The sequence below is a fragment of the Electrona antarctica genome (assembly GCF_951216825.1).
Source record: "Electrona antarctica genome assembly, chromosome: 7".
Taxonomy (NCBI): Eukaryota; Metazoa; Chordata; class Actinopteri; order Myctophiformes; family Myctophidae; genus Electrona; species Electrona antarctica.
The window spans coordinates 21822451-21894539 of NC_136812.1; the positions used below are offsets into that span (position 1 = coordinate 21822451).

General features: G+C 42.2%; 6 protein-coding genes across 6 annotated transcripts in view; 5 read left to right on the forward strand and 1 right to left on the reverse strand.

Annotated features, from left to right (window-relative positions):
- LOC306926641 (disks large homolog 4-like) overlaps window positions 1-10993 on the forward strand; it is a 144580-nt gene extending 133587 nt beyond the window's left edge. Inside the window, exons 16-24 of the mRNA XM_079506012.1 lie at window positions 891-954; window positions 2562-2577; window positions 3933-3974; window positions 5361-5411; window positions 5934-6035; window positions 6439-6611; window positions 7121-7230; window positions 7780-7871; window positions 9817-10993. Of these exons, the coding sequence (XP_079362138.1) occupies window positions 891-954; window positions 2562-2577; window positions 3933-3974; window positions 5361-5411; window positions 5934-6035; window positions 6439-6611; window positions 7121-7230; window positions 7780-7871; window positions 9817-9923 (757 nt within the window). The 3' untranslated portion in view covers window positions 9924-10993. The remainder of the gene's footprint in view (window positions 1-890; window positions 955-2561; window positions 2578-3932; window positions 3975-5360; window positions 5412-5933; window positions 6036-6438; window positions 6612-7120; window positions 7231-7779; window positions 7872-9816) is intronic.
- Window positions 10994-20908: 9915 nt separating this feature from the next.
- On the forward strand, window positions 20909-34291 carry meltf (melanotransferrin). Its single transcript, XM_079506014.1, has 16 exons — window positions 20909-20956; window positions 21301-21455; window positions 22580-22679; window positions 23889-24074; window positions 24745-24889; window positions 25114-25181; window positions 27625-27812; window positions 28556-28721; window positions 28856-29007; window positions 29372-29468; window positions 29598-29792; window positions 29928-30081; window positions 30712-30779; window positions 30985-31169; window positions 31970-32162; window positions 32410-34291. The coding sequence occupies exons 2-16, from the start codon at window positions 21366-21368 to the stop codon at window positions 32472-32474; spliced, it is 2052 nt and encodes a 683-aa protein (XP_079362140.1). The 5' UTR covers window positions 20909-20956; window positions 21301-21365; the 3' UTR covers window positions 32475-34291.
- Window positions 34292-36995: 2704 nt separating this feature from the next.
- On the forward strand, window positions 36996-38981 carry fkbp2 (FKBP prolyl isomerase 2). The gene is made up of 3 exons (XM_079506016.1): window positions 36996-37386; window positions 37852-38100; window positions 38522-38981. Exons 1-2 carry the CDS (start codon window positions 37175-37177, stop codon window positions 38057-38059), a joined length of 420 nt encoding a protein of 139 aa, XP_079362142.1. The 5' UTR covers window positions 36996-37174; the 3' UTR covers window positions 38060-38100; window positions 38522-38981.
- Window positions 38982-41594: 2613 nt separating this feature from the next.
- LOC306926642 (sodium/myo-inositol cotransporter-like) lies at window positions 41595-43735 on the reverse strand (the record flags this gene model as incomplete). The annotated part of the gene is made up of 1 exon (XM_079506013.1): window positions 41595-43735. The coding sequence occupies one exon, from the start codon at window positions 43733-43735 to the stop codon at window positions 41651-41653; it is 2085 nt and encodes a 694-aa protein (XP_079362139.1). The 3' UTR covers window positions 41595-41650.
- A 5804-nt stretch (window positions 43736-49539) lies between these two features.
- On the forward strand, window positions 49540-52701 carry ncbp2 (nuclear cap binding protein subunit 2). Its single transcript, XM_079506015.1, has 5 exons — window positions 49540-49719; window positions 50240-50326; window positions 50513-50607; window positions 50786-50924; window positions 52132-52701. The coding sequence occupies exons 1-5, from the start codon at window positions 49645-49647 to the stop codon at window positions 52228-52230; spliced, it is 495 nt and encodes a 164-aa protein (XP_079362141.1). The 5' UTR covers window positions 49540-49644; the 3' UTR covers window positions 52231-52701.
- A 10864-nt stretch (window positions 52702-63565) lies between these two features.
- LOC306926640 (contactin-associated protein-like 4) overlaps window positions 63566-72089 on the forward strand; it is a 146293-nt gene continuing 137769 nt past the window's right edge. Inside the window, exon 1 of the mRNA XM_079506011.1 lies at window positions 63566-63835. Coding sequence (XP_079362137.1) covers window positions 63754-63835 — 82 coding nt within the window. The 5' untranslated portion in view covers window positions 63566-63753. The remainder of the gene's footprint in view (window positions 63836-72089) is intronic.

The window sequence follows — 72089 nt, forward strand, 5'->3', positions numbered from 1 at the left end:
TCAAGTCTTTAATGGCACAGAAGTTTAAAGTTAATCTTTCAACACCCGTTATCAAACAACAAAATCAACGTTAAACGTAATGATGAGAGCCAGGGCCGGTGTGTGTGGGCCTGAGTCAAGTTAAGTGTTGTGCACGCCTGATTGACAGAATGTAAAAGCGACTTTGTTTGATTATGTGTAAAGAAAAAAGAAGCCAAGCCACGATTAATCACAGCTCTTCTTCATGCCATTATGGATCTCTGTATAAAAGTGGATTTTGATTGACTCATGATTAGGCATGTAACGATTCACTCAACTCACCATACGTCCGATTTGAATCACGATAGGTCCGATTAGGTTCACGATACTATTTTTCACGATTTTTTTAAACACAAACTTATTTCTATTTTTTATTAAAAAAATTATAAAAACATGTATCGCGATACATGTTTTTATTAAATCAATTTAAATTGCCACCAGGTTATATCGATATATTGATGTATGCCTACTCGTGATGCAGACATAACAATCAGACTGTGGCTTACAGTGAAATGATAATGACAAAAGATGGATAGAGGTAGACGATGAATGTTTGTCAGATGGAGAGGCAGACAACGGAGACGATGCACAACAGGTAATCACATGCCACGCTACTCTCGTGGCTACAGGTAGAAATGTCACTACATACAAGGCTATAAGGGCTTGTGTGCCTTGTGGCTGAGAGTTGTGCTCAACTGAGCGCACCTTTCCACTGTAATATTTCATCTCCTAGCTAGCGGTGCAATGTCATCTGACCTTCTCCCTCTCGGCTTCTCTCACTCTTTTTTTTAATTTTCCGTTTATGTTTTTGCCATCTACCCTACCATTTCTCTCATTTTCCCCCTTTTCTTTCTGTCTTTGCGGCCTCTCAGGGCAGAGAAGAAGGAGCGGGCAAGGTTAAAGACAGTGAGAGTGAACAGGTCTGGGGACAAAGAGGTGAGTTGCAACCTGACGCCTGACTCACTGTTAAAAAAACCACAGGGTTTGGTGTTTAACCAAAAATGTCCACGTAAACTCCATTTGAGGTTAAGTTAACTATTATCAATTTAACCGATTATTTAAAAAATATATATCTATTTCAAAAGACACAAAAGAGCATCTACAAACTCAAAACACTTTGTGATGCTGTATGTTCTGAGCTTGTACATTTGCTATGTTTGCACAGCAATATATAAAATAACGCTTAAGTGGTTCATCAGAATAATCTAATTAATCGATAAGAAATCTGAATTTATTAGCGTAGATCTCTTGATGGGTATTTTTTAACCTCAATTATTCATTTAAATCTAAAATGTTATCGATAAAATAATCGCTAAGAAGATCGATGCAGCCCTAAGCTTTTGAAATATAGAAATGTACTTGAGCCAAAAATTGGTCGTCGACCTACTGTAAGATGGGACCAACTGTTTGGGAAACACAAAGTTCCAGTGCACCACCAGAGTTCTCTCTTCTGTTCCTGTAGCATTTCTTTCATTGTGTGACAGACAGACATGTGACATGACTGTCTGTCACTACCCATCTTCAGACGCGCTGTGTGAAATCAGAGCTGACATGCCGTGGCGTTTCACATCAAGGCTCATCAGGTTCAGCCTTCCTGTTGCTGCTCAGCTATTCTACATGGCCTGATGAGCTTTCAATCTGACTTCTAAAACACTCGATGATGGATGATGACTCATACTCTTCTAACGCCAGTCATAGATATTAATTACTCTGCTGTCAACTTGCTCTCTTTTTTTCTGTTGCTTTTTTCTTTCCTTATCTTATCTTTTCTCTCTCTCTCTCTCTCTCTCTCTCTCTCTCTCTCTCTCTCTCTCTCTCTCTCTCTCTCTCTCTCTCAATTCAATTCAATTCAATTCAATTCAATTCAATTCAATTCAATTCAATTCAATTCAATTCAATTCAATTCAATTCAATTCAATTCAAATCAATTCAATTCAATTCAATTCAAATGGAGCTTTATTGGCATTAGAAAACATACGTTTACATTGCCAAAGCAAAAGTGGAACAAAACAATCAAGATAAAACAATGTATGTACAAATAAATATGGAATATAAATAGGAATAAAATAAAGGTGTAAACAGAGCTGTGTTAAATTAACACTTTGAGTAATTATATCTTGTGAAACTATAAAAAGATGCATTGTCTGTCAGAGATAAGTTGTACATTCTCTCTCTCTCTCCCTCTCTCTCTCTCTCTCACGATTGCTCACTCTTTCTTTAATATCACATGGTGTGAATCTGCAACTCAGCACGCCAGATAGCTGTTAATTAAAAATGATCACAATATCACACACACACACACACACACACACACACACACACACACACACAAAAGCGCACGCACGCACGCACGCACACACACACACACACACACACACACACACACACACACACACACACACACACACACACACACACACACACACACACACACACACACAGCAGTGAGATAACCTTAGATTGCCTGTGATGTTTAATACTTTGTAACCCCCCCGCCCCACTCCTCTTCCCCTCTCTCTTGCTCCCTCTGTCTCCGCCATCAGGATCAGGGCGATAAAGGTAGGTTTGCTGCACATTGCTTTGCTGACACCTGCAGTTCAGTGTATGTAACTGCACTGCTCCGTGGCAGAGTTACTAGTTAGTTGACACCTGTTGATGGCAGTACCACTACCAACTTCCTCTGATTAAAGGGATAGTTCACCCAAAGAATTACTTACTTTCTATCGATTACACACCCCATGAATCCTTGAGATTTTTTTGTTTTGTCGCATTCCTGAGCCAATAATTTGATGACTGGCGGAGACTCCACCGGGTAAAAAATCCCTATGAAGTCAAGGCTCCATGGGTTGAGTAATCGAATCAAATATATCGTCGTTGTTGTCAGGCAGAAACCATGTATCTCTATATTTAAACGTTTTATGTTTTCTTGTTTTCTTGTTTTCTTGTTTTATGTTTGCCAATAATGGCCCTACTTTGTCGTGCTACAGTGTCACACAGAAGAGGCAAATACATTGTTAAAGTGAAAGTGCTTAATTAATGTTTCTTTAAAAATGTAATCAATGAAACGTCTGAAAAGGAGCTTGTGACTACATAGCCTGGCCTAGCCAGCCTGCGTTCTGGTCTAGCCCATTTTGACCTGAGATCAGATTCTAAAAATGTCTTCTACATCCTGACAGTTTTCTGAAAAAGCTATGTTTCTATGTCAGTCGTCAGTCATTTTTCAAAAATAGCAGACCTACAAGCTTGTAGATCTGCTATTTTTCAATAGCTAAAGCATAACATAATGCTAACACCAAAAGGGGTTCCCACCCAAAATGAAAAGCCTGGGTACCTCGGCTAGTGACTACGAAATAGCTATACATCGGATCCATTAGAACACATGTTATTCTTTTCCCGTATCCAGACAAGCAATCTGAGAACCCATCGTCAAAAAAAGGAAAAACAGCGCCCTCTGCTCTTTGTTTCCATTGAATTTGCCTCTGGGGGCAGGCCCCAATAGAATGGGGATAATTGGCCTGTTTGCTGCGCTCTCAGCCCTCCACTTCCTGTGGGGCGCTTGTGTTTTCATTCCCACTATCAACAATGTATACACGTTCTGCATGCCCCTGCTGACAGATTCAGTAGCACAGCTCGGAATCTGTTCTTGAGAGATTACCAGACAAGTAAAGTTTTTTTGGACATACAAGGTTGATCTGCCTGACAGCTACAGTATGAAATGGAACTAAATGGCGGGCCAAATACTGGACAGTGTTTATGGCGTATTAATCCCACCAAGTCATCCCTGTGGTGGTCTCTGTTTAAATGGGGTATGTTTGTGTGTCTGTTAAAGAGAGAGAGAAAGTGTGCGCGTGTGTGTGTGCGACTGTGCGTGCGTGCGTGTGTGTTGCTGACCCTACCCTGTTTTGTCCTTCCAGAGCTGGTAACCTCTAACGCCAGCGATAGTGAGAGTAGTTCCCGTAAGTCTAGATCCCCTATCCTATCGCCTTTTTATGTCTCTCTCTCTCTCTCTCTCTCTCTCTCTCTCTCTCTCTCTCTCTCTCTCTCTCTCTCTCCCTCTCTCTCTGTGTCTCTGTCTCTCTCTCTGTCTCTCTCTCTCTCTCTCTCTCTCTCTCGCTCTCTCTCTCATGCTCTCTCATTCCCTTCCTTGTCTCATTTGCTTGTCCTGGTTCATCCTATATATTTCTGTGTGGTGGGGGCGTGTCACATGCATGTGTGTACACGTGTGTGTGTGTGTGTGTGTGTGTGTGTGTGTGTGTGTGTGTGTGTGTGTGCAAACATGCATGCTTTACTTGGAAATCTGAGTATGTGCATGTGAATGTGTGTGTTTTGGTAGTATATTCATTTATAGTATTGTATGCGTCTGTGTGGGTGCGTGTGTGCATGCACGTGTGTGTGTGTGTGTGTGTGTGTGTGTGTGTGGGGGGGTGTGTGTGTGTGTGTGTGTGTGTGTGTGTGTGTGTGTGTGTGTGTGTGTGTGTGTGTGTGTGTGTGTGTGTGTGTGTGTGTGTGTGTGTGTGTGTGTGAGTGCGAGCTATGTCTTCTACCTACCTTCTGTGACTCTCTTTCTCTTAACAGACAACAAAACATGATGAACTTAACAAACCGTCTGAATGCTTGGATGAAAACTGATATTTTGTATTTATTTAGCACTAAAAATGAGAATGTGAATTAACGTTTCATTCAAATCACCTTGTACCTCTGAATGACATTTTGAATCTATTTGTGAGCTAATCAGTGTTACAGTGTGCACTGTGTACCCAGTAAACCCCTTGGTGTTCATGACTGTATCCATTCATAATTCTAGCCTAGAGTCTGCACCGGTTACATTTCTACACAGAATAAATGAACACTTGGGGTCAGTGTTGCATTGTTCATCATTGCATGCAGTACCACCCCCGAGATTTTTCAGGAGCACGCACATGCATCGATTTGACAATCAACTCTTCATTTCGCGCCTCAACAAAGCTTACAAAGGCTGCTGAGTGCCGAGTGTCACACCAGCGTAGCCTGGCTAATAAGCCAGACTAATATCACACAACACTATCCGCCGGCAGGCAATTTTCTTTTGCCAACGGCTGATTCGGTCTGGCTTATTAGCCAGGCTAACACCAGCGTGCATCAACATAGGAATGACCCTAGATGCATATCACTGGCCCATTGTGTGACCTGTAGTGTAGGTGTTAAGCAACGTACGTGTGGCGACTTTAAAATGGCGTCCCGCGACTCCTGCCAAAGCAATGCAAGCAACACTGCTGGGGGTTTTACAGGGTAGTACAGTGTCATTCATTCTGATCTCTGTGACTCTAAATCTGTCCTTGATCTCTCTAATCTCATCCAATCAGCCGGAGGAGAGGAGGTCTTCCTGACCTACCAGCCTGTCACACAACAAGAAGGTCAGTGACATTACTGACCCCTGACTGAACTGAACTCAAGCAGAAAATAGCAGATCTACAAGCTCAACACGTGTCGGTCGGCTATTTTCACAGCAGATATTTGATGTAGAGCTAAAAACTGAAAGGTCGCTAGTATAGAGCCCTGAAAGATTCCGCTATTCCGGTCAATCAAGGGTAATTTCCATGTTTTTCTCATGTTCTTCTCTATTACAGCATTAACAAAAGGCTTTTGTGACAAGTAGTGCTTATTTGATTGTAACTAGACACCAGTTGTTGATTGGTATATGTTTTATGTATTTGTAATTCATCAATTCAAGTGTGTATGACACCAACTGAGTATTCTGAATGTAATTAATGTGTGTGTGTGTGTGTGTGTGTGTGTGTGTGTGTGTGTGTGTGTGTGTGTGTGTGTGTGTGTGTGTGTGTGTGTGTGTGTGTGTGTGTGTGTGTGTGTGTGTGTGTGTGTGTGTGTGTGTGTGTGTGTGTGTGTGTGTGTGCACCTGCTTGCGTGTGTGTATCTAGTGAGCTACACGCGGCCTGTCATCATCCTGGGACCAATGAAAGATCGAATAAACGATGACCTCATCTCTGAGTTTCCTGAAAAGTTTGGCTCCTGTGTCCCACGTGAGTTGGCTACGTTTCAAATAATCCATTTTCCAAATAGCGATCTGTTCCCGCCACTATTTGTGAAGACAAGATGAGAAATCTTTAAATGGGTGACGTGTACTGTTATGCATCCCCAAGTAAATGTAATTCAGTGCTTCCTATGAAGGAGTCAGAAGGACACAAGAAATGCAATTGCAATTTTCAATGCTGTCCTAAACTTTTGATGACCTCACGAGTATAGTAATACAAGTGTGTGTGTGTGTGTGTGTGTGTGTGTGTGTGTGTGTGTGTGTGTGTGTGTGTGTGTGTGTGTGTGTGTGTGTGTGTGTGTGTGTGTGTGTGTGTGTGTGTGTGTGTGTGTGTGTGCGTGCGTGCGTGCGTGCGTGCGTGTGTGCGTGCGTGCGTGTGTGCGCGCGTGTAGATACAACGCGGCCACGGCGGGACTATGAGGTGGATGGTAGAGACTACCACTTCATGTCCTCCAGGGAGCACATGGAGGGAGACATCCAAGAACACAAGTTCATAGAGGCTGGACAGTACAACAGTCACCTGTATGGGACCAGCATACAGTCTGTTAAAGAGGTCGCTGACAAGGTGAGAGAAACACTCATACTAGTTATTTTTGCTTTGAAGTTTTGTTTTCAATTTCAGTTCAGTAATTTAGTCTTCTAACTAAGTGGGTTTGTTAGTTAGTATGTGAAAAGAAAATGTGATTCTTGCAATGTCTCTCTGACTTTTTTATCTCATTAAAACCGGGAACTGTTTTAGATTTAGAAATGTCAGATTTTAGCGTTAATAGCAAATGTACAAGCTCACAGCGTGCCACTTCGTGCCAAGCCACGCGCTTGTATATCTGCTATTTTTCCACATTTTGGAAAGATCTTGAAACTGTGAGAACTACTGATTTACAGTAGAAGGCATTTGTAGAATCAGCCTCAGGTCTTAATGGGTTGATGCAAATTGAAGGCATGGGCGCGTTTCGGTGTCTTCATCACTGAGCCACGCCGAAACGCATCTGTGTATGTCCGTGCCTTCGATTTGCATTAAAAGGTCCTCTTTCTTCCGCATTCAAAGTGTGATGTCTTGTCTGTGTGTCCATGCAGGGAAAACACTGCATACTGGACGTGTCAGGGAATGCTATAAAACGTCTCCAGATGGCAGGCCTCCATCCCATCGCTATCTTCATCAAACCACGCAGCGTTGACAACATCCTGTAAGTAACAGTACATTTAAAACATCCTGTAGGGCTAGTGGTTCTGGATCAGACCCCTGGTCACACAAATGATCACTTAACTCGGCATGGCATTTTCAGAGCGCAGATTTTAATGATCAATCAATCAATTGTGTCCCATCTTGGATCAGTAGGACTAACATAGTTAGTTAAGCTCCTAATTAACACATTTTTTTAAAGAAACGATACCATGAAATATTTTTCATTTTATTTCAACGTTATATTATCATTAAACTCAGTATCCTCGCGGTCCACTAGTGGGCCCCGCCCCCGGCTCACTAGTTGACCCCGCTCTGGCCCACATGTTGAGAATGATTGCTGTGTACTAGGTAATAGACAGTACAGTACCCTGCTGTGTGTAACGTAATAACATCATGAAAGTAACATCTGTCTGTCTGTCTGTCTGTCTGTCTGTCTGTCTGTCTGTCTGTCTGTCTGTCTGTCTGTCTGTCTGTCTGTCTGTCTGTCTGTCTGTCTGTCTGTGTCTGTCTGCCTGTCTGTGTCTCTCTCTCTCTCTCTTGCTCACTCCAGAGAGATGAACAAACGTGTTTCTGAGGAGCAGGGAAGGAAGACCTACGACAGAGCTGTCAAACTGGAGCAACAGTTCACAGATTCCTTCACTGGTTAGTCTCACATGCAAGCACACTCACACACACGCGCACACACACACACACACACACACATGCACGCCCGGTATTGAGACTTTACCGAGCCCTCTGATTTGATAGTTAAATGCACACAAATGTAGAAATGATTGCAAGTGCAGATGGCAGCGTTTTTGGATTATATGCCCTAAAACTGACAAACACGAATGAATGGTTGGGTTAAGTTACAGTGCATATGTATACACAGAGTCCACTGAGTGGCGCCAAAGATAATATCTGAGTCAGAAGACTCAGTTGGAACTGCATTTCATCTCACACAATCTTTGGTCCATTTGTGTCAATGTAGTGAAATAAATAAACAAGATATTTTTAGTAGTAAGGCATATGATGTTGCAGGTCGCTTGACTCTTAAAGGAGCATTCAGTGATGCGGGTGATTTGGAAAAAAACCTGGTCTTCCCCGGTAACAAGTTGTGCACATGCACGCACTACAGTGGGGGGGGACGCAACAGGCCAACAGCACGCACACCAAGGCCCGCCCCTGCTCGATCATGATTGGCGCAAGGCCCCTCTCTATCCTGATTGGATGAAGGCTGGGCCACCTAGCCAAAAACGGAAACCTATGGTTTTTTGACCCCAGGGGTTCACTGGGGATAGGGAGGAACTCCTTATATGGTCAGCACACTCTATAGTAGGGAGGATTATCACAACAAAACAAAAAAAGTGATATATGAATATATCTTTAAATGAGCTTAGAGCTTCAAATGAAAGGGAAATATTCTGAAGAAGAGGTTTTCAGTTCTAAAAGGAGATGTCCACCATTTGAATGCAACATCATTTTGCATAATGTATTGATAGTCAGCGAGAGAAAGTCAGGAAACTTGGAGAGAGAGTGACATACAGAAAATGGTCTGCCTGGCCCTACCCCTAAAGATAAGATAAGACTTTTATTGTCACTGTATGAGACATAACGAAAGTTCGTTTAGTGCAACCATAACACATATAACAGAGAGAGAGAAAAAAAAGGACAAAGAAAGAAAGAAACACTGATGGGGCAACTTCATGGCATTGTGATTGTACATTAATTTCATGTAATCCATACAGTCAGCCATACATCACCCCACATGCCCTCCTGTGTCACTGAGTCACAGCGGTGGCATTCAACGTTGTAGCGCTGTGTGTGTACTCACCCGATAATGAATTCCTGTTACTTGGGGTCAGCTATTGTCCTCTAGTTTCATATCCATTTGAAGGTACTGGAAGGAAACGGGTGATTAATTCCCCATGCACGATTTGCAACGAACCTGTCAATTGTGTGCCTCATACGTATGTGCTCCCCAAAGGACGTCAATAATTCCAGGTCCCTTTGGGTAGGAGAATGTGCTCTGTGTGAAGCTCGTGGAAAAGTGGAGGTATTTTACTAAACACGTTTTTATGGCATAACTTTGAAATGTATATGAAACCAGAGGACAATAGCTGACCCCAAGTTGCAGCAATTAATTATCAGGTCGGTACACACTCAGCGCTAAAACTTAGCTGTATTATGTCACTTGGCTGTGACATAATATCACAGCCATTCTAGGGCTATCCTAGCCCTGGAGTCAAACTAGGGAGTCACTATAGTCATTAGAGTCCACGTAATACACATCCTAACCATTTAGCTGTCGGGTGACCCCTCTGTCTAAATCTTAAAATGATTGATAGTATGACATTGATCAGATTGAATCATTATTAATCAAGTATTATGTTGCACTAACTCTAGGAATAATTACTATTATTATAAATGCCAGGTAGTGATCTTTACCCACATGATAACTTACTGTCTATTTCCTCTCTCTCTTCCTCCCCTGCTGTTTCTCACTCCCCTGTCTATATCCTGTCTGTCTGTCTGTCTGTCTGTCTGTCTGTCTGTCTGTCTGTCTGTCTGTCTGTCTGTCTGTCTGTCTGTCTGTCTTTCCGTGTAGCTATGGTCCAGGGCTCCTCTCTGGAGGAGGTGTATTCACAGGTGAAGCAGATTGTTGAGGAGCAGTCTGGACCCTACATCTGGGTTCCCACAAAGGAGCGTCTTTGAGCGGCTTGCGTGCACATGCATACACACGTACACACACACACACACACACACACACAGGCACACACACACACACACACACACACACACACACAGGCACACACACAGGCACACACACGCACATACACATGTAATACGGTACTCTTTCATCACTGGCTTTTCTGATTCCTTCAAATTTGCCATTCAACTGACGCAACTGACATTCTCTGTCGCACTCACACATGCCCACAAACATTCACACACACATTCCCACGCACAAGTACCTACACAAGCACACACACTCAAACAAGGCTGGGACTATCTCGGACTGCTACTTCCTGGAATGGGAGGCACTAATGTCTGTCAAGCAGCCTATTGGTGGATTCTTTCTACGGCTCAGTTCCTTAATGTTTAAGGTAGTGGTTCAAAATCGAGGAAACATGCACCATTATCTGATTTTGTTTCTTTGTTATGATTATTGTCGTTGTTGTCATTTTAACGAAGGGTAATGCATTCATGTATGGGTTTGTAACAATAATAATGTCACCAAGAGGCAGACTTTTGCACGCTGTAGCTTTAAGAGCATGTTATTGGGACAAAAATCTTGATTTCCCTCCTCTTCTCATTGCATCATCACTCCTTTTAGATCTCCCCCCCCCCCCCCCCCCCTCTCTCTCTCTCTCTGTCATTGTCCACCCCTCCCCCACAGACAGTCAGTAGGCTATAGATATGTGGTAAAGCCAACAGGATGCCCAGATATCAATTACCGAGAGCCAAAGCAAAGCTATAGTACAACTGCAGTTGGGAAATGTAGCACAGATTATTACTAGCATTTTGGGTTTTGTTTCAGGAATGCCCGTTACCGTGTCATGTAACGAGCAGAAATTCTCAATAAAACCTTGATTAATGAATCAGGCTGCATCAAAATACAAACAGCCAGAAGAATATCCTTTGACTCCACCAACCAGAAACAACTTGAACAGAGGATATTTGTTGATCTCCCTGCCTCATTTTGGGCAACCCTACATAGACTGGATACCTCTACAGTTGTTCAGTGCTAGACTTATAGTTTATTACACTAGAGCGGTGTCCGTGGGGCCTCTACACGCCCCACCCAGATATTATGTTTTTGTCCCTTTTATGCCCATATATGGAGTTCTTCGTCAGGCATGCCCAATATGGAGTCTATGCAGACGTCAGAATGATGTCAGAGCAGGCCAGCTCCATATATGGACCCTGGGCAGGGGCCCTGTCCAGAGCAAGGCAGAGGCCTTTTTGGGGCGGTTCTGGACGTGGATCAGACCGACTCGACACCTGGCACTGCACTCCCTGTGGTGGTGTGGAACGCGTGTGTCGAATTTGAGTTCCGTGGATTACACACAGACAGACAGAGACTTGGTACATTTATAGATAGGTAGATGTTTTCTGTCTGGGTCCCCCATGCAAAGCTTAAAGCCTAATTCATGCTACGTTGCGCGACGGCGGCGCACTTCATGGCCGTGGTGGCGAAAATCAGTCGCATCCGCAACGCGTTGTGAGCTTGTATGCCGGCTTGTACAGTACGTCGTTGAACTTGGCTATTCAACACGCGACACCGTCGCCCGACGAAGTACGAATCGGATTTAAGAAAATGGGTTACCCAAATGCTGGGCTGTGACTCTATCCCACAGACTTCTACCTTCCTTCAACATGTTGGCCTGTCCTCCTCCCTAACCCTCCATCCCACTCCTCCATCTCTCTCCAGGTTCATAGTGTGGTATTAGTTTCAGCTCTCCAGCACAACAAGAAGCTCTGTATTATCTTCTTCACTGTCATCATCATCATCATCATCATTATTATAGTGTCCCACTTACAGAACGGGGCCAGCTGTCTAGAAGCATCTTGGTGTGACAGTGTCAAAAACGTGGCTAGCATCTTAGTATTCCTATGGGCATGTGTCACGGTCCGCTACTCTCATTTCTCTGTCAGAAACTCACCCCAATCAACGACAACGTTTTAAGTTATATCAACTGGTAATGTGGTTGTCCATCATGCTGGTGTGCCAGAGTTGAATGAATGAATGAATAAGGCATCTGTGGGGTCATTAGGTGTAGGAGTTGCGGGTGTCAGACTGGAGAGAGACTCACCTTTTGCCTTGCTAGCATGAATGACACATTCAAGGACATTCTTCACATCATTGAGACAATCTTTGTCCACATTAAGCTTATAGTTTGACATGCTCGATTGCTTTTGGTAACCCGGACATTGTATGGGCCCTCGCTACTTCCGCCGTCCACTTCCTGTCTCCACCCTCCCCTGGCAGCTCTTCCAACCTGACTGGAGACCAGCGACATGCAGACGACGGGTTCTTTCAGCTAAATAGTTCTGGACTCGGAAGTAGATTCTAAGCTTTACAGAATATTCTATGTTTGTGAGCAAAGGCTTCCCGGAATGAATAGATAAAGTGGTGTTGTCAGATGATGACAGAACTAGTGACTCTGTATGTCCCTGGCTGTATGTCAGTGAAGGCTTATTTATGCTTTGGCAGAAAAGTGTTGAGCGACGTCACAAAACATTTCGACGAAGCATATGTCGGCCTTAAGCCAGGGGCCCAAGCCACTGTCTGCTACAGTAGCACTGATGCAAAGACTCTATTGTACACACAGATGGATCTATATATTAACATATAATATTTATCCCCGCTCTAACTGCCTATTTTGGTACTAAATAAAAAGTCTTTATTGAGATTTATTGAAAAACCTTACCGATTACCAGAAATAATAATTATGTTTGCATTGTGGAACCTGTATGAATGTGAATATTCTATAACTACTGTAAATATGAATATATTTTCCTTTACTTTCACCTCTACAGCTGTTTCTACTGGTCTCTGTTGCTGTCTGATGTGGTCATTTCCCTTTATAGTAATGCCTGCCACCATGTCGGTCAAATTGCCATTGGGCTGGTTAAATAAATAAGAATGACAAAAAAAACAACCAAATACTTAAAGTTCAAAAGTAGCAAGAATAATGTTTTGAGGCTTTTTTGGGGGATTTTATATATTTTTACCGGCTATATCTTTTAAATATATTTAGCCCCCATGATCCATTCGCAGACTCCAATTGCACACACGTGCATGTTCAGGCGAGCACACACACACACACACACACACACACACACACACACACACACACACACACACACACACACACACACCGTGTTCTAAGCAGACTCTCTCTCTCTCGGATGCCCACTTACATTACCTCCCTTGTCTCTTTAATCCCTGCAGAACCATTTATCATAACTGTGACTGCAACAACAAGCATCACCCGTGCTAACAATATGAGGAAAGAGATATCATGTTAACTTAACACATTACTGACATTGACTCTTATCACATTCTTAAGCCTACAGACCTGTCCAACACACATTTGCACGCTTGCATGCAAGCACGCACGCATGCGTATACACACACACACACACACACACACACACACACACACACACACACACACACACACACACACACACACACACACAATCCTGTCAAACCAGTTGATCATTCTTCTTCCAGTAAACTGTCAGGCAGGATTAATTCCTGTTTTGACAGCGGTCAAATTTGAGCCACATAAAACCTGGCGCCACGGATTTCACACTTCACCCGTCTGCACGACATCACCAGCCCCATTTCATCTATAAAGAGCAGCTAACAGTCAGACAAGCAATGTTAATTTATAATAAAGCCTTGACTGGGAGCTTTACAAAGTTACAGTGTGCAGACTATTTTTTATATAGCCTTATCCACTGTTGGTCCTACACTTACCGTCCAGTGGATGTGCCAGTTCTATTCTTTCTCTAGCATCTTGGTCAGTACCATGTCACCATCATCAGTATCATGTCGGTATCATGGTCAGTATCATAGCAGCATCATTGTCAGCATCATGTCAGAATAATGTCACCAACATGGTCAGTATCATGGTCTGTAGTTAGTATCAAGGTCAGTATATCAGTCCAGTATCATGTCAGTATCATTTCAGTATTGTGTCAGTATCATAGCAGCATCATGGTCAGCATCATGGTCAGTATCATGTCACCATCATGGTCAGTATCATGGTCTGTAGTTAGTATCAAGATCAGTATATCAGTCCAGTATCATGTCAGTATCATTTCAGTGTCCGTATCATTTCAATTTCATGGTCAGTGTCAGTATCATGGTCGGTATCATTTCAGTGTCCGTATCATTTATATTTCATGGTCAGTGTCAGTATCGTGGTCGGTATCATTTCAATGTCAGTATCATTTCAGCATCACGGTCAGTGTCAGTTTCATGTTAGTTTGAGGCACTGTATAAAGTATTAATCTAGTTATGCCCTTCTGCTCCCACACACAGAATTCAGACATTTAGCCCAGGACCTTAAAGCATGTAATGTGACTTTGGCACAAGCGCAACACCTTTCCCACAACAGACAGACCCAGATGGAGAGACCTGGTTGCTATGTTTGGCTCTACGTGCCGTGAAGTGCAAGAGGACTAAAGTCGTCTTCCAGTGAGAATGTGACCTAAGTGAAGTGCATGTATCAAATTCAAATAATCGTCAAGGTGACAAGATATGTCATATAAGTTAACTTGCTGATGTAACTTGCTGATGCCCGGGATCGATCAGATAAATGTGACTAACAACAAAGCTACTGGTCTCCCAAATCTGGCTGTGACAGGCAGTCTGCCCCACACTGAATACTATCGCCATTTTATTTCATTGTGTCAACTAAATCCTCATTAATGCAAACTAGATTCAATACTCAACCCTGCACACATTCTAAATATGCCCCCGAAATACTGTACTGAGCAAATGGACTGTTACCACCTTCAATAATAATGATAATAATAGGCCTAGTCTTTATTGACTCCACATCATATATTTTCTACGGACGGGAGCTGGTGTCACTTGGACCCGGACGTAACGTAGGACTACAAAATGACGTCATCTCTCTCTTTGAATCCCCAAAAGGTTAGAGGTGAGCTAGCTATTGCTATTTTCAAATAGCTGAAGTATAAAATAGGGCAAATAGGGTAACTGAAGGTTTTAAATAATTGTAGAGGAGTAAAACGTCCAATATTTGCCTCTGAGAAAGTACCTCAAAAGAGCATGGAATGTGTATTGTTTGCAGGTTTTCTTTCTGAGCCACTCATTAACCAAAAGCGTGTTGCACCATTGTATATGCATCAATCACAAACCTAGTCTGAAAGCGTTGAATGGGTGAAATGGGGTCATCGTTCTCTTAGAGCCTGCAAAATAGTAGTCATGATTTTTTCTGCCCACTCTTAACATTATGTGCATTTCAGAGAGTTGAGAAATAACCGGAGATGCAAGCTGGTGGGTGAAATCAGCTGTATGTGTTGACAAGTCACATACGGGAAGGCATGAGGACACAGGCGCCTTCCCGTATGTGACTAGGTAGGTTTTCTTCCTCATGCGCATGAGGAAGAAAACCTGAATGTAACAGAACACTGGTGTTGGATGTGAAGAAAACAACTACATTTGCCAACATGTAATGGTATCACCTCTCTCTCTGTCCATCTGTCTCCATCTTGAGCATCAAGGTGATTATCTACTTTTAGCGGCAGGTTGTTGACACGGAACAGCATGGCCCATTTCCAGCACAGATCAGATCAACAAATATTACTGATTTATCCCACCAGTTTGAACTGATCTTATACACAAAAAAGGATGTGGTGCCCCGAGAGACAAAAATAAATAAATATATATATATATATTAACTTTTGCTTTTGACCAACTAACCTCTATTTGATATGATTTTGACTTTTGTCATTAGATGAAATGTTGTAAATCTGAGTGATTAGTTTTACAGTACATTGTTTAGCTTTACTGCTACAGAATGTTGTATTGCCCATGATGAGCAAGCAAGCTGGCTAACCCACTAATCTCGGACCAATGTAGCTGAGCTGCATCACAGCCTGCAAAATGATGTGTATGTTGTATACAGTAGCTGTTAGTGCTCCATAAAATTAAACACAAGTATACCTGGTGTTATATAAACAACAGTAAACTAACACTGTCAAAATGATTAGTTTTACAGGAACAAAATAGTACTAGCAAAGGCATGAGGACGATAAAACCTAAATAGAGCACTGGTGTTGGATGGCAAGGAAAACAATTGTTTTCCTTGCCATCCAACACCAGTGCTCTAATATAAATAGAAATCATCTAAGCATACTGTATATAGCTTGTTGCTTAGCAGAAAATAATATATTTCAGATTTCGGGAGGTGTAGTTCCAGACTATATAGCATTCGGAGGTTGTGTAATAGTTGTCTGGCTACGCGAGACTAGGTGCCGAGTGCTGACCCACACGTTGGTCTTCTAGAATCTAGAGCAGTGGTTTTCAACCAGTGGTCCTTGAGGAGGTTGCAGGTGGTCCCCAGCTAATTGATGGAGAGTTGGTAACCAAATGAGCCCTTATTAGATCTTTAACTCTTGAGAGCGTAAAATGAACCAAATTAACTGCTGTTCAAGGGGTCCATTTTGTTTCATTTTACGCTATTATTAAACATCTAACATTAAACATCTGCATTATTTAATTTACAAGACGTCTACACAATTAGATAATATAGAATAATTGTTATTCTTCTATCCTATGGTACCAACATCAATACAGCATGGAATTGTGGACAAAATATTCTACGTTTTGGGTCTGAGAGGCTAAATCTCATCAGATGGTGGTCCGTGGCTCAAATGCTGAATAAATAATGGGCCTTGATATGAAAAAGGTTGAAAACCGCTGAGAGAGAGAGAGAGAGAAGGAAAGTGAACCAGACACGCTCCACAAAAAGGCCCTCACACACAGTGAAAACCTGGAAAGATGTCCCCTCAGGAAAACATTAACTGGATATAGACTCTGAACACAGTCTTGCGATTGAGAAAGGGCGCCATAAGCAGACCTGGCTCCCAAGAGAAGACAGACTGTGCACCCACTGCACACAAAACGAGGTAGAGACTGAGCTACACTTCCTAACCGTCTGCCCACTGTACCAAGACATCAGAGTCATATACTTTCCACGGATTACAATCAGCCAAAGAGAGTTTGAAAACATGACTAATGACAAAAAAACTCCCATATCTGTTGGGTGAAGTACAACAATGTGCAAACACAGCAGCGAGATTTGTGAGCTGCTGTGACAGGAGAAGGATGTCAAATGGAATACAAGCACCTTAAGGAATACAAACCATTGTGTCTTTTTTATAGTTTCACAAGATAGTATTACCTAAAGTGCTAATGTAACACAGCTCTGTTACCTACACCATTTAATTCCTATTTATATCCAATATTTATTTGTAAATACATTGTTTTATTTTGATTGTCTTGTTCCACTTCTGCTTTGGCAATGTAAACGTATGTTTTCTCATGCCAATAAAGCTCCTTTGAATTGAATTGAAATTGAGAGAGACCCCAGGTGGATTTGTCCCAGTTGGAAGACCCCTCCTCTAGGCTTATAGTTATGAAGGAACGTACAGTGGTATTGTGGTGTAAAAGCATTACAAAGTATATTTAGAACTATCACCTCTCATCATGATTAGAAGTGCTTCAGATATAGGTTCAAAGGTTCAGACTAGATTTCATCTAACTGGGTTCATGCAGTTCATGTTCTCTGTAGTAGCACTCTGCTAATTAGAGATTGGTTCCTGCTGTAATTAGCAGTGGCGCATGAAGATAAGAAAATACAATTATATTTCAAGGGGGAGGTCAGAGGATGTATTTTTTTAAATCATTTTATAGATAACTTATAGATAACATCCTCCTATGAAGGCAATGTTCCACTTTATAGACTGAGCGGCTTCCTGTGCAAACCTTTGTCCTATTACCTTTGTCACAGATGCCTAATGAAAAAGACTTGGAACTGCATGCTGAATATGCTGTTCTCACCTTTTGAGACCTTGCACCACATGTGAATGAGTTCAATGTGAGCTCAGACGTAAAGGGTGTTCAGTAGCAATGATTTTATTTTTTAAAGTTGAAAAATGGGGAAAGCTGGTTTCTGCCCGACAGCGATGATATACAGAAGCTTAAAAGTAAGAAATTATGTGGCTCGTGGGATCCACATAGAAACGACATGGCTTCAATATGGATCTCACACTTGATGTGACCAGCCTGTGACCAAGTTCACAACTGCATGCATGAAACACTAGCATGCGGAGATGTAAATGGAAGAAATGGAAAACGTCTGTCAGTCCCTGCCTATGTCAATGTCTGCCCATGGTGGCATGTTTTCTCAATTTTATAGTAGATGGTAGAGCTCTCCTCCCAAAAGAAAATGGTGACTTGAACGGCAAACTCCCAAAGTTAAACATACTTATTATATTCTTTGCATTGGATGGATTAACAGTAATTAAACAAATCACTGATGGCTTCTGTAAAAAACAATATTCTTTATAGTTTTATTGATCATGCAGTATCTTATCTGTCTCTCTCACATCAATTATGTTCCTCATAACCTGTACAATACATCCAAGACCTTTGGTTGGTGCCAGTCTGTACCTGGAGAGGATGTCTGGGCGTACAGCCAGGATGGGATGTGCAGGTCAATGAGTTAAGACTGCCCTGATGCTGCAGAGGCAGTCACCATGTTTTTGTTTTGTTTTTTGTCCTACTCAAAACTATACTCAACCACGACCAGCTAGGTGTTTTTTCTTTTGTCCGCCCTGGGACTGGGAGGTCGGGGTTCGATCCCCGGCCGGGTCATACCAAAGACTCTTTGGCACACTTAGCACTCAGCATCAAGGGTTGGATTGGGGGAAAGTCCCTGTGACATACTAGCATCATGTCCAGGGGGTGTACATGTACATCAAGCTGCCTCACACTACAGAAACCGTCTTCATGGCTCGGCAAGGCTTACTCAACCACCACCTTGTAATGTTCTTCTGTGTGCTATTAGCCTCTATGTTCATCAACATGACAACATACCTTTCTTCTTCAACATACCTGGCCTCAACTATGTTTTCCTTTACTTATGAATTAAATAGGTTTAAATAACATTTCATGTCTATCAAATGTCAGATAATGTTTGAATTAATTGGCATGGTGTTGGACCTTAAATAATGACTGTTAAGCGCTTGATTTAATGTGTTGCACAATACTACGTGCAACAAATTATATCAAGAATTATTTAAGTGAAATATATGGGTGGTCAAGAGCTCAAACAAGGTTCAGAACTGCTGATCTATTCCTATCCCACAGTTACCCTTATTCCATTCGCTTACAACCTTCCATTAAACGTACTAGACCTGTACGTGCCCGTCACAGTCGTCCACCGGCCTACTTGGGAACCATGCAACTTGGGAACCTAATGATATACATTGCCATAGCAACCGTTTTTACTGTCAGCCGGTGTCCCACATGGAGATCTGTGTATGTGCCTGTGTGTGAAGACTGCAAACTGAAAAGTGTACTTGGCAATCAATTGGGCCCACTGCCAAAGCCTGATTGGTTGAGCCTCAGTAGGCTGAGGCAGAGGCTGGAAAATGCACAGGTGAAAGGAGTTGGCCTCATTAGGCCCACTGGCAGAGCCTGACAGAGCCTAATTTTGTGGTGGTTCTGACCGACTCGATACCTGGCACTGCACTCCCTGTGGGGATGTGGAACGCGTGTGTCGAATGTGAAGTCGGTGGGTCAAACGGTTCTCGAGTTACGTGCGTTGACAACCGTACATGCACACACACACACACACACACACACACACACACACACACACACACACACACACACACACACACACACACACACACACAGAGACATTTAGGTACATTTCCTGAAATTATGACTCAATTAGGCAGTCTAGCAACACTTCCCCTTCTTTAGATTCTAACTCACTTTTCGGTGAAATTTCTTTCTAACTAACTGACAACATTGACATCATAGGTCATCATTTCATAGGTCACCAGGTCATTACACTTTTCTGTGGAAGAACATGAAAAAATCTTCACTTTCACTTTATCTATTAACTTCACTAAAACTATGCCTATAACCTCACAAACACTATGCCTAACCTGATACTAATCATGATCCATGATACTGACAAGACAGCGACACATGTCACTCCACTAGGCCTACCGATTTCTACAGGTAGGTCTGGGCACCTGTTCAGCGGGGAACGGAACTGGGGCGGATAGCATGTTCCACCACATGCGTTGCACCCAACTAAACTCCTCTGTCAGGTGAAAAGAAGGGGCTGGTAAGTGGTAACTTCATGTGTATCGCAGGAGACATGTGGTTACTCCTTCCCTAAGATCAACAGTAGGGGTCAGCAGTGACAGGGACACATAAGGGAATTGGCATAATTAAAAAGTTGCTATAGGCCTATAGTATATGTTTGTTTTTCTGGTAGTAGCAGAAATATTGAGGGTATATGAGTCAGCTTGGTTTATTTACAGACAATTTCCAGTGGTCGGTTGCTGTTTGCAACAACAAGGGTAACATGGAAAACCACTGTGAATGGAGAGAGGAGGAAAAGAAAGGACAGAAGAGAGGAATTTAAAAAAGAGTGAAAGAAATGGGAGGATGGCAGCATTAGGTGTGGAGTAGAAGTGAGCACAGGAGAAGAGGAGAGGAAAAAGAGGAGAGAAGAGGGGAGAGGTGAGCTCCTGTTGCTTGTCAAAGGACGTCTCTGTGCTGGCCTTGGCCCTGAGCCAGGTCCCACTAGCAGGGACGTGTCATTCCAGGTAGAAGCGGGTGGCACAGATGAGGACTGTACTACTTTGAAAGCACAGCTACATTCATACAGAGTCAGAAACATAACTGCAAGCGGGAGTCTCGTGATCCAGAAATTGCATCACTTCTTAGACAGTTGTGCTCTAATATCCTGGAAGTACAGCTATTTTACATGTTCAGGCTGTAGGCGTGGCCTGGATGTGGAATCTTGGACTCTGGTATTTGCACTTTCACATCAGCAGAAGGTAACCTGGTATAAAGGAGAGCAAAGGAGAAACAGGACCATTTCACCATCAGGATACGACCATGGCCACATGGAGAGTGCTCGTGTCTCTACTATTAATATTACACACAGGTAACGAAACTTTCGCTAACTTGCTGCAAAATGACTATATATATATATATATATATATATATTATATTATATATTATTATTTTATTTTTGCTGAATATGTTGTCTATTGTCTCATAACATTTGATGTCTGAGTCTATGTTGTTACCTTTGTAATATGTCTGGGACATTATTCATTATTTATAATTGAACATACAATCATAGGTTAAGTCTAGTAGTAGTTATTATTACAAAGGTATTAGGGTAATGTTCTTAGTGACTACTTTTAGAAATTCAGAAAATGACTCCTTTCTATATCTTTACTACTACTACTCTTTTTTCCCCCCCTCTGTCTCTCCCTCGCCCAGTCTCTGGTCAGAAGACCATCAGATGGTGTACCATCTCAGACAATGAGCAGAGCAAATGCAAGGCCATGGCACAGTCTTTTTCCAAAGTATCCATCCGTCCCACCCTCAGCTGTGTCAATGGAGTGCATGTTCAAGGCTGTGTTGAGAAACTGCAGGTCAGTTGCAAACTATTAGCATCAAATTGCAAATTCTCACCATGTATGTAAACTTCATGGCTGAGCCACATCAGTCTTTCAGGGCCAATAGCACAAGCTTTGATCACTGGGAAAGAAACCAGGAAACAGAGACATGGCTGATTGATGGTAGAGCAACCAGGGTGTCTATTAGCTTTACAATGTGCTAGACCCCCGGGAGGGGAATTGCTGAGGTGGAGCTCTACCTACTGTCAGGTTCAAGTATTTACCTAGATAGTATTACCCATACATCCTAGTTACCCAAGCCATCGTGATTCAAAGACAAGCGATCTACGGACTGAGCTATCTATTAACATTGATTGATTGATTGAAGTATTTATTAACAGTTTGGAGAATTACAGTACATTTCTAGTACAACTCAATACAAGACTTAACTGTGGACGACACCATAAAGCATTACACTTGTTTACAATAGGGTCCACCATGTTCAATTCATCATAATATTACAAATATGACATACAAATATACACTTCTATATAGCCAAAAACAGGAAATCATCATAGAGGAGGTAAAAAGGGAAAAGAAACATATACAGTGAGGGGAAAAAGGGGTGGGTGGTTTTGAAGGAGTCAAGGGATTTGCACGTCTTAATGACTGTTGGTAGGGCATTCCACATTTTGGTGGCAACAAGCATGGCCCCTGTTAATAGATGACCAATAATTAGCACTGAACAGCATAAGGTTCAAAAGGTGCATTCATGATCACAGAGTATCTTACAACACACACTTTTACAACTCTGGCCTGAGAAAACAATATAGTGTTGTCTTGAGAATGTGAACTCGAGGGTTCTGAAACTTGTAGAGGTTGCATCATTAACTGAGGCACCAAATTCTTCATTCTAAATCATCTTAAATACTTATCTCTCTAGGTCGTCCTCAGACGAGCCCTCCATCTTCGCCTCCAGTCGAATCCATATCCATAAATACTTATTAGTTATTATGGATATTATTTATTCAGACACCCTTAAGAATAGACTGCTCCTGATTGCTCAGAATGTGTCCATTTAGGGACATTAACACTAGGAACAGAGGAACAGAACACATAGCTTTAAACATTTACATGTCTGCTCTATGTTGTTCCTTCAGAGAAACGAAGCAGATGCATTATCCATGTCCACATCTGACATCTACGATCAGGGAGAGACTGCTCCCCTTAAAATGGCTGCTGGAGAATCAACCAGTGATGGTAAAGACTACAATTAGTCAATTACTAAAAGAGAAATATAGGCCACATTGTCACCATAATATTCCAAGCTGTCATGATCTGCAGTTAATCAAATGTGAAGGCAGCTCAGCAAAATACATACGAGGCATAGTGTGGAACAAGTGCCACTTAGCTCAGTGTATGGCTGTTTAGTTTTAGTTTTTACTTTTAGTTGATTTTTTTACACACATAACTATACTTTGCACCAGATTTAGCTACAAGTGTATTTCAATCTGTAGTCCCACAGACACATGAGCTGTAGTCACACATGGCTGTGTTAGTACTGTGAATTGTGTATATAGATGCGCGTGACATCATCATAATACCTGGAAGTTATGCGGAAACGCCTACTGCGTGGCAAAAACTACTTTCTGGCCTTGACAGCCCATACTTCCAAACAGAAAAGTCTGATTGCATTAAACAACGTTAAATTCACTTTGCCACTCGATTTGCCACTCACGGTATGCATGCGCATACCCTCTATACTTATGTATATAGCTTTTCTCTAGCAAATAAACTACTCTCCTATAATTTGTTCTTGTGAATGACTTATTCAGGGATCAAAGGAGCCCAAACCTGTCAACCAGTGCATCTACCCCTTTGCAATGAGAGTGTGTGATGTCATCATTAAATATTGGTGTGTAAAGGGTCACTAGTTTGAGTGCATGCCTCGACATGGCAGGAAAGAGTTGAAGATAATAGTCCTGACTCCTGCTGACACTAAAGAAATCAGTAGAACTGGAAGCTAACACTATCAGTCTTATCTGATGGCTCTTTTTTATTGGGAATATAGCCACCTTTAAACAGAGATGGAAAGAGAGACATATGGAGCGACCTTATCATTAGAACTATATTGCTGACTGATTATTAGTATGACCATGCAGTATTTTAAAAATCACACTTGTGTGAAGTGAGGGGCGCTCTTATCATTATACATCATCATACATCACATTCCGTGCTCAGCCAATTAAAACATTTCCATGGTAGACACACACACACACACACACACACACACACACACACACACACACACACACACACTCATAATATTTTAAGTGAATTGATAAATTATGTCTTGTTACGCTCACTGGCACTGTGCCAGTCTGCAGCCAAAAACCATCATGTTGACTTCCACACATACTTATATGTTACAGTTTCTAACCCCCAACACTTGGTCTGTTCCTGATTCAGACACAGGTACGCAGTATTACGCACTTGCTGTGGTGAAAAAGGCGAACGCTGGCATCACCATCAACAACCTGGCAGGGAAGAAGAGCTGCCACACTGGGAAAGGCAGAACCGCTGGTTGGAACATGCCTTTAGGATACTTCATAGACCAGGGCATGATGTCGGTTATGGGCTGCGACATTGAAAAGAGTAAGAAACAGTGTTGATTTTGATAGAGGAAAACACATTCGACTTCCGTTACACCAGTAAATCACAACTGCTCTACACGTATTGTATATACATTTATGTGTACACGAGTGCACACATACACACATACCAAGTTGGCAAATACAGTACAGTACAGTAGATCAGGGGTTCTCAACGTTTTTGGCCCGGGGACCCCCGGAAATGCTTTGGCAATGTCTCGGGACCCCCGCCCCGCCCCCTCCCGACCCCCAATATAAATTGACTGCTACAATAACCTTAAACCATTTTGGGCGGGAACCCCTTTTGGTGTTTTAAGCATTGTTATAATTTAGCTATTGAAAAATAGCAGATCTACAAGCTCATAGCGCGCCACCGAGTGGCGCGCTATGAACTTGTAGGTCTGCTATTTTTGAAAAATCGTGAAAATAAAATTAAAAAAAATATATATATATATATATATATATTTTTTTGGAAAATATTTTGGGGACCCCCCAAAATAATTTGGCGACCCCCCTGAGGGGTCGCGACCCACGGGTTGAGAACCCCTGCAGTAGATTATACATACATGCACTGGCTGATACATACTGTATACATAGCCTACTTTTCCTAAAAATATATCCATTCATGCCTGCATGTTGTGTTTCTTTGTGTGTTTATGTGTGTGTGCGATCAGGCGTCGCAGGTTTCTTCAACGCTAGCTGTATCCCCGGGGCCAATACACCATCTCTGTGTCAACTGTGTATAGGAGATCTGAATGGACAGGGCAAATGTGCATTAAGCGAACAGGAGCAATACTTTTCTTATGCGGGGGCCTTCAGGTAGATATCTTCATACACTCACCGATATGAGGACGGGCTATGAGGTTTCACCCTCCTTGTTTTCCTTTGTTAAACATGTCACAGGAACAGTCTTGGACAGCTCTATGTGAACATAGTGAAGGTTACACTGACTGTTTCTGACCACTCTGTCATAGACCTGCTTGCATGTTTGGGATCAGTGTACTTTGTTAACTTGCTCTGCCCACTGGCTTCTCTCTGTGCAGGTGTCTCGCTGATGGAGTGGGAGACGTGGCTTTCATCAAGGAAACAACTGTCTTTGAGAACACTGACGGTAACTAAGTAACTTGTTTGTTAGCCGCCAATTATGTTTCAGTCTAGTGGTTCTCGAAGATTTTAATTTCAAGGACCCCCGTCTCTGAGAGTATACAACTATATGAATTAAATTGGTATGCTCTCATAGTTACAGACCTCGGGTCCATTGAGAACCGCCTCAAGGAACCCTGAGGGTCCCATAGTTACAGACCTCGGGTCCATTGAGAACCGCCTCAAGGAACCCTGAGGGTCCCTGGACCCCATAGTTACAGACCTCGGGTCCATTGAGAACCGCCTCAAGGAACCCTGAGGGTCCCTGGACCCCCATAGTTACAGACCTCGGGTCCATTGAGAACCGCCTCAAGGAACCCTGAGGGTCTCATAGTTACAGACCTCGGGTCCATTGAGAACCGCCTCAAGGAACCCTGAGGGTCCATTGAGAACCGCCTCAAGGAACCCTGAGGGTCCCTGGACCCCAATTTGAGAACCACTAGTTCAGTGGTTCCCAAACAAAATATCAGGAAAATATCAGATCTACAAGCTTGAGCTTGTAGATCGGCTATTTTAAGTGTTAAAAGGTTAAAGGTGGTATAGACAAGTTTCCAGTGTTTGTACACAGAAGTGCGTGAGTGTATCCAAACAAATGCAAATCTAGCTCCACCCCCCTCCCCCCCTCATTCTATTGGCTGAGCCAGGTCACTTCAGGCTATGGGATTGTTGTTGGTGCTGGGAGGGACGCTATGGATATTGCGCTCGTATGGCTAAATATGACATTAAAAAATTATGAATTTCTATCGATATCTTAGTTACAACAATGACATTGAGTTGACATGTTTTTTTAAGGGTAACTGTAGCATAATCGCAATATCACACGACTGACACGACGAGTCCCTCAAATGAGGAAGTAGCGGAGGAGGAGACTCACTGGCTCTCAACTTTTATTTGTAATCGTGCATATAAAACATATTTCCCCTCAAATGCCCCAGCCACTACAGCATCGTTCATGTGAACTACTCTGTCCACGGTTATTCATTGCAATGAAGAAAAATCGCTATGATGATCCGCGACGGCTAGCCTGTCACCGCTGGCGAACACGTACGGGTTGAATGCACGCTTCAAGCCGGCCGGCAGGCAGGCAGTCGCCGCGGTGGTGGCTGGTGAAATTATACTATTACTCACTTCCACTTCCACCATTTCAACAAATAAGCACATACAACCCACTCCACATGAACGATATTGATGTAGGCCTAACCAGGAGATTTTATTGGGGTCCGAGTCGTTCTGTAACTATAAGGATCCTCCGAGTTCTGAGGGGTGCTTGCTGCTGGTGTTGTTGTTCACTAGTTTCACACCACCCAACCATGCACTATACATAGCGATTCTCATAATTTCAATAGGCTTACATATTAAATCATAAACATACTATTTCACATGAACAATGTTAGTGAAACTAAGATATGGGGATAATATTATACATTGCAATTGAAATCACATCGCGTTTTCATTATAATACTGCTGGGTTGAAGTTGAACACACCGTCACAGCCTCGCGCTGCAATTGGCTAAAAGTTTAAATGCCCTCCGACGTCCCGTATAGTAAACTGTAGTGGATATAAACCGTGCATTCAGCCACAGGGAGGCAAAGGGGGAGTGTGCTGTTGCAGGAGGACACCTCAGCATCATAATATAGGGAAAGATAGAGGGGGAAAAGGCCAACAAAATACATTTATATATATTTTAAATTTTGGCTGAAAACTTGCCTATATCACCTTTAAATCAATATATTCTGATAGTCATCATTGCCAGAGTGTTTCAGAAACAGGGGTCTCCCTGTCTCTCCAGCTCGTTCAGGTAGGTGACAACATTTCAGCCAATCAGAAGAGAGTAATATTTATGACCTTCATTTTTATAATGGTCCAGTTCCAATTTTGTCTGCTCTTTTCTTTGTGTCATCACTTACAATTCCACTTGTTTAATCTGTATCCTGACTGCGTTCTCTATGCTGATTGGATAACATTGTTATCCCAGTTTCAGTTTCTGAAAATGCATTTTCTGTTTAATAAAAAGCTGGAGAGACATGGAGACTCCTGTTACTGAACAAACACAATGAGAACTATCACAATATAGAGCTTTTTAACACTTATTTTAACCAAAGAAAATCACTTACACTACCGTTAAACATTTGTTTTCAAATTTATGGATTTTTTAATTTAATTTCTTCATAAAATTACTGAAAAAAACATTGAATTAAACATGTGTCCGCGACCCACATATGGGTCCCGACCCGGTGTTTGGGAACCAGTGAGTTAGGAGGACGTTAGGTGATGAATGATGGTTTAACTATGTGTTGGTCTATTCACCTGTGGTCATTCACTTACAAATGTAATCACTTTGACAATCTAGCCTAAGTTCGATACACACTATAGTCGTCGTTGGTTAATTCGTCTTTTTTTCACCCACTAGGTCAAGGTCCGCCGTCGTGGGCAGCAGATCTGATCTCTTCAGACTATGAGCTGCTGTGTCGTGACGGGACCAGAGCCGCTGTGACTGAATGGCGCCGATGCCACCTGGTCCGCGTCCCGAGACGTGGCATTGTGGTCCGTGACGGCATCACGCCCTCCGTGGTTTACAACATGCTGAATGACGGCGTGGTATGTCACAGCACCACAAACCTTATTTCACTTAAAAAAACAAAACAACCAACGATCATTTTATCGTCTACTCAGGCGATTCAGTATTTAGATTAATTTTAGTTGCCCGGCCCCCTTCCTATACAGACCCAAACCCATTGTAACTATGAACTCCTTTTTAACCATGATATATTCACCCATCCTTTTTTCTGGTGACTGATACTGCCTTTTTTATTACTTTTTTTCAACGTTTTTTTTTTCTTTTCTTTTTTGTTGAAAATGAAAAGCATCAGGAAAAGAATAAGGCTCCATAACAAAATCAAAATAATTGTAAAAAAATAAATTAAATTAAAAAGTTATTAAAAACACGCGGGCACCTCACATATTAGGAGAGCAGTATTATGAGTCACCAGAAAAAAGGACGGGTGTTTTCGATGAAACTATCATGGTTAAAATGGAGGTTGAAGTTACAATGGGTTTGTTTAGGAAGGGGGCGGGGCAGCTAAAATGAATATCAAATATCTAAATACTGAATTAAGAAACTTAAAAACTCTCTAGGGCACTCACATAAGCCTGAGTAGACGATGAAATGGGCCCTAAAATGTGCTTTTGACAGTTGTGCTAATAAAGCAACTTGAATGTATTGAATTTTTACTCCAAATAAAGTATCAATATATCTTACCATGTACCATATTCTTCTAAGCTCCTGCAGCCAAGGTGTGAGACTGACCGACCGAATGTGTTTTCTTACTTTTTGGTCGCAGCTGAAGTCAGACTTCGCAATCTTCTCATCAACGGCATATGGGGACGGAACTGTGCTCTTCTCTAATACAGCCTCCAGGTTCCTGCAAGCAGAGTCAGAGGATCCCATGGTCTGGATGGGCAAACCATATTATAATGCCCTGAGAGCCATGGACTGTGAGCCCTCAGGTAATATATACAGTAACTATATCAATCGCCGGCTTAGTCTGTCTGTCAGTCTGTTTGCCGGATCCACCTATCTCAGTCATGACTCATGACCTCCATTTTTCCATGTTCGTGTTTGTGTATTTGTGTGTGAGCAGAGATCCCAAACAGCCTGCGATGGTGTGTGTTGTCCAGCAGTGAGCGGGACAAGTGTGTGGATATGGCTGGGGCATTCATGGCGAAAGGTCTGCAACCATCCATCCAGTGTATCCAAGGAGACTCTCACACCGACTGCATGCAGAGAATCCAGGTTATAAGAGCCAATATAATCATGATAATAATCACATAATCACTTTTAGAAAATAGATTTTTGACCATACAAATTAGTTTTAGATATACTTCAAAGTAACGTATATAGATCAACTGAAGTCTACTTTACACGGACTCAGTTTAAGGTGTACTAATGTATAAACTGTGTGTGTGTGTGTGTGTGTGTGTGTGTGTGTGTGTGTGTGTGTGTGTGTGTGTGTGTGTGTGTGTGTGTGTGTGTGTGTGTGTGTGTGTGTGTGTGTGTGTGTGTGTGTGTGTGTGTGTGTTTGTGTGTGCGTGTGTGCACGTGTGCGCGTGCTCGTGTGTGCGCGTGCTCGCGTGTGCGTGTGTGCGTGCGTGAGTAGAAAAAGGAAGCTGATGCCATTACTCTGGATGGAGGTGACATATACACAGCTGGCAAAGATTTCGGCCTGATCCCTGCCACAGGAGAGAGCTATACTGGTGAGAACTTCTAGTCAATCAAGTATAGGCCCAGTATATAGAATCATCCTCTGCAGCCTTGTGTATAGGAAAATGCATTGCAACAACGTGAATGTCTCTGAACAACACAACACCTCGCCGTTTCTACAGCTGATGCTGATGGTTCCAACTACTATGCGATTGCTGTGGTGAAGAAGAGTAACGGTGACATCCAACGCCTGGAGGATCTGCGCGGCAAGTCCTCCTGTCACACCGGCTACGGACGCACAGCCGGATGGAACATTCCCATAGCAAAACTGATGGAGCAAGGTCTTATCAGACCCGAGCAATGTCAGATTCCCCAAGGTGAGTGGTTTGTGTGTCTGTCTCCGTCTTGGTGTACTAATCTAGCTGGAGTAGACTGTTAAATTAATTTGTATTTATTATTATGTATATATTATTATTATTAACTTGTATTTTTCTTTTCCTCATGGGGCATAGCGGCGGGACAGTTCTTCAAGCAGAGCTGTGCGCCGGGTGCCAATCAAGCTGGTTTCCCAGACAACCTCTGTGGCCTGTGTATTGGAGACTCGTCAGGAGATAACAAATGTGTAAAGGGAATGGATCTTTATGACGGATACACCGGAGCTTTCAGGTAAGCTATTGTAATGCTCACAAAAACCTGTTCTGGGGATAAGAACCTGTGACATAGATAGAAATGAGTTGGATGTTTTACATGCTGATTTGCTGGTTAGGTTTCGTACATGCTTAAAAAATAATCCATCCCATGTAAGAACTTTCTTCGTCAGATAAAAGCTGTTATTGACAAGTTTCTCTTCATACTCCCTTTCTTGTTTTGACGGGTATAGGCTAGACCCCCTATGTCTCCCTATGAAGGCTAGTTCCTACTCACACTGTAATCTGACTTCTATGAAAACAGTTCTGGTAGAAGAACTATCAACTATGGGGAACGCTCACCCAACTAATGACCAATCTCTCATGCAGAGCTATCAAGACCGAATACCCCATGTGACATCCGGGTGAAATCATGAATATTCATGAATGTTATAGATATAGATATTGCTCGCCCTGATGAACTACTCTATTTACCTATTTTAGTGGAGCATGACCAGTTCTGTCAAAAATATTCCTGTCTATATCCTCATAATATTTCCATTAAATGAAAAGTAATTTATTACAGGTTTTAAAGCCCACCCCCCCCTCTCTCTCTCTCTCTCTCTCTCTCTCTCTCTTTCTTTCTCTCTCTCTCTCTCCCACTGTCCAGGTGTCTGGTTAAAGGAGGAGGAGATGTGGCTTTCATCAAACACTCCACTGTCTTCGCCAACACTGACGGTATGATAACATCAGTATATATATACTCATACTGTGTGTGTGTGTGTGTGTGTGTGTGTGTGTGTGTGTGTGTGTGTGTGTGTGTGTGTGTGTGTGTGTGTGTGTGTGTGTGTGTGTGTGTGTGTGTGTGTGTGTGTTTGCGCACGTGTGTGTGTGTGTGGCACGGCAAAAAACTTTTTTTTTCTCTCTGTCTCTTTCTGTGTAGGTAACGGCGACGCGTGGGCTATGGGTCTGGTGTCCACTGATTACCAGCTGCTGTGTTCCCAGGGCAGCAGGGCTGAGGTCACCCAGTACAGAGACTGCAACCTGGCCAGGGTCCCCTCCCACGCCGTAATGGTACGGCCTGACACCAACATCCACGTTGTATATGGACTACTGGACGCTGCACAGGTAGGGGGCTCTGCACAATAGAAGCTACTGATTTGTAACTGATTTGTAAAGGATTGGTTGTCTTTTCTTTTCTCTTGATAAAATGTATGTTCCCTTCTTAATCGTTTACCCGCCAGGAACATAGGAATATTAACACGTAGAATCTTGTAGCCTGCCACAAACGGAAAAGCCGTTTTAACAGCGATGTATTCATTAATGCATGTTTTAATACGATCGTATCGAAATCTACCGTCCGTTAGCTTTGTTATGCTTCTGACACAATGGGCGCGGCCATTTTGAAAATGCGCGCGCATCCACTAACATTGCCGGCTCTGTTTTCAGACGGCTTTATCTCACAGAAGCGACATTGCAGAGGACGCTTTGTCCCAGACAAGCGTTTTCAACGGCCTGTAGCAGGCGCTGTGATACTCGCGGTCCACTTTTTCCACCACCGACCGAGAGAACGAGCACCAGCTTCGTCAACACACACGGAATGGTTTCATAGTAAAATGCGATACGGATATTTGGCTCTTCAAAGTAAGTGTCACGCGTGATTAAACCATGGCAATACGCAATCGAGGGATTAATTAATGGCGGCAGGCTAAGAGTTAATGCACTCTCAGCATACAGAAGCACAAGGTCATACACATGAGAGCTTATTATTACAACATTTATCAAAATACACCTTTTCAGTCATTAGTTTTGATGTTTTTAATGACGTGTACTTTCTCTTGGTGTCTCTCTGTATTGCTTTCTCTCTCTTTCTGTCTGCCTCTGTCTCACATTTCTTTACTGCTATCCCACCCCTTACCCTTCTGTAGAAGTATTTCAGCAGTGACAGTGGTTCGGAATTTAAGATGTTTGACTCGTCAGCCTATCAGGGCACCGATCTCATCTTCAAAGATTCAACGGTCAGTCTAGTGGCCGTGGCCGATAGGAAGACCTACGAGGAGTGGCTGGGACAGGCCTATGTAGACTCCCTGGTTAACATGGAGTGTAATTCAACTACTGCAGGTAACAACACACATGCACACATACGGCATATACCGTACAAACACATATAACTGCATTATTTAAAAAATGAAGACCAACACCATAGCAAGCTAAATAAATGTGTTATACTCAGAATTTGGATTATATACTGTATCAGTGTATCATATAAAGTCGAGCATGCTTGCATAAAAGGCAGTGTATAATACTCTACTGACAACTGTAATATTAGTCATTTGTCTCACTCTGTCTCTCATCTCTGTCTGTACAGTGATGTCCTCTGTGTGGCTGCTTTTGATGGCGCTACTCAGCTCCATGTTGACCAATTGGATGTAGAAGCACGTGCGCGCACAGTACACACACACACACACACACACACACACACACACACACACACACACACACAGACACACACACAGAGAGGGGGGGACACGCCATACCTCAGTCTCTCTCCTGTCTCCTTCTATCGTTTTTCTTCTCTTCCTCTCTTTTCCTGTAGTCTAGTCGCCCCCATCCCCTTTCCTCATCCCTCCCTGTCTGATCTGCCAAACCGAAAACACTGTGGTCATCGCACAGACAGACCTTCTATAACTGCTGTCCCTGATTATCCGTATACATCTTTTCGTGTATATGATTTACCTGCTTGTGTGTTCGATTAATATAGAGGACACCATGTTGAAAGCTGCCTATGGGTTTATATATGGGAGATGAAGAGGGTGCCACTGCCATTTTGTTTACTGAGGGTGAGCTAGCCATATCAGTGCATATGCTGCTACCTGTTACATTATTCTGTGGCTGTGAGGGTGAGCTGCCATATCAGTGCATATGCTGCCACCTGTTACATTATTCTATGACTGTGTTGTTCTGTCTCCTCAAGGCCGCATGCACATAGGAAGAGGAAATCTGACGTTGAACCTCTTGATGTCTACAGACAGATTCCGTTTCTATGTAAATCCGGCATATAGTTTGCACTGTGTAAGCTCTGCTACCACTGGCTCTGTGAATACTACTAATATACATGGGTCTTCCTTTGGTGTAGGCCATGTTTCTAGAATAGGCTAATGCCATATCAGTGAATATGCACTAGTGGTGCACACCACACCACACAGAGTTGTGCTGGGAGTTTAGAGAGTGAATGAGCGACTGCCCATGGGCTGTATGTTTCACATGTTCTCCTCAAAGGTTGGATAAAGAGGAATACCTTAAAATCACATCTTTCTCTCCCTTGTGCTTAGATGGTAGCATGTTATTATAGTGTAGTGCTGCCCATCTATAGCTGATAAGCACTTCTAGACAATGTTTTTCTTTTATAATTTGAGGGTAATCTTGTACTTTTGATTACTAGGAGTATCTACCGTGGAAGATCTTTGTCACCGATACCATCTGTTGTCATTTTGCAGCACTGCAAACATTTTGTTTAATCCCACTGGGAACACAAATTGCCACATACAATGGTCCATTGGTCACGAGTTCCATCAGTTTGGGGAGAACATGGAGACAACATTCTGTAGCTTCTTTTGGAGTGTCTTCATTTGTTAATGCTTGAACAGACATTCAAACTGAAGACCTTTAAAAAAACCAATAATAATCTGTGTTGTAGAGCTCAGTTTCATTCAGTTACAATAGCTTCAAAACATAATTTTCTGTTATTATTAACGTTATTATAAATGTGCTAGTCCCATATCCAAAATGAACAAGTAAACTATAACTAGCAAATTAATTTACATTTGGATAGCTTAAACTTGAAATGTTTGACTAAAAAACACACAACGAAGACTGTCTTTTACCAGAATATCGAATTCTGGTCTTCTGGTAAAAAAAACCCAATAGTCTTTGGTTTTTTTATTCACTAAAAAAAAAGTATATAATATAAAGTTAAAGAATATCTATATACAACATAAACCAATAATACCAGTGCCAGACCTATAGTATTTACTTCTTGCTGCTGCAATTTTTAGAACTTTGTTGTTGATTGGGTGTGTATTTCATTTATTGAGAGACTTATTTTTATATGAAGTTCAGATGCCATATCAGTGTATATGTACTGACTCATGTCATGTTGTCAGAAACTAATGCTAATGACGCTAATAGAGGCTATGAAATGAAGAAGATGTATAACTATTAAGTTGCCAGGCTACATGAGATTGCCTACTCTGCACTGTTTTCTATTCTTTTCAAATAAAGTTATTCACGTACATACTGTATTGTTCTCATTGTGTTAATTAAATTAACGGAAGTACAGTATAGCAAGATATTGCTTACTGATGTGATCACTCCCTAATAACCAGATCACACAAACTTTTCTCATACACTGTATATTTTGTTCCAAAACGAAATACCATTACAACTAATACTGGCGGAAAGAAACCAATATTTGACACTGACATAGGCTAATTAAAATACACTACAGTATGTGCTGTGCTCTGGTCACGCAATGATCCATCAGAATCAGTCTTTGAACTTGTGTATGGATTTAGGAAAGTAATCTTGCCACCATCCTGTTGATCTTACAGCCTTACACAATAGAGCGTCGAAGTCCCGCCCCCTCGAGAGACCCGGAAAATAATTCCTTGTTCATTTTCCTCATAGACTTTTAAAAAGTATTTATTTAAAGACGTTTACGCCGCGGACAAAGCCAACTCTTGTCGTGACAAATCATGACAACAAACACAATGTTTTGGGCCAAACAAAGAATTAGAACACTTTTTTGTTGTTTTTCTTCTTTGTAATTATTTGTTTGGTTCAAAATATTGTGTTTGTTGTCATGATTTGTCACGACTCGAGTTGGCTTCGTACGACGCTTAAACGGTCTTTAAATAAATACTTTTTGAAGTGTCTATGGGAAAAATGCATTGGGAATTATTTCCTGGGCCTGGCGTTGTCATGAAAGGGGGCGGGAGACCTGAGGTGAGGTGAGGTGATAAGTGAACTGAGCTGAGGTGAGGTGAACTGATAATGCACTTGTAAAAATATTATTGCTTTGCATGATAATACCACTGTGTATTAAATTCCACCCCTTCCATCTGTATGGATATTGGGTAATTTTCAAGTTACACAAGGATGGTGAACTCTGAGCTCAAGTTCTTCTGATATGCCTGCAGAAAACAGACCAGGTCAGAGTTTGAAGTGCAATGTTTCCGTACTTGGATTGCAGACTGAATGAACAATGAAACAAACATGTCATAATTATGTGATGGCCTGCAGCCTGACAGTGTGTCACAGGTTCAATTCCCAAGCCCGACAGACTTTACTGCGTGTCACTCAGTCTCTGGCTCTTTCCCCGTTTCCTGTCACACTCAACTGAATAACTAACTATCTGAATAAAGGCAGGAAAGCACAAACAATATATAAAACAAAATAAGTTACACGTAGAAGAAAAACTATTGAGCTATATTGTTTTTACTTGTTTGTATTAACAGTTTTATATGATCAATAGTTTATACAGTCAGTGGGCAAACGTGCACACACACACACACACACACACACACACACACACCTGTATGTTAACACAAAATACATTTGACAAATCATCTCATTTGTGGATAATAAATATTTTCGTTGCAAACAGAATCATAAATATCCCCTTGTCAGTCACAATTTGAAGGCATTGGTGTTGGTGGGGAATAATCAGAATATGGGACTTTCCTTACACTTTGTGACAAACTATTGCTTAGTGTGAAATGCCTGTTACAGTAACTTACAGGCAGGTTGGACATTTGGGATTTCCCTCACTACTAGTCTACTTCTGTTTGGACTTCAATATAGCTTAGTAAGCTTACTAACCAAATCAGTCAATGTAAAATGTAAATTGATTGATGGTAATATGATATCCAACTTTGAAACAGCTTACTATCTTGTTTCATGGCTATGAATCAGTCCCGCCTGAAATATTGTAAAATACAGATATCACAAAATGGGGTCTTGGTTCATCTTTTTTAATCCAGTCCAGTATCCAGATAATTAATTTTCAGTCCCATCACCATCAGATGTCCATACATCCACTGTCCACCTAGCCTGGCGCAGCCACACTTCACCCGCCCCTATTGCATATGCATATGCCCCGAGGCGGATCGCAGTGGTATATTAGTATCGCAACGCGAGGCTACTGTCCACCTATGATATGTGGATGAAATTTAGCCTGGCGCAGCCAGCCACACTTCATCCGCCCCTATTGCATATGAGTGTTGTGTGATATTAGTCTGGCTTATTAGCCAATAGCCAGGCTAGATGAAACTACGGCTCGAGTCTAGGGAGATCAACATATCTCCTCATTTCTTGATCTCCCTGGAGCCGTCTTTCCAACCATCCTTGACTTCTTTAACAAATGTCTCTTTGACTCTTTTGAATCGACTCCCAAAGTCGCCCATGTCCCCGTGCTGAGTCGTCCTTTGGGCTTCTTCTCGAGCGTTCCGCATCGTGTCCGATCTCAAGACCCGCTCCGATGCGTCTCTGCCGGCTATTTGAGCCTTGGTAATAGCGTACGCGGTGATCTGGGCCGCCCTGCGGATCGGACGTGACTCGGCAAGCTTCTCGATCATCTGAGGATTGTTGAGGAAACTGAATAACATACGAATGATGGCCATTTTCACCCCCGGGTCAAACTCGTTATTAGCACAAGTTAGCCCGGTGTTGTTTGTCGGCCCGGATCAGGAACGTCTTTTTATCCCCCCTGAAAATGACAAAAAAACATGACATTACCCAATGCACAGATGATTATATTGACTTGATGAAATGAAAAAGACGAAGGACATTTATTTTAATGTGCACTTGACTTACTTCACTTACGTGGTTGGGGGCAGAGTCGTATAAGGTTGGGGGTGACCGCTATGCGGAGCGAGCGACATAACAGTCCAAACACTTGACAGTGTTTCACTACGGGAGTATTTGAGAGCTGGACCAACTGACCTACATCCGTTTTTTCACCAGGCTAAAGCGAGTCACTTCCCTTTCTCGCTCAATAAAGCTCGTGTAGTAGTAATCGTGCCGTGTATCAAGAGATAAAACCCTCAAAAACATCCGTACTAAAGACTGCAGCGATGCGGGTGTGCTTATTGCTCGCCGTGACGTTGGCGTCAGTACTCGGGCCGCTGAGCGTCAGCGGAGCCGACAAGAAGAAGCTGCAGATCGGCATCAAGAAGAGAGTGGACAACTGCCCCGTCAAGTCCCGTAAGGGAGACGTGCTCAACATGCACTACACGGGCAAGCTGGAGGACGGCACGGAGTTCGACAGCAGCATCCCCAGGAACAGGTCAGTGGTTTAAAGTAACTAAACATACATTTACTTAAGTACAAGGTATTTGTACTTTACTTGAGTAATTCGAATTTTCACTGCTTTTATCAGGTTGTACTCTGATTACATCTCAGACAAATGTTGTATATTTACTCCAATACAATTATTATAAAACGTTAGTTACTTTGTACATTTTATTTATTATACTAAACATTAAGCATTAAACATTAACCATATACATTTGAAAATAGCCGATCTACAAAGATCTGAGCTATTTTCAAACGATTTTTATATATTTGAAAAGATCCATAATGAGTACTTTCACTTTTTTACATTTTGATACCAATACTTGTACTTTTACTCAAGTGCATTTTGAATTCCGCACTTAGTTGATAACAGTTATTACTAGTATTTCTATTTGCAGTATTGATACTTTTTACATAAGCAAAACAATTGAGTACCTTTTTTCCACCACCGGGACAGGCCGTTCACATTCACGCTGGGCACGGGCCAGGTGATCAAAGGCTGGGACCAGGGCCTGCTGGGCATGTGCGAGGGAGAGAAGAGGAAGCTGGTCATCCCGTCAGAGCTGGGCTACGGAGACCGAGGCGCTCCTCCCAAGATCCCCGGAGGAGCCACGCTCATCTTCGAGGTGGAGCTGCTCAGCATCGAGAGGAGATCAGACCTCTGATGATGAAGAGCGTTGATGTTGGCAAGGCTGCTTCAAAAAATGTAATTGATGAAACAAAAAAAATAGATATTATCTTCTCTTGTCATGTGGGAAAAGCATGTAGACAGTACCCTAATCTGATTACTTTCAGTGAGTTTTGGATTGTTTAGAATTAGATTACTTTGCTATAAAAAAAAAAGCAATTAAAATGTAATTATTTAGCCAATATTTATGAACATGAATACCTTTCCACTGAAGCTAAAAACCAGACAAATATTCTTAACATACGGTATGTGGTTGTGGACCATTCATGTCACTTTTTATTTCACCACCTTATTTGACCAACTTCTTGGTGTCGGAAAAAAGCAGCGATTGATATGGATCTAACTCCAGAGTTGACATTCATACTGTCCATAGATTGAAAGTATATTGATATTCTTTGTTGTACAGCATACTTTTTCAACTGTACTAATTGTCTTTCAGATTCCAGGGGGTGCTGGGAGTACATGAACCTCTGAAGTCTCCTGGGAATGGAGTTTGGCGTTCCTCGCTGAACTACGATTCTCCCCACTACTTGATTTAGGATTCATTGGATGGATGGACTTTTTGTTTGTTTGTTTTTTTATTCGGTAAACTTGAGATATTGATACAAGAACTGACAGTAAGCCCAAGCTAAACATGAGTACAAGTGATATACTTACATTTCCTAGTGATCATTGTGAACCCCTCCCTTTACATTAAATTTAAGTAGGCATTGTTTTCACTGTGTTTTTTTAATCAGGTACATTACAGTTCTATACATTTTTGCACAAATGCAGTTTATATTGGATTTGTAAAGGCAACAAGTGCACTCAAGCAGGTGACAGGATTGGTGTCAGTTGTTCACTGTTCAGTTAAGAATTATTGAATTCTAATAAAATAAATTGGCCTTATGAGAAAGTAACAGTTGTATGTTTATTTCAGCAACAAAAAAAATGTTTAGTTAAGTTGTTTAGTTTTTCGGTGTTTCACAAATATATGTCACAAGCTGCCTCCTATATGGCTGTAAGTGTTTGCTATGTACTGTATTGGAACGGTCACACCACATTCCTTACATGGTTTCTTCCATTCCATCACCCCAATAAGTGGGAATTACAATGACGTGTTTACACTTTCCAATTGGCTCGCTATTACTAACATTTCACAGCTTGTACACACACCACACCACTCATGTTTTTCTTTTCTTTTCCTTTTTTACAGCGTGGCTCTGAAAGAGGTAGCCATCTGAGTAGGTGTGACTGTCAGTGTCTGGAGCTAATCTTGTTAACCCAATCAACCAAATTAACGTAGAATCCCACTAAATTTAGTTCACATATCATTGCTGTCGGGTAGAAACTCATATTCAAAATTACAAAATTGCTGTGTGAACCGGTCTGGAGCGGATGATATCGTTGCGTCATGTTGCGAATGCAATGAGCCATTACTATGAAAGCCAGGCAGAACATGTCTGTCTGTCCGTCCGTGTGTGTCACGGTGTGACACCACCCGCCCGCCACCAGAAAAAAACAAAAAACACAAAAACACGCACGCACACACACATACACAGTAGAAAACTTCAATAAAATAGAGGGAAAAAAAACAATATATATATATTATATATATATATAATATGAAAAAGAAATTAGGGGCTTCCAATACTTCCTGCGTCTTACTTGTAGTATTGTTTTGTAGTCATCAGGCAGGATTTGTCATCCCGGAACCTCCTTTTCCCTCAAACCGGAAGAATAACAATAAAAACTCTCTTAGCCTGCAGCTTTTATTGAGGGAAAAGGAAGTTCCGGAAGATTGACTACAAAACAATACTACAACATGATGTAGCGATATCATCCACTCCCGACCGGATCATAAACCCGAAATGGAATGCTGCCCAGGCTAATTATTGATGGATGCACATTGGCTGAACTTGTCGGTGTGAGTTTCTACCATTAAAGCACAGTAATACCACAATGTTCATTCTGAAGATAATTTATGGGGGGGAGGACACATAACAATTTTATGATGACTTTGTCGGATTTAAAGTCTCTTTTTATTCATATTGTGTTCCTGTTCTTTTCTTGCCTGGTCATAGTGTAGACTAGAAGAGCAGAGATTCTCACCCTGGGGGTCGCCAAATTATTTTGTACTACTATTACTATGTACACCAGGCTTCAATATAATACTGTCTAAAGTTAGCTCACAATCACAAACTTCTGTGCATACTCCCTTTTCAGGAGCTTCAAGTGGCTTTGCTGTGGGAGCATTTGAGTTCAACACACTTCTACTACTGCAGCTAGGTGTTCAAGTGTGCGTTACTGCCATTAATGACAGTAACGCACACTTTCTCGTGTAATGCTTAATTGATGATGTGAGATGTCATGTGGTCCATATAAATACAATGGGCGCCCCTCACTTCACAAGAGTGATTTATTTTTATCTGGAGACAGTCTCTTTTCAAACAAGGGCTCTTTCAAGTTTCAAGGTCTCTTGCGGGAAAACAGAGAGAAACAATATATTTCTCAAGGAATACATAGTTTTGGTTTGTTTTTTAAATGTGAGAGATGTTTTTAGGAAAGTTGATATTCTTATTCTTATTATTTTGTCCAATCAGCAGCCTGGGTAGGATGAAAGCATGTCTCTTTATTTTTTGTGGCTTCCGCGTTTATTTTATTTTTTTGTAGAGGGATAGAATCACAGTAGGCTGACAGGAAATGGGGAGAGAGATGGGTGGTGACATGCAGTAAAGGCTGTTGGGATCGGGAGTCGAACCCACGGCACACTGCCAGACTGGATTACCAGCCAAGGTGCCTGGACCGCTGAGCCACGGCCTAGGCCCACATAGGCATTTCTATCTGCATCTGTAACATTTGATTACACACAGTTACAGTATATAGGCCAGCTATGCAGTCATACCACGTAGGTCTAAATATTTATTTATTAACTTTTATAACAATGTAGTTATTATTGAATGTTCCTGATTCTGAAGCTATGTTCTGGCCCATCATCTATGGCTTATACCTGTAAAATGATTGGCCTGAGGCCTGGTATCACAGCACATATTTCAGAATGTTTCAATAGATTGTTTGTGCAGGAACAATGTGCACAGTAGGCTACACCAACATTTATCAGTCTCAATGAAGCTTTACAAGATTTTTAAAAAGGATACATTTCAGTCATTAAATCGGTTGAATAAATTCCCAATTAGAGAACTACAATTATAAAATGTAAATATTACAAAAAACATTGAAATGTTACAGCTGCAACTTAATGGAATGTGAAGGGAGGGAGCTTTAAACAGAAAACATATAAGATTCATTATACAAAATGTCCAATAAGGCAAATATTTAAGTCACTTAAAGTACAACACCATAAAAACTAATCCCAGTAGATATTCTTTGTGCAGGATCACCGTAACAATTTGCACACACACACAAATTGGTACGTCAGTCCCAATGAAGCTTTATAGTCACACAAAACCTAATTCAAATACATAATCAAATCTTTGAAAATGCAACTGTTCGACAATAACACGTACCCCTCCTCAACTCCTAATACTGTACCAAACCAATCTGCCCATTAGTCCAGTGTTGGACAAAACTATAATGAGAAGTAAACATACATGAAGATTCCCAATGAGCAGATAAGTAGCAGGCCCAGATTTAGTAGCAGTTTAATTCTGGGAGGCTCATACAGCCTGTCCATAATAACCCTCTCATCCTCCTTGCTTCCCTTTGGTGTGGTGGTCTGTGCTCCCTCCTTGTACCCACAAAACCAACTGATAAGACTCAGACCCATGCCACGCTTTCCTTCCTCATCCTTGATCAGCTCTGCCTGCGAATTACCAATCTGTTCTCCAGGGGTGGTTGCCGCTGTTGTCTCTGTGCTAGCTGGGTCAAGATCAGTGGATGGGAACGGGAGCTTGATATCGACACCATCTAGACACGTCTCATCCAGGGGAAGATCTTCATGGTTTTCATTACGATTGCTCTTCTCGATGTCATCTTGATCCTTGAGGGGAACCCTTTCAATGTTGTGCAGCCCCCACAAAGTAGTGGTGCGAACCTGCTCTTTATCTGGTGGGGGGGTGCAGAGACTGACCACCACAGCGACAATCCCTGACGCCCAAAACAACCCTGCTGCCACATACATGTAATGGACATGTGTGATGAAGGAAGGCCTATCATCTGGTTGATCACAGAGAGGCTCACGGTAGATAAATGCCAGGATCAGACGCAGAGTACCTAGTGTGAATCCTGTCATGCCTCCCCAGAATGCACCTGTTTCGTTACAGCGTTTCCAGAACACACCCAGTAGGAAGAGGGCAGCGATAGGTGGAGTGAGGTAGCCAGTTACTTCCTGTATGTAGAGGTACATCTGCCCGCCCTGCATTTCAATGATGAGAGGGACCCAGGCAATGCTAATGGCCACCATAAACACCACAAACAGTCGGCCCACAACCAGTAGTTCCCTCTGGGACGCACCTTTTCGAGCACTCTGGTAGATGTCCAGGGTGAATATGGTGCTGGCGCTGTTGAAGATGGAGTCTAAATCACTCATCAGGGCAGCAATCATGACTGCCATCATCAGCCCCCTCAGACCCACAGGCATCACAGACATGACCAGACGTGGATAGGCGATGTTAGAGCAACCAGCCTGAGAGCCACACACTGCCAAGCAGTGCTCTGGCCCAATGCAGGCAATCTCATCTGTGAATAGGATCCGGGAAATCATACCTGGAATGACAATTATAAACATGGGCAGGACTTTAAGAAATCCAGCCATGAGTGTGGCGCCCTTGGCATGAGCAATGTTCTTTGCTGCAAGTACTCTCTGGACAATGACCTGGTCAGCACACCAGTACCAGATGGAAGCCGGGGTTTGGCCAAGAAGGAACCCTGGCCAAGGCATGTCTTCGTCCAGAGGTCCACGAAGCATGTGCAGAGCATTAGGCTTGGGCTCGATGCGGCAGGAGTGAGAATATGTGAAGTTTCCACTGGCCACGATAGCAGAAACATTGGGGACAGCCTGCATGTACTTTGTCCGAACACCCTCCAGCCCACCCACCTTAACAAGGCTGATCGCAATCAAGCTGAGGGCTCCACCAATAATCAAAACTGCCTGAAGAGCATCTGTGTACATTACTGCCACAAGTCCACCAGTTACTGTGAGCAGCGCAGTCATACCAATCAGAAAAAGAATGGACAGATAAAGGTTCCAACCCAGTGACTCCTGAATGAACAGAGCTCCAGCATACAAGTTTACAGATATTTTGGTAAACATGTAGAGCAATAAAGACAAGGCAGCAAAGTAAACCTTCAGCCTGTTGCCTCCAAAGCGTTTGGACAGATACTCCGGCATGGTGTAGACCCCTGAGTGAATGTACACAGGGATGAACACCCAGCCTAGTAGCTGCAGTAGTAGAAGTGCGTTGAACTCGAATGCTCCTACAGCAAAGCCACTTGCAGCTCCTGATCCAGCCATGCATATGAAATGTTCACTGCCGATGTTGCTGACAAAAAGTGATGCTCCAATCACCATCCATGTCATAGAGCGCCCAGCCAGGAAGTAGCCACTTACAGTTCTGCGATTGGCCTTCCACATGGCAAAAAACCCGATGCCTAGCACCAGCACAAAATAAAGTGCTATGACAGCAATGTCAGCTGGCTCCATTCCAGGAGCCATTTTTACAGATTACCGTTAAGGAAAAAATAAATGTTCACAACAGCTTAAAGGCATGTAAAAACATACATTTGTGATTTTATAAAAAGCAAAGGAAAATACAGTTGAAGTGCCCTTGAGCAAGGCACTAGAACCCCCGACTGCTCCAGTAGAGATGCTCAGTGGCCAAACAGTACTGTGGTTGCACTGGTGTGTGTAACTGTGTGTGTGTGTGTGTGTGTGTGTGTGTGTGTGTGTGTGTGTGTGTGTGTGTGTGTGTGTGTGTGTGTGTGTGTGTGTGTGTGTGTGTGCGCGTGTGCCCGTGTGTGTGTGTCTTATGTGCAGGGCCTTGCTGAAAATGAGCTACTGCCCTGGGTAACATAAAAAATAAAAGAGCAAAGGAAATGTTCGTCTTTGGTTTTCTGTTTGGATGGAAGCTGTGATATCCACTGGGAAGTTATCCACCAGCAGTCCAGAACTATGGGAATTTTCTACATAAAAGAGGATGCTGCAAACCTCTAGTACACTCTAGATTCAGAACATTCCTGCAAGACAGCAAAGACAAATAAAAGATCTCATTAGTACCATAAGTATGAGCTGAGGCTGAGGCTTTCACAGACAGGATTTCTGAATATTGCAATTGCTTCTCATATTGACATGTAGCCTACTTATGAGAGAACAATAGTATTATGCAATGATGTTTGAAGAGGTCTTCAGGTTTTTGTAATATTTACATTTTATTTTTGACAATTTGACAGCTTCCTGCCTCAGAGTTTGGTAGGTGCAGTTCCAGACTCTATAACATTCAGAGTATTTTCTAATAGTTGTCTGGCTACGTGAGACTAGGTGTCTGGTCCTGTTCTCAAATTGAGGGTGAAACTCTGTCTGGTTCTGGGAATAAAGTCACTCACCAGTTCCTAGTGTAGCCATACAGTCTAGGCCTGACTCTGCAGAAGGCCCTCACTATAGTCACCAGTGCTCACCACTGCTCTGCTCTGTGTGGTGTTGTGTGATCTGTGATGAGATAAGGGGACTCTGCTGCTTATTTCCTGCATGGAGTGCATAGAAAAACAATGCATCAGCATTGGGTCCCCAGCTATGAATAGAGTGAGTGACTTAATGCAGTATATAGTTTATTTATACAATAATATAGTAGGCTAGTTATTATTGTATTTAAGTTGGATGTTGCAGTTAATTCTATTACATTGATTATATTCTGGCCCACCGTCTAATGCAGTTGTAGGCAATAGGTGGCCCATGGGCCAGAACTGGCCCGCCAGCGATACTATCTGGCCCAGTAAATGATGTACACTTTACAATATCTGACTGTATGTCCAAATAGAGAATCTAACCTCACCTGAAGAATGCTTTTATCAATGCTGAGAGCCTGAGAGTGTATGACACTAGGCAGGTGTTTCACATTGTTTCTCTCCATATCAAGACCTTGAACTCCTACAGTATGCTATGAAAGAGCTTGTTTATCTCTCTTCAAAGGGGAGTATGACTGTCTAGGCCCAAATTATTATTATTATAATCTTTTTTACCTTTTACTGAACTAAATGTCCTCAAATACAACATTCAATGATGTGGCCTGCACAAAATGATTACCCAATCTTTCCTATCATTTGATTACACCCAGTCCCATCACTGTACAGTTATACCACACATTTCTTTATGTATTAACTTTGATATCAAGTTATTATATAGTTTATAGTATACAATATATAGTATATAATATAGTTATTATATAATTTATAGGCTATCCCCCTTTTTTATATCCGGGGGCTTATCAGACTTATCAGATCCTATTAACGAACCTTTCAGATATATTCATTTCCCCATAACTATAAAACCATGCAATCTCACTTAAGCAAATCAACTGTTGTTGGAATAAAGTCACCCACCGGTTCCTGTAGCCAGTCTGGGCTGACTGCGCACGGCCCTCAGTAGTCACTACCATATGTTGTGTTGGCCTTGGGTGATGAGATAAGGGGACTCTGGTGATTCTCTGGTGCTGTATTTATTTCCTGCATGGATTGCACAGAAAAACACCATTAAACCCACTCTGGCATTTTAGATTTTAACCATTATTTTATACTTGCTAGCAAGTACAATACTTGAATAAATGTACTAAAGTTTACACCACTGGCAGTGTCATGTGACAGGTTCACAAAGTGTATTAGAAACGGAATCCAAAGGAAAGTATGCACATCTCTAAAAAACGTTCAGGTGCTGAACAAAAAGATACGTACAGGAGAAGGAGAAGTAGTCCGCACACTGTTTCGTAGCTCCCACAGGAAATGTATTTATTTAGTCACCGAGTGTATTACACACAAAGGGTATACATGTAGGCCTAGTGTTGGAACACGTGACGTGACCGGAAGACATAGAAGGAACAGAACGTAATATGATAAGGATATAAGGATGACCTCATACTGTAGGAATTTCACAGATGCATCTCGTATCAATAATGAACATGATTGTATTAGGACAACAACAAGATGTGTCTCCTTTCAAGTACATACCGGTATTAGGCATCATTAGATTACCGTTTCCCAAACATTGGGTTGGGAGTGGGACCCATCTTTGGGTTGTGGACCAATTTTTGTAGATCTGTTATTTTCAGTAGTTTGCGTCCAGGAAAAAACGTCTCATTTTTATTTTAAGTCTTTGTAGAGCTAAAACGTTTGGGACGTTTGGGATTAGATAGCCATGGACTATTCATAACGACTTTTATACTTAAGATTATACACAAAACCAAAGGAGCAACCTGTGTGGAGTCCATAGAAAACAATGCATTTGGTTAAGACCAGTGGTGTAAAGTAAGTAAGTACATTTACTTTAATTACTACTATACAATTTTGATGTACTTCAATTTACTTTTGATTACAATTATTAGAAAACTTTAGTTACTGTACTAGTTACTTTGTAGATTTGGATTATTGTAAAACATACATGAACCACTTCAGCCCTATATAAACTTTGGCTATTTGAAAATAACCAATCTACAAACTCACAACGTGTCACATTGCGTTGTGAGCTTGTAGATCTGCTATTTTCCAAAATATTTCTATACTTTAAGTACTTTAAGTATATTTTTATGTCAATGTTTATGTACTTTTAGTCAAGTACATTTGTAATTCTAGACAGAGTTCTACATTGCAGTATTGATACTTTAATTTAAGTAAATGTAGTACTTTTACCACCACTGGTTAAGACGTCAGCACAGCATGTCTGTGATAAAGAAATAAAAAAATTAAATGAGGAGGGGAAACAAGCAATGAAACTTGTGCTGTAGTCACTGTGTACTCATACTGCTACAAATAAACTACCGAAAGGTTCGCTTAAACACTCAATTTTAGGCGAAATGATTATACAACAAATAGGGCTACACTATAACCTCACCTCACAGTTTAAAGTGCATTTGCAATTTTAAACAACTTTGAAAACGAAATGAGCTCTGCAGACTCACCTTCCCCGCAGTCGGCCATGAACAGAGTGAGGATGGAAGGGAGTGGCAGGCTGAAGACATCAAAGCAACGCATTCAGGTTGACAACGTCATTACAGCAAGAGGTCCTCCTCCACTTTTGGTCCCTCCTAGCTCCCTGCCTTATCACCCTCTGCCCTGACAATTTTAAGGAAGCAAGGTTTTCTCCTCTACCAACCGTCCTACCAACAGTCATTAAGACATGCGAATCCTTTGACTCCTTCAAAACTGCTCTCAAAGGGCACCTACGGACGGCTGCAATTCGAAACTGGCCCCCGGAAAATCTGTATCCCCCACCCACCCCTGTTCCCCCTCACTGTATATGTTTCTTTTCCCTTTTTACCTCCTATGATGATTTCCTTTTGACTATATAGTTGTGTATATTCGTACGTCTCTAAATGTTTTGATGAATTGGAAATGGTGGGCCCTATTGTAAACAAGTGTAATGCTTTATGGTGTCTTCCACTCACTGTTGTTAACAGTTTTTTTTATTGAGTTGTACTTGAAATGTACTGTAATTCTGCAAACTGTTAATAAATCAATCAATCAAAACTCTTGACTCTCTGCATGTCGCAACGATTGAACGGACGAGTCTCCCAGGTTCCCTATGAACTCTGAAGTCGAATGGAGTTTGTGCCATTTGACTCATTTGGCCTACTGAGGGTTTCCTGTTCTTCTTTAGGGCACATTGTGGCAGCGGTGGCCGAACGGATTGCGGAGCGGTCTTGATACCGGAAGGTCGCCAGTTCGAATCAGCGGTCCGACACGTTAAAATTACCACCGCTGAAGTGCCCTTGAACAAGGCATTGAACCACTACGATGAAATGTTCTATGAGCAGGGCCTGGCTGGAAACAAGTCCAAGTTCTCTGGACTTTATGATGATTGACCAAAGCAAGGTTCCACAGAGCTGAGCATAATGGAGCCTTGCAAAGCTCTGATTACCACCATGGTGTAGTTTGATTGATTGATTGAAAATTGTATTAACAGTTTGCAGAATTACAGTACATTTCAAGCACAAACTCAATACAAAGGCTGTTAACTGTGAGTGGACACATAGTCACATGGACACATAGTCGACAAATAAAACACAGAAGCACACGCACACACGCACGCATGCACGCACGCACACACTGACGCACACACTGCCATCACCACCACATGTACACACTAACACACCAAATCATAACTGGCAGCTGACACATGCAAACACTCACCAGAGGGCAGTGCAAACATGGCAAAGGACTCTCCAAAGATGTGACATGGGGACCTTTATGGATGAAGATGGTGATAGTGGGAAGGAATGTCAAACAGTAGCCCAGACCTACAGAAAGGGAAGATGAAGACTTTTCAGTGCTGTTTTGAATGGAATTAATCAGCAGGACAAACTTATTTATACACACGTATTTCATTGTGCTATAGGATATAGAGAATATTTACCGCTTCGCCTTCTCCTCATTAAGTGTGCAATAAAGTGGGCAATGATTTAATGCTATAGTGAAACAGAGATTAGGGGGGTGTTACAATCTGATATCTTACTCGAAAACAAAATTGTTTTACACCTGTGATGTGACTGTTCTGACAATAGTCGATGCTGCATTGTCCTCAGACCACCTACAGTCAACCAGTCATTACACATATTGGAACAGTAGGTGGCGCCATTCGACTTCAAAGAGAGTGGGGCCGAAAGAAGGGAGCAGGTGGAAAAGGGGAATGTGCACGCAAATGACATCTGTATGGATAAAACAAAATTCCTAGCCTTTATAGCGATGGTAATAAACTGTGCGGTGGAAATAAAGAGGAAATCTGAAAGGATCTAAATGGTACTGGAAGCAGCAAAAAGATTTTTAAATGTCGATGATGTCACTGGGGAAGATCTGGATAGTGTGCTGAGGGAGGAATTCACGGTGACTCAGACTGAGTAACTGAATGGACTGGGATGAAATGAAATGAAATGATTACTATATTTACCCAGGGTATCTGGGCTAAGCTAAAGAACTTGTTTCCAGCCAGGCCCTGCTCATAGAACATTTCATCGTAGTGGTTCAATGCCTTGTTCAAGGGCACTTCAGCGGTGGTAATTTTAACGTGTCGGACCGCTGATTCGAACTGGCGACCTTCCGGTATCAAGACCGCTCCGCAATCCATTCGGCCACCGCTGCCACAACTAAATCACTGGGTGGACACACTGGACACCATAGGGTGGACACTGTTTGATTTTAAGCCACAGATAAGTGTATGGTGAAAGAAACCAGTAGGTGGCGGTAATGCACAGTTTTGTTGCCAACCGCCAATAAACCCCATAAGAAGAAGAAGAAGAAGAAGAATAACTTGACCTACCGGAAGTTATTGATGTTACTGTTGTGTTAGCATTGGCAAGCTAACGGCTAAGTTGTGTCGTGTGGTGGCAAGGTGGCAATCAAACTGCTGTCCCCGATTTATTCACCATGTCTGCTAAACTAAACGCACTGTATAGTGACTCGTACGTTGATATAAGTCAATACAGAGACCAGCATTTTAAGGTAAGTTGGGAATATAAACGATTGTTACTTCAACATTAACATTCAACGCCGAGAGATGCTTACGAGATTCGAGATAGCTATCCATCTATGCTTTTCTCAATAACGTTACAATAACATGTATTATTATTATGCTTTTTCTTTTATCTCAATTCATTCAAAACTAAATGATGTACGTGTCGGGTGTACGATGATAAGGACATTCAAATAGAAATATTGTGTACAACAGAGCTGCTATAATAGCCCAGCTTGTGCAAAGTTGTGCACAAATAAAATAGCAGCTGTTTTTCAAACGTGTTTTAAAGGTAATTGCTCCGTTTGTGATAGCTCTGGTCCATAGCCTTACTGCTTCTGATTCTTACTGCAGGGCAGAATCAGAAGCAGTAAGGCTATGGACCAGAGCTATGTTTGTGTACGGGACAGTGTTTGTAAAAATGTTCCCCCAAAACTCTCTCTCTCTCTCTCTCTCTCTCTCTCTCTCTCGTGTGTGTGTGTGTGTGTGTGTGTATATTGTATTACACAGGGTAACCGGTATGATCAGGAGAAGCTGTTGAAGGGGAGTAACACTCTGTATGTGGGGAACCTGTCCTTCTACACCACTGAGGAACAGGTATGCTATGCTTTTTTAGCCCCGTTTGGAACGTCACCCTCCACCATAACTCAACAACATTGCAGCTGTATGGCAATTGGCAAGGTTGAATTATCCTCTTTCAATCTGCAATACAAATCCACTTAGAGATGTTATGACCTGTGTGTGTGTGTGTGTGTGTATAATGTTTTTTCATTTACTGATAAGGTTTATGAGCTGTTCTCCAAAGCTGGAGATGTAAAACGCATCGTCATTGGTCTGGATAAGGTGAAGAAGACTGCCTGTGGGTTCTGCTTCGTTGAGTATCCTTTCATCACGCTTGCAGTAAATTAAAGGTGCTGTAAGTGAGGTTTTACTACTAGGTCTTAAAGGTGCTGTAAGTGAGGTTTTACTACTAGGTCTTAAACAAAACTAGTCTCTCTGGGGAAGGGAATCCTAGAGAAAACTGTAGACATGATCCCTTAACCCCTGCTCTGCCAGATACTACTCACGTGGAGATTCAGAACATGCCATGCGGTTTGTTAACGGGACGAGGCTGGACGACCGCATCATTCGGACAGACTGGGATGCTGGATTTAAAGAGGGAAGGCAGTATGGCCGTGGCAAGTCTGGTGGACAGGTGAGGAATCTTAGGGGCGATTCACACTGGTCCCGGGTTCGCACTCGGGACCACTTGGCAGATGTTGTGGTAGTGTGAATGATGCGTACCGTTCCCGGGAGCGGATCGCCCAAACGTCCCCGGGACCGCATGAGGGGCGGGTCTCTGGACTGCTGATCTATGTGCGCGTATGTCTATCCTCTCTCAGTCTATCTACATCACACTTGTGTGTGTATTGCTGAAGTGCAGGGTGCGAGCTTACTCGGATTGATCGAGGGATTCGAGTTTTGTTTTAATTTATTTCCACAAATAAAACTGCAACGGTGCCACGATTTTTCAATTACCCTTTGCATTTATTTCTTTGGAAAATGACAAAGATCCATAAAATATGTAACTTAAAAAAAAGCATCTTCTGCTCATGCATTCTTCTCACCCTTTTCACCCCTAAAGGGCTCAACATAGTAAATGTTTTGAGGGTCGGGGTGAGAAACGCCCATACTTTTGTTATGCCTACATGCATAGTTTCACACTTTTATTTATGTTCATTGTCAGTGATAACTTAACCTATACCTATACACCATTCATCCACTAGATGGCAGTTGTAAACGGAGCTCCCCAGTCCCCACATCCATGTATGCAACCCACTGGAGTGCTCACATTTTCAGCATCATAACATTTGATAGGGGGTTAGGACTGGTTCAATCTCCTCCCAGCTGTTCTCGGTCAGGGCCTTTACCTTCTTAGAGCTGAGTATTGATATCCAAGGACTCGTTTGCAAAGTTGTTCTTAGCATCTTGCTGTTGTCATGTTGACAGCCATTCAGTGTTGCTATGTGCACGATGTCACTTCCACCTACTCTTTCTTGAAGAAAGAGGGTGCTCGGGACAAGAGGCTTTTTCCCCCTCTACTGCCCAAAACTACTACCGGATGGTACTGTGCAAGTTGACTGTACGTCGGGACCGTCGGATTGACTGCAGCCGGCAAGTGAACGGAGATAAAATTGCACGGATTTTCACGTCCTTGACGTGAAAAAGTTTGAGCACCACTAACATAGAGCAGACGTAGAATACGCACATCAAACAGGCTGGGTGCTGGGCTAAAGGAACTTCAGTAGGTATTGAATGTCAGAATTTTCAATAAAGAACGTCTTTCTTATACCCATGGTGTGCAGGTCTAAATGGGTTAACCAGTTTGCATTCCTGTATCTGAACTTTGTTTCCGTATGCAGGTAAGAGATGAGTACCGTCAGGACTACGACCCGGCCAGAGGAGGCTATGGTAAAATAGCATCGCAGCAGAGAGTCCCAGACGTTCGCAGCAGCTTTTAGACACCTCGGCACTCTTAATTGGACATAAAGCCCAGCACAGTTTGCTGCTGCTTTATTTGGACCAACCGAGCTTGCAAGACATTATATGGTGATGACTTCCACTGGAGAATATCGTTTTTCCTCCTTCAATCCCACCCCTGCCAATCGTTACACCATTGTACAGATGTTATTGCTACACGCTTTTTTTATTTTTTAATGACAGGGTCTTTTTTTAAATACCAGAGACAAAATGGTTCAGTGACTAACATTGTGGCAGTTTGGGATTTACTTCTGTCAGAGATCAAGGATAATGCCACCAGACACAATTGTTTTGTAGCATCTCTCTCTTTATGTTCAATTTTAAAGTTTTTTTTCTTTTTTGGTAAGGGAAGAAGAAAAGAATGCAGTTGTCTGTGATTTTCTTTTACATGTGTATATACGCATATACATTGTTTAAAAAAATAATAAAAACAGATGAGAAAAAAGGTCAAACTGACCTAGTTGCCAAAACCTTTGTTTGCTGCATGTGCCTCCTCTTGCAGAGCAAGATCAACTTCTTTGTGATTTGAGACAACATGCTGATTTATATACTACGGTTGTGGAAAAAGAAAAAAGCACCTCTGCTGAAATGTGACCAGCAGTGAGCCTTCCACTCTTGTCAATAAGTCTGGGGCAGAGCACAAAAGAAAGGTGAACGCCAGAACATCTAGTCCCCCATTGGTTTGAGGTTCAGTTATCACACAGCTGTGCACTAATATTATGGATGTCATGTTCTGTCTCTCAGCAAAACCACACATGTCCCTCTTCTAATTTACACCAGCACGCCTTCCACTTACTTTAAATCTCTTTTTCTCCAACTAAACATTCCCCTTGCATTGCCCTCACTCTACCTTTGGACAGCAGTCAGCATTATATAGATCTAGCAATAGATCATTACCCCATTTGAACCTGAAGGCACTGATGCACAAACACTACCATTGCTGTGGTGTTAAATCAGGTGAATTGCTATTAATTTATCACAAACACTCCTTCAGCAGACCATCTGTAGCAGCCATTTAAATAACCTGATGACTAAACATCGTCCAGGGTTTTGGTGATTGGGAGACTGCGATTTCATTATAACGAGTAATTCAGTTCTCCACAATGCCTTTCTTTTTGGCATCTACACTACACCTTGAGGAATGTTGTTATAGCTTGCTTGTCCATCAAGAGGATGAGTTAGAAAATGATAGCTTCACATTTTGTGGGAAATGAGATGCTTAACCTGGTGCTGTGAATTGGGGATAAGCATTACAGTCAGTCTAGGCCTGATTAGGAAGACTCTTTTCTTTGTCAGAATTCAGTAGGAAGCTTAGCCTGTCTCCAGCCCTGAATCGCTAGCCACGCCCATTAAGAAAATATGTTCTGGCGATTCAGAACAGGTGGTGAAAGGGCCCTTGTTTTTCAGAGTTATGTTGTATATATTATCCTGTTATTACATCAGCCATGATAGTAATATGAAAAGTGACATATAGTATTATATTTCTGAGCTGCAGGCAGGGCTACTCATGCTACATGCATCTCCCTTTGACCTGCTCCATTAGGGAAATACGAGCCCCAATGTAACCACCTTATTTGTTATATTATTTGGCCAATGTTTGACCAGTTTTTAAAGTATATAGTTTGATTACTTTTGATGGTCTTTTTTTAAGGTATTAAAAGGGACTTAAGCGTTATTCATAGTCTGGATTTTCGGTGGTGAGGTGACCACCGAACTACAACATGACGTCACGAGCCGCGGTGAAGAGCAAACCACCGCCCCAGCCCTTCTCAATGTTTTTACTCACCACAGCTCAACGTTATTTCAGCTCCGGTGGTCACCTCACCACCGGAGCGGTGGTCACCTCATCACCGAAAATCCAGACTATGAATGAGCCTTTAAAGTGTCACTTCACTGTCGTCTCGGGACCCCCCCTGGGGGGTTCCTGACCCACAGGTTGAGAACCACTGGTCTACAGGGCCAGCTAGCTTATTGTATCGTGCTGTCTCTGCTGTAGTGTTCTGTCCCCCCTGCAGTCCCCCTCTCTCTGTTTATCTGTCCATCTCTCCTTAATGGATGAGAAAAGTTGTTTGTTCAGATCAGCACATACTCCTATCAACAGGAGGTTTGAGCTACAGCAACAGACGGTAACCGCGTGGTGGGATTTGGCAGAGAGAGGGGGAGAGTGTACAAGCAGGTAATTATATTTCTGATGGAGAAACTTAATTTGAATGTTGGGAATGTTGCCTATGGCAGTTTCAAATCCATTAAAAGTAGCTGAACTTGCTGAAGAGCAGGAAATTATGTCATTACCAATGAATGGGAAATGTGTTATTAGAATCGCCTAATTGTCACAATGCACAGAAGTAATGTCTTTTCACATGTTTGGACATGTGAAAGTGCTCTGTGGTTTTATAAAATGATTGCTACTGCTTCATATAGCTAGATGCTGTGACCAGACTGGGTTATCATCCTAAAACCTAATTTATGCTCCATTACAATGGTGTCACGCACTGAAAAATAACATGTTTGACACGGCGTCTATATGACGTGTTGTGAGCTTATAAATCGTATACAGGTGATGATTTATACTTTGTATGACAAAGTATAAATCAGGCTTATCTAGTAGTTTACGCCATTTTGTGCAGTGGTCCATCCATGGAGAGGTTTCTGTCTGTTCGGATATAGCAGGTTTACTGCTTTCAGTGCTTTAACACCTCTCCATGAAACCCTCAAACTGAAGCATCCCCCTCTAGAAGCATTTGGTTCAGCTGAGCTGCCAGTCACAGCCAATGGGGTGGAATTGCTCAGGGTCATTACAGGTCTGATGCATCATGGTGTGAAGTGTTCCGCCTAATATCACGCTTCACAACACGCTCAATACTCCAGAGTTCCCCAAGAGCTTAATCTCAGCCCTAACACCACAGTACAGACATCTGCCTTGTCCATTCATAGACGCCTCTGCCTTCCAAACCAACCGGCACCTGGCATGTACCAATCTGTGAGTCAGTCAAGTAGTCACACTCAATTCTTTACATTCGCACCGTCTCCAAGCCAGGTTTACTGGTGATAGATTCACTGCAATCAATCTAGATGAAACTAGAAAAAGTGCCCTTCTGGGCACAGGTCTCCACCAGGAGGATAGGAGTGTGTGTGTGATGCTTGGCCTGTTGTAGCGCCACCATGAGGCTGATTTGAAAACTGTCAAGTGGCATTTCTTCCAAAGCCTAGTGGGAATATGCATGCACAGTTTCACCACAATCGGTTGGTTGTTGGTTGTTGGTAGTTGTGGCGATTTGTACAAAACGGGTACAAACCGGGCTACTCCTGAAAAGTTTAGAAGCCAATCGTAGCCAATGAGGGTGGATTATGAGAAATCAAACAAACCAGTCTTGATCACATGACTATGGAGAGCATGTGTACCGATTTGCGTGAAATTTGGATAAAATCTGAAGGAGTAATATTAGAAAATGTGTTTTACATATGTCTGCCTCCTGGTGGCGCTATAAAGAGCAGATGTGAAAAATTCCAGGCAAAGGTTTTTCCTTGGCCTCTAGGGAGTTGGCATACAAAGTTATCCACAGATCCGTGCAGTTAGAGGTAAAAACACTTTTTTAAGTCTGAGAAATCTGAAAGACCCGTTTCGTTGAATGGCTCTAGAGAGACTGTGTACCAATTTGCGTGATGTTTGGACAAAATCTGTAGGTGTACTGTCCAAAAACTTGTTTTGCACAAAGCGGCCTCCTGGTGGCGCTATAACAGGCCGTTCTGGAAATTCATTGTTGGCATCCAGGGAGTGTGTGTGCAAAATTTGGCATCGACCGGGTTAACGGTGCCGGAGATTAGCTGTTCACAGACGGACGGACGGACGGACACACGGACGGACGGAGTGCAAAACATACTCTCTCCCCATGCCTTCGGCCTGGTGGAGACAATTAATAATAGTAGATTATTCATTCCCATATGCATAATATGTATTCAAAACAGTATCGTTGAAAACACTCGTCTGAATTGCAGTTCACCACCTGCTGTGTTCATCAATCATGCCAAGCGTAATTGAACACAATTACGCAATATTTCTCAGTCTGTTTCAACTACCATTGTACATTTCCTTTCTCTGATTGATTCCCCGATCTCTTCCTTTATGTGCTGTGGTTGTGCTGGTTGACCCGGCAAACCTAATATTAAACCTAATATGAGGCAATAGCAGGGAAACAGCCCCTTTGATTCCCTCTAGTGACTTGACATTAAAATGGATCCTATCTCTCTCTCACGCGCTCTCTTTGCTATCTCTGCAAGAAGTGTTCCATCAACTACTTCAGAATAGTGAGATGATCACCCATCAGTGATTTCAGTAGATTCGTTATAAGAGGTAGCAACAAGAATACAAGTTGTTGGTGCAGTGCAGAAACTGAGCATCCATATACGAGAGTTCATTTTTTAAATTTAACGTCTGATAACTGGACAAATGAAGTAAACACCCAGACTGAAATAAATAGATGTGATGTGATTCATCCTCTGGAGCAAACTAAACTGCATGGGGTGCTACAGCAGTTTTACTGCAGTGTTAACACTTCAAATGGTTTGATCTAGATATGAAGCCTGTCCTTTAAATCTAGTATTTAAAAATGACCAAAAAAAACAATTTGGGCTGTCCAAGTATATACTCGAGCACACATTGTTATTGTAAACTTCCAGAAGTCCAGTGTTTTATTTAAGTTTATTTTCAAATCTATCCTGTTGAAGATAAGATTACTACTAATAACTATCATAATATAAATTAGAACAACACTTTAATTTGTATTTGTTGAGTAAACTCCTGTGTTAATTCATCTTCTATTTGTAACTACACATTGACAGTTAGTAGTAGTACACAGGATTTTACTTTGTAGTCTCTGTTTTGTCATGTCGGCTCCATGGTGAGATCAGGCACATTCCTGCATCTTGAGTCTCTGCTGCTTCACCATGTACCGGATGAGAGGAAGGAAGGACCCCCCTTGTAGAGTGGATATGCCGCTGCCACCAGCAGCAGCCACCTCTGTGATCACCTCACAGCCCTGGCTGCCTGGATGAACACACTGCAGGCAGCCACCTCTGTGACCACCTCACAGCCCTGGCTGCCTGGATGAACACACTGCAGTCTAGTCTGGTCTGGCCTGATCATGTCACGCTTGTGATGATTAATGACCGGAGTCCTGGGGGGGCCAGTGTCGCCTCTGAATTCATGTTGAGCTCGGCTGTCAGCCACCAACTTCTCAGGAATCACGACCTATAGGTAATAACCATCCCTCAACCTGTCTGTATGCACAGTTGTCCATTTGCCTGTCTCTGTGTGTGTGTGTGTGTGTGTGTGTGTGTGTGTGTGTGTGTGTGTGTGTGTGTGTGTGTGTGTGTGTGTGTGTGTGTGTGTGTGTGTGTGTGTGTGTGTGTGTGTGTGTGTGTGTGTCCCTCCGTCTAACTGCCTCTGTCTGCTTGTTCTGCTTATGTAGGCCTACATACTTTGTGTGCATATTCATATTTATTAATTATAACCACAACAAGTATTTACATGTAGGAGACTCATCATCATCCTCATTAACTTGATCATTATGACATCTAATCATCTAATGTTTGTCTGATAACACCATGCCAAATAATCTGCAAGTGCTTTTCACATTGTCATGCTTTCATACACAGAGCTACTGCTTTGTTCCATCTCAAAGGTTGGGCTCTGATGAAGTTCATCTCAGCAATCTTTTAATTAAGAAACTGAATTAAGTTTGTGGATTAATTAAGAGCTTTCATCCACTACTAAACTACAGATAGATCATGGGGGGAAAGACAACTGAGCATCTATGTATTTGCAGCTATGGTGAAATGCATTCTTCCAGTACAGAGCCTTGATCAATGGAATACCTTGGAGGGTATTATCTTACTGCACTAAATGGATCTCATGTGTATCACACAGGGCGAATGCCAGTAATGCTTGTGGCAGGCACTCACATATGTAATTAATTCCAGTAAAATGGAAGGGAAAAGTGCTATTTCTATGATTGCATACACACTAGGGAAAGTGGTAAAAGGCTACAGATCAGACAACCCAGTTAACAACAAGCATACAACATTGACTAAAATCAAACTGTTGTTGCGGCTTTGTATTGTTGTACACACATGGTTTTAAATGGTTTATTCTGACTTTCTGAAGAAATGTTCAATGTCTTGGTCATGAGATTTACTTTGTGTGATTTGGAGTTAAAAACAAAAAAGCTCTTTATGGCTAATTGACTTAATTTAAGCCTACTCCAGTGTACAAACTTAAGGTGTCACGCGGTGAAAATGGTATATCTACATCGTATTTCATCCACGACGTGTTGCAAGCGATCGCCTATTTTTGGCAGGTGACACCATTATAGTCAGTGGGGACCTCATGTTTTTTGTATTGTCTTGGTGTTAGCTCTGTGTTGTTTTTGATGTGGGTGTTGAACAGACGAAGACGAATATCCTTCGGGACAATAAAGATATTATTATAGGATGAGGTATAATTCATGCTCGCAAGTATAGCGAAAAAAAATAGAGCAACAAAAAAATAAAAATAAATGGTAGTATGGCATGGAGTGTAACAGCAGGCTGTTTTGAACTGGTCAGTAATATAATATGATTGGGCCTAGAGAGGAGCCCTGCAGTGGCCTGTTTGATGATCCAAAACAGTGACAGTCATGGATGGGGAGGCTGGCTGCATGCTGCTAATGGGAAGGTTTCAAAGCTAATCCAGATGAAAGATGAAAACAAATCCCACTTGTATCTCTTTGTTTGTGCTATGTGTTCTGACCCTGTTTGAGGCTGTTTCATAAATCAAGGCTCATAAACAACTGTGAGGTTATGTTTCAATTTATCTGAACTTGGTGGCAGGGCATACATTGCAGTAGTCCATCAAGTTTGCAGTTTTGACCATCAAGACAATAACAGAATTTAAATCTCAAGTGTTTTGACAATTATTTTGGGGCCCACTTGCAATATCCGCGCAGCCCACTAATTGGCCCTGGCCGACAGGTTGAGAATCACTGATGTAGTTGGTTTCCCTTGCCAGCCAGATACTCTGCTTTAGAAGTAAAAGAAGGTACTGTAGTGTATTTTATGATACATGAATCAGATAATCCCAATGTTGTGTATTCTGGTCTAACAGGCATACACAGTATGCTATGCCCCCTCCTGTGACCCTCTTAATTAAAAAACATTGTTAGTGTAAGATGGGTGTGGTGTGACCACATCTGGTATTAAAGACGGTTAAATGTTAAATTCTTAGCATGCATTACCATGCATTAATTTATTTGATTTGATTAATTAAGTCTAGCCCTGATTTAATTAAAAGCTGATTATGTCCATGCAGGTTTTATTTGTCTAACTTAATGACTCCCTCTATTGGTGAGCCTGACACACTGCAGACAGCCCACGTCTCTAGTCCACTTATCAATTCTAATAATGCCAGGTCTCTACACTCAGTACACTGTAAGGTCCAGGTTTCATTCTAATAATTCTCTATACTCCCTGCACTGTATAGATTAAGGTTCAAGCTGTCTCCACACTAATATATATCTTGCCCTAGAAAAATCAATTCTAAATCTGATTTGAATAAGGTCAATCCAATGGAATACTAAAAATGTGCGCTCAGTCAACTCAAGCACATATCTCCACTAGAAGACATGTCCAAATAATAATAGGCTACACTGTCTGACAACAAACAACATAGTGTCAAATTGTATCTCTCTCTCTCTCCATCACTCTTTCTCTCTGATGAATTGTAAAACAGAGTGCTGTGATGTGGTGTAGGTGTCATGATTGTGAACACATTATGTTGGATGATAGTAGGGAATATTGGAAGTGTGGATGCAATACCAATTGAGGGCAGCCTCATACTATCTGACTGAGTGACAGGCTGACAGCAATTATATCTTGTACTATCTCCCTTTCGCACTCACTTGACTCCAATAGTTGTTCATATGAGACACATTCCTTTATATTCTATGTAATATTAATTACAGACAGTATATATGTTTTGGTGTACCGGTATTTTGTACGTTTTTCAACCTATTGAAGTATTGAAGAGTATGGCCTCGAAACGTCATGTCCAAATGGCTTTGGAGCATGAGCCAGTGTGAAGACTTTATTCTTTTTGAGACCCCTTTTATTGAACACTGAATGGGAATATAGAGCAATTGAGCCGTTATTTATTGAACACCCCTTTGAGGTGAAAAAATCGCAACAGTGTAATTTTGAATATTGGCTCTGCTCATGCTTACTTTAAAATTTGGTACTAAAAAGGACCAGCAGTGTGTGATCATGTGACCTCAAGTACAAGTCTGTCGATAACTAGAAAAAGCGTTCTGGTCTCATGAACTTGAGAGTGTTGAGTTCTCCCCAAGTTAACTTGACGAGAATATTAAGGCCTTTTTCAGACGGAGACAAAGATATACAGAGATAAAACGGCAAAGTCCCGTTGCGTTCTCATTTCTTATTGACCCTTTACACGAGAACGACACTTTATGAAAACGCTATAATGTCATAGGTGGCGGTAACGGGCTGCCAAATAGACCAGTCACCCACGTATAAGAAGAAGAACCAGGTAGCTCCCCCTTCACGCAACCCTATCAGGGTTTTGAATGACGCTTCTAGAACACAACAGGGTTGTGGCCGTCGCTCGCTGCCTGCTTTCTACCAACGCTGCAACGCATCGAGAGACAGCTAGGCAGCCCAGAGCATGCAGGCAGAGCGCGCCACGGGATGGTTATATATTTTACAATACATTAGGCTACATAAACGCTGCTGCCGCGGCTGCCGTCGCGGCTGCCGCCTATCACAAGGCATTTTATTTACATCATGGTTTTACATTCACCATCGCTGATGAGCAGCGCTTTGTAGGCGAGGAGGGAGGCTTGTTCAGGAACTCCATTATATCATATATGGCTCTGCATCAATGTAATAAACATATGTGTGAGCCATGATGTCATAAGTTTTGCGGATTCAGCGTTTTGCTTGTTTACACGGAGAAGGGTTCTCAAAGATTTCCACTCTGGAAGGTGTTTTCACTTTGTTGCGTTTTCACCTCCTGAAAACACCGTCCTCGTCTAAAGGGACACCAGCAAACGATACTTTATTTTGCCGTTTTCTATGAACACCGTTCTCGTGTAAAGACCACCTTAGTCCGTTGAACAGCGCACCATAGCATCATATGTTTTGTTATGCTAATTGGGTGATGGTGTCCTCACTTGTGCCTCACATAAGAATATGTTACTTGTATGAGAATGAGATTGGATTAAATATGAGTGTACATACTATGCAGTTACTATGTAACTATGCACACAACATTACCATTCATTATAACATGAACATTACACATTACGTCACCATCAACAGCCAATAACATTGAAACATATCTTAATTACGTCACCATCAACAGCCAATTAGGGACCACCGAGGACAGGCATATACCATACATACATAGCATGCATACCATACATACGCAGCCGACCACAGTACTTGCACGCTCTGCTTGCGCAAGTAATGAGAGTGGATGGATCACTTGACAGGTTTTAAAGGGACACTTCACCCTTTTGCAACCAGATCTTATTTTAATGATGTTTGGGAGACAAGAAACACTTTCCTGGGGTTTTCAAAACCTGCATTTCCGTGTGTCACATCACACTTCCATATATGGTCACGCCTCGTGACATCACGCCTTCGTATATGGTCACGCCTCGTGACATGCTGCCTCCATCTCCATATATGGAGCTGACCTGTTCTGACATTCCATATGTTGATCCCTCCCCACCCGTCCTTCCTCTTTGATGTCTCCCTTTTGACTGATTCCAAAAGAAAGCTCACACATCTCTAAAAAGCCTTCAGGTGCTGAACAGGTGCTGGTCTTCGTCAGGTATGACAAAGACCCGTAGGGGGTCGAAACGTTGTCATCCTTATAAAATCCTAAATCCTAAATAAAATTCCTGTGGGAGCTACAAAAACAGTGTGCGGACTACTTCTCCTTCTCCCTTTTGACTGTTACCTGTCCATTCAAACTCTAGACGGGCCCGCCCAAAGTTATTAGTGCCCTCACCCTTAGGGCGTCTTACTGGTGTGGGTAATATGTGTTTTTAGATATTTTAGAATTTCAAAGTGTCCATGATGTCATGCACTGGGCTCACTTACTTCCTCCTGGACTACGTATGTTGTCTCAGTGGTGTTGGGTGAAATCAGCCCTGAGCTATATCTCTGAAATATGGGACCCCAAACCCCTCCCCTACTGGGCGGGGTAGTGTCCATGACATCATGGCCACACCGTAAACATGTTAGTAGTAGCGGTGTGTGATGTCTAAGAATTGAAAAGTGCTTGTGTGGGTGGCTTTGAGCCTCTGCCTGAAGACCAAATGCCCTCCACACACATAGAGTCCATAGAGACTTACTTGGCTGCAGTGCCACATGACATCATGGCATATGCAATATGCAAGCAAATATGTCAGCTTCCAAGGGAACACACATGACATAAATATAATAGACTTGACAGTATCACAAATCAGTGCATTGGGACTGGGAGAGTAATCAGTAGTCTCAAACAGACCTTGATTGATACAAGTATACATTGTGAGTCAAATAGTGTGAGATTGGAGCTGTGATAACATTCCCTGACCTGGAGAACGTCACTTGCGGTGTACGTTGTGTGTCAGTGTGTGTGAAGCTGAAGTGGATCACAATTATTCCATGTGGATTATTATCCTCATAGATGCTCTGTACAGTCTGAGCACAATGCTTTTATATAAGGCTACTTTGTGGATTACGCTGACTGGCCTTTAATCCAACTTGTTGAACTATATTCAACAAGTTGATACTGTACACCGTTGGCTAATATCGTGTTAATTTATCCTGCAGTTGCTGAACCAACTATAGTATACCCATAGGGTAATAAGGACTCCATTTGGTTACAAATTGTAGCCAACATTAAATTTGTGCACTCATTAAAATTGGGGATTTGACTGTTTATTCACTCTTTGTCTTTATACTTGCCGGTGTGTGTGTGTGTGTGTGTGTGTGTGTGTGTCTGTGTGTGTGTGTCTGTAGGTCTTTGTGTAATATAATAGGCTATGTGCTGTGCACAAACCAAGTTTACAATAACAGTGACAAACTGGGGTTCATTTTGTAAAAGAAAAAAAATCAATGTAGGCTATATCAAGAGATTGGCTGGGGCGCAAAAACGGAGATGTATGACTGAGATTCTCTCATATCTCTCTTCCCTCTTTTCCTCCCCTATTCACAATCACACCCCACTCTCCACTCTGTAGCTACACCAGCTGCTAACCTGAACACGTTCTCTTGTTCTCTATCTCTGATGGCTTGAGCCACATTGCCGCGGACGCAAGACAGAGGCGCGCCAGATTCACTAGTATCCGGAGCTGGAGGGAGAGGAGTGAGTGAGGAGGAAGCGAGCGAGGCGAGGGGAGTCTCTGTCCCCTCTCTCCACCAAGCGGGACAGACAGTCAGTAGCATCCTGTCACTTCACCATGGATCTGGACAATAAAGCACCCAGTGGAATAAGTGCACAAATCGCATTCCTTCTCTTCAGTTTGTGCGGGATAACAGCAGGTGAGCACTTTGCGCTTTACTGAAGTGGACAAGCCGTTGAGCCGAGTGCAATAAAGTAGGATATAGGCTACAACAGGCTTTTGTTCCTACATTTCGTGCATTATAGTTGTAATTGAAGTCGTTTACCTCATCATACCGAATTAGTAGGCAAAAGAGTTTTGAACAATCGCGCAGGTGCATTTGATTGCTGCTGTCACTGTCTGACTGTGTCTGTCAGCAGCAGCACCGCAGGAAAGCGCCCTGAGAGGGCGATCGCAGGCAGCGCAGGAAACTTTATAAAAATGATTGATCCAATGATCCATAATTTACATAATCAATTATAGCTTATTATTCCAATTATATCCATCTAATAACGTTGTGTGTTTGATTGTTTTACTTCTGAAAGACAGACTGCCGATCCATAGCTCTAATGCCGTTGATGCCAGAGCTCATGGGCCGTTTTAGGAGACCTCGAGCTTGTGCGCAGCGACAGTGCAGGTTCACGTCGAATTATTTTGAAAAGCCTATACAAACAGTCTGTCTGAGTCTGACCACAGTAGGAGAGGAGAAAATAACTGGCGCAACTAATAACCCATTACCAGCTTTATATTTTCTCCATGGCCACTGACATTATAGCGGTTATATATATGCATCATTTTGAACAGTTTAGACTAGACTATTTTACAATGGAAAGTTTGCTATTTTGGAAGTGTGTGGACTATCTGGAGAGAAGGAAACAAATAACAGATGGATAGATAGCATAGGCTATATAGATAGAGAGAGAGAGAGAGAGAGAGAGAGAGAGAGAGAGAGAGAGAGAGAGAGAGAGAGAGAGAGAGAGAGAGAGAGAGAGAGAGAGAGAGAGAGAGAGAGAGAGAGAGAGAGAGAGAGAGAGAGAGAGAGAGATTTGGGGTGGGGTTTAACATAATACAAAGCTTGTTTGTATGGCATTATAGACAATTCTTTTGTAAACACGTCTCCCTATGGTCCTATGTGCGTGTGTGATGCTGTCTCCTGAAGGCATTTTCATTGAATGATATGCTAAAATAGGATGTTGCATTGATGGATGTTGCATTGATGTACAATAGCTACAAGGCAAGTAGTGGGCAAGAGTTATGCTCTTGTGATTGGAAGTTTGCTGGTTTCAATCTCCCAACAGGCTAGGCTGAGTAATACTCTCTCCTCTCTCAACAACTGTTGTCATTGTCATGGTTCCCTTGAGCAGTGCATTTAACAAACGCCTCCAGTGGAGCTGCTCAAGCTCAACTGTCTATTCACAACTTCGGCCACATTTTACTCTTTTGCCTGTTTATTTTCTCTATTTTATTGTAAGTTAAATTACTTATCTTTAACATGCATTTTTATGTGTATGAAATTTGCTATAGGCATATGAAACATCCGAAACTTGCCTTTAATTTATTGATTGCTTGGATAAATATGTAATCGTTATAGTCATACCATTCATGTTGAAAACACTCAAGTCTTACACTTAAGTCTTAGAACTTCCTATTATACTATTTGGTGAAGAAAATAACGTAACTAATAAATTACTGTATTAGATTTTGAAGCTCATTCCCAGGTTTGGTATGTGCATCTCATCTCACGAGAACATTCTCCTCAACACTGCTGAAGTGAAAAACACATCTGATAGGCTGAGAGAATGCAATTAAAAATGTGCTTTTTGCATTCAGATCCTGCCAGATCCGGCCATGAATATGGTTACAACCTTAGAACGACAGAGAAAGAAAGTAGAAAGAGAATTAGATGTAGAAAATGTTGGTGATTTTAAATTACCATTGTACTGTATGTACATACAGGAGCAAGGTGGGGGACATTCCTTTTTCTGATGGACTTTATTATTGATAATGATATTGCTTATATGCACTCTCTTGCTCACACGATATGACCAGTTTCCTTATGTACCCCCCACCCCCCCCAAAAGTGTGCATTTCCTTATCGGCTCTCCCTTACCCAAGGTTGTGTACCTGTAATCATGTCCATTGTCACCACCTGCCTTGGCTTATTTTAATTTAAACCTTCCTTTTTGTATACTCATGCATCTGATGAGTTCAGAATATCAGCCTGACTGTGTGTGTGTGTGTGTGTGTGTGTGTGTGTGTGTGTGTGTGTGTGTGTGTGTGTGTGTGTGTGTGTGTGTGTGTGTGTGTGTGTGTGTGTGTGTGTGTGTGTGTGTGTGTGTGTGTGTGTGTGTGTGTGTGTGTGTGTGTGTGTGTGTGTGTGTACACAAACTTTGTCTTACACAAACATTAAAATGCCATTGGCTTAGCGGCCATTTTTGAGCTTGGCAAACAGCAGATTTGGATTCAGCAGACCTTAATACCCCTAGAAAACATGTATGCCATAAATTAACACAATTTGCCTTCAGGACTTTAAATAAGCACATATTCTGAAATCCTGCCTTGACTATTGACAATGAATGGACAATTTTGAGTGTTTGTGTGAACACAAACATTGCATAACACAAACATTGATGGCGAAGGTGAGGACGCAAATTGTGATTGGCTGGAATGAGATGATTTATGATGATAAGAGCGCCCCTTACTTCACAAGGGTGTGATTTTTATATGAACATGCTGTTGCGCCTCCTTCCTTTCCTGATGTTCTGCTGCATTAAAGGTTGCAACCTGTGCTCACTGTTGCAACAGTGAGCACAGTTATTATCCTCTATTCAGAGTTCTGCTTTAGTCATGCTTCATCCATTTTCCACACATGGAGAGAGGGTTTTTTTGACATTCTACATGAAATGGCTAAATACATTAATTTGGGGGGGTCCTTGACATGAAATGAGAACCAGTGACGTAGACCAGGCACATCCGCTCTTACGGTATAATCAGGGCGAATGGAAGATCAGCATAAATGTAAAGTTAAAGACAGTAGTCTGCACACTGTTGTTTTCTCCCACTGTCTCAAGGATCAGTCATCATCATGTTTCAGTCACAAATGGATCTTTATCAGGATGATGATTTATGCCATTCTCCCATTCAACTCCAAATGCGCTGAGTCTCTGCTCTCTCTCTCTCTGTGTCTGTCTGTCTGTCTGTCTGTCTGTCTGTCTGTCTGTCTGTCTGTCTGTCTGTCTGTCTGTCTGTCTGTCTGTCTGTCTGTGTGTGTGTGTGTGTGTGAGTCACAGTCACTATTCTCTACAGAGAGGAACTCTTTACTTAAAGGTCTAATTTGCAAGTCCAAAACATTACCGTTCTTCCGCCCGTCATGCATTGTGGACACTTGAAGCGAGACAAAAGCTGTCTGCTGTTATCGTTGCTGTCATGTAGATATATCTTGTATTTCCATGTTTTTTGCAAGCGGCTGGACATGTTGATCTACCTCTACTAGCGACCTGAATAGTGACCTAGTCATGATTGGCTGCCTCCTAAGCCAATGGGAGACTTATTATAGCTGTTCATAAACGAGAGCTTGCTTCAGCTGGCAATTATGTCATTCTTGTTTTTTCATCAATGCCCTAGTTTGTCGACCTTGTATATCTGCTATGTTTTTAATAGCCAAAATATAAAATAATGGTTAAAGTAGTTAAAATATACAATTACTCTTTTTACGCTTTCCCGGTTTTGATGGGTTAGTCAGTGGTGGAGTAGTAGCAACATTTGATTCATAAACTGAAAGCACTTGGGATTCAGTATTCTGTGAACATGGTGACTATACTGCTTCACAACAAATGTCAGGTGACAAGTAGCCTAATCTATGATCTCTCTATAGTGTGAATGAGCCGATGGAACTGCAGGGTAACTTTGAAGTGGTTCCAATTGTTGATTATTCAGATTGTGGAAAATGAGTTAGTTGATGCTGAGTGCTGAGATGCTTAGTGGTGCTTTATTTGGTCTTTAAGCTTAGGGAATCAATCTCCAACCCTGAGACAGACAGGGATTAATCTGATTTCTTTTTTTTTAAAGAATGCATGGCCCCAGCACTTACAGTATTTCATTGCCAGCTCCATCTTAAAGAATTTATTCTTCTTCAACGAGCTCATTGTTTGTTCTCAGGGAGCATAAACCACTGAATAAAATCAATTTGGTGTGAATGAGTGAGACATTTCACTGCCTAGCCCACTATCATTTATGCGTTCAGAGAGGGTGGGCTGCACGAGAGCTGGGATGGAGGCAGGTTGAAATAGCCAAGGATAAATCACCCTCACATTTCATCTTTAGTGTCATTTTATGAAAATGCGTGTGTACAGTAGTAGGAGAGGCGGAGCCGTGAACAGGATATCTGATGAAGTCAAGGTTGCATTAAGGCAGCGGAGGCCCGGTGGCACAAGCTCGGTGCTGCCAGTCATGAATGCAGATGTGTTAGCCCAGGGACAACCAGTCAAGAGAGAGGAATTGTCAGAGAACTGCGGCCCATCCATCTGGGGTTGTGACCTGTTAGATTCTTCATCTGCTCAAGCCCTGTCCCGGCAGAAGTCTGGGACCCATTTAATCAAACATCACTGTCTTTAGTGACTTATCGATGGGTCAAGGATGGGTCCCATCAGGTTCATGATGTTCTGTCACTCTCTAAATCAGAGGGAGATGACTGTTCATTTTCCCCCTGCTAAAACATCACTGTCCATTAACCCAAACCCATGCAGGGCGGGAAGGGAACCCCTTTTGGGGTTCTTGTTGCCATCTACAGTATATAGCAACATATTCGGCCTCAGTCCTAAATGGGTTAAAACCAGGGAAAGCATCTGTGTCACAACTCACAATACATTTATTTTAACCATATTTTATAATTTGGCTATTCAAAATAGTGTGTCACTTCATGCCGCACTATTAGCGGTAGATATGAAGATGTAGATCTTCAAAATCTTTGAATATACCATTTTTCAAAAGTCCCTGGAACTAAATATTTTGACATGGGTGGGGTCAGCAGAATAGATAAAGAAAAATAATAGATGTATATCTGTTACCAGCATGCAGAACACATACCCTTTACCGTATGGGTGCTAGATCTCGATGGCAGCATGGCCAGTGATCTGTGACGATGCATGGCCGTTGGCATTACAGACTGAAGCTGACATTTAACACTGCAGGACACTGTTGAATCAAAGCCAAAACCTTGTGGTGAATCATAGAGAGGTATTTAAAGACCTGTTAAAGGGCTTTGTGGGTTAGGAGTGGGAGAGAGAGAGATTGAGGGAGAAGTTATATAATGTACAGGGACAGTTGGGGAGACTTGAAAGGAGAAGGTGGAGCAGAAGGAGGTGAAGGGGACATGAAGGTTAAGGATAAAAGTGATGAATGAGGAAGAAGGAAGTAGGGCAGGAGGAGGAGGAGGAGGAGTCGTTTTGGAGAGTCTCCCTCTGTTGCTTAGCCCTGCAGTGACACTCTCAGCTCATTCTCCCATTTCATCCCTCAGTGGGTTTTGTGTGTGTGTGCGTGTGTGTAAGCGTGCGCAAGTGTGTGCGTTCGTATGTGGGCCACCCATTGCCAGAATATCTTTGTGCAAGTCATTTAATTTTATATTCAGTTTGCCTCCGTCAATGGGCTGAACTAATTTTCATCCCTCCATTATTATCTCATAAAAGGTGGGGTGCATTATTGCATTTACATAATATCAGGCTCTTAAAAAAAGTGAATTGGAAGTGAAGCATTGGAAGCAAGTCAAATTATTCTCACTTCACTGGCAGATATTATTTCCAGTGTTCAAATGGAAAAGATGTGTTATCACAGCATTCATGTGTTTGCAGTTAGTTGTATTACCTTCCTTCCTTCCTTCCCTGTCTGTCTGTCTGTCTGTCTGTCTGTTTCCGGCAGAGCAGACATCATTATGTGGACCTTAATGACCAAGTGAATAGAAAAAATCACACCCGTGTGAACTGAGTGGTGTAAGGTCTTATATAGCCTGATCAGCTGTGGTCTGACGTAATGTCTGACGTAATGAAATCACACCCGGGTGAACTAGGTGACCGTAGCAACCATGCTCATTTTTTCTGCACAGACAGACAGACAGACAGACAGACAGACAGACAGACAGACAGACAGACAGACTAACAAAGCCAGTTGTAGGAGTGGTTTACACCACTCAAAAACACAAATAAAAAGTATGTCATGACATCACAGGTTAATCCTTAATTCTTTCTTTCCCAAGTCCGTATACGTACGTCGACGCTAGCGTGGCGTCATATCCCAAGTCCGTATATATACGTACCCCAACGTGGACTCCGTCTATATAATGGTTGACGCCTTTAACATTAGTCTGGTTCCCATCCCACCGTTCCAACTAAGGGATTGCATATATATTCTCAGTGCAGAGCAGTGGAAGGGAGGATTTTCAAACGGTCATAACTCTTGGTTATCGCTGTCCTTGGTGGATTTTCTGCCATCCACATTTCGGATTTAATTTGTGCCTTTGTACCGCGATGCTGGCGCCATGTTAAAACTTCTGAAGAGAGGTAATGAGCGTGTGTGTGTGTGTTTCCAATGCTGTTGCAACTCTGTAGCGAGTGTGTGTGTGTGTGGGGCGGGCAAACAGTCTATTTAAAGTGAACGGCCCCTGGAGCTGGTGTTTATGCTAACAGCTAGCCGCAATTATAGAGTTAACTGCTTTTGGGCCTGTGGCTCCCCGGCTATGGAGTGTGACAAGCTGGAGTTTTAAATGCATTGTTTTCAACGAGGGCGGTGCAAATAACTGTCAAAGTATTACAGTGACAACAAAGTCTCTGTAATGTTTATGTTGTACTATTACTGAAATCACACCTGTGTGAAGTGAGTGGTGCAACTGCGTGTGGGGTTCCCCGGGGGGTCCCCGGAAGTTCCAGACCCACAGGAACACGCCCAGGGTGCCGTATCGGTACTGCCCAGCGTCCGAAACAATACTTTATCGAAAAGAAAGTATGCGGTTGTTGGAAAAATAGTGGAGGCAGCGGGATTCGAACCCAGGAGGATTGGGAGTCTAATGACTAATGAGGCAAGCTACCGAGCTGGCTGCCAGAATTAGGTTTTAATCAGAGGCAGAAAAATCAGAGCCAGAAAATCAGAGGCAGGCAGGGGCAGGTCTTTACACAACCGGACCGCAGTCCTAAATCACACAGTTGAACCATGGGCCCAGGAAGAAGTGATTAACTAGGCACATGCATCATGAAGTTATATTGGCCGAAGGGGTGCGTGATGCCAGAAGCACAACAACACCGGCTTATAGAGTAGACAACCAGCCAGAATGGGGGTTGTCTGTGCTCTATTGACCACATTTTCTAGCTCATTTAACCTCATCATTGACTTTGCATTCACCAAACCATTCACGCTGCTTTCATGCATAGCAGCACAAAGTTTTGTTCACAATGTCAGGTAGTGGTCTAGTCTACCGTTGTACGCTATATATGTAGTATGCCGTGCAGAAGTAAAAACAAAAAAGCGTTATTATGCAGTTTTTTTTAATGATGTTGTTAGTGAATTAAAATGTAATGGTAATATCGTATATCGTATCGATATTGCACTGGCATAAATACAGAGATATGATTTTTTTTCCATATCGTGCAGCCCTAGTATACTGATGTCAGGTATTACCCTCCATCATTAACTGCAGTTCTAATTAACTATCCAAATATGACCTACATATTAAACATTAGAGGAGCGCCCTTGTTGCCGAAAGGTTGCCGGTTCGAGTCCCCGGATGGGAAGGAAAAATCTGGGTAGGGAAGTGATTGGTCATCACTCACCCAACACCGCCAACAGTCTGTCTGTGTGTTTCTATGTGCAGGGCGTTGCTGAAAATGAACACTTGTGCTCAGCTACTACCCTGGGTAAAAAATAAAGTGCATCCTGTGACAATGTCCCATCTTTAGTCCGCTCACTGTCTCTTTTGTCTAAAAATAATCAATCGTGGAAATCAAGGAAAGTGGCAGTTTACTTATAGAGACAGTGCTGCAACTTTTATCCTTTTATCCTTTTATCCTTATTATTTGACATAAATGCATGTTATCTTTACACTACCGTTGGTCACATTTACTATGAAAACGTGCATTTCACATCAGTCCGTCCGTCCGTCACCCCATGCCTCCATATATGGTCATGCCTCGTGACATCGCGTGACATAATCAGGGATGGAGATCCCTGATGTCATCAATATTAAGCCCATATATGGGAATGCCCATATATGGAGTTCCCTGATGTCATCAATATTGGCCAGCAACTCTACATCTGACTTCAAACCTCAAACCCTTAGATCTCCATATATGGAGCTGACCTGTTCTGCCATTCCATATGTTGATCCTTCCCCATCCATCCTTCCTCTTCGATGTCTCCCTTTTGACTGATAC

Excerpts from the sequence above, each read along its gene's own strand:
- ncbp2 (XM_079506015.1), top strand. The coding sequence starts at position 49,645 with ATGTCTGCTAAACTAAACGCACTGTATAGTGACTCGTACGTTGATATA. Across the intron at positions 49,720-50,239 it reads ACAGAGACCAGCATTTTAAG|GGTAACCGGTATGATCAGGA; the intron begins GTAAGTTGGGAA and ends TGTATTACACAG. Across the intron at positions 50,608-50,785 it reads TGTGGGTTCTGCTTCGTTGA|ATACTACTCACGTGGAGATT; the intron begins GTATCCTTTCAT and ends CTGCTCTGCCAG.
- meltf (XM_079506014.1), top strand. The coding sequence starts at position 21,366 with ATGGCACAGTCTTTTTCCAAAGTATCCATCCGTCCCACCCTCAGCTGT. Across the intron at positions 31,170-31,969 it reads GACTACTGGACGCTGCACAG|AAGTATTTCAGCAGTGACAG; the intron begins GTAGGGGGCTCT and ends ACCCTTCTGTAG. Across the intron at positions 32,163-32,409 it reads GTGTAATTCAACTACTGCAG|TGATGTCCTCTGTGTGGCTG; the intron begins GTAACAACACAC and ends CTGTCTGTACAG.
- fkbp2 (XM_079506016.1), top strand. The coding sequence starts at position 37,175 with ATGCGGGTGTGCTTATTGCTCGCCGTGACGTTGGCGTCAGTACTCGGG. Across the intron at positions 37,387-37,851 it reads AGCAGCATCCCCAGGAACAG|GCCGTTCACATTCACGCTGG; the intron begins GTCAGTGGTTTA and ends CCACCGGGACAG.